A 50843-nucleotide genomic window follows, 5' to 3' on the forward strand; every position below is an offset into this window, starting at 1 on the left:
GTTTGTTATATTCAAATATATAACTATCCAAGTATCCATGTGTGTCATGGATCTCATCAATTTAAGCTTTTTAAGATAAGTAATTTTAGGATATAATCAAAACTTCTATATAATTGTCCACGTGTGTATTATAACCACGTTTCTCCTTTGACATTTTTCTTTCTTTTTTTATTATTATTATTATTAGAAGAAATTTTACTTTTTTTCCTCTGAAAAATGCTAAAATGACATTCTACTTTTCTCTATTTATAAAATGTACACTCTTCTCCCTTATGATTTTAAAAAAATCTCATCCTTAATTCAATTTAATTTTTTGTGTTAATTAACACTAACTTTATCTACTTTTAAAAAAAAATAAATTATTTTTGACAAAAATATTCTTTAGCAAAAGTTTTATTTTTTGTGATTAAATTTTGTTTACCAAAATATCTTTTAATAAATGATTTTTTACTGATTAAATTATATTTTCACCAAAATATTCTTTTAAAAATATTTTAATGATTAAATTATTTTTTTCTAAGATACCTTTTAATAATTTTTTAATTATTAAATTGTGATTTTACCAAAATTTTCTAAAACAAATATATATATATATATATATATATATATATATATATATATTAAATGAAAATAATCAATTTTCATTTTCATGACTGCATGTGTGCGTATATGCGTATATGTGTGTATTTACAGTAGTCATGGTGTTTCAAAAAATATTACTAAAATTCAAGTAACCCTTTTTAATTATTAAACAAAACTTTTTAAAAAGTGTTGAACACACTTACATAGTTACCACAACTATCGTAATATAGTTATATTGAAATCCACCTATATATATGATATGACTATTGAATTTACTCATACTAAAAAGAATAAATAAACAAAAGTATCACTAATTAATTGTAGAATAAAATATATTTTTTATTTCTAGTGTTTTTCAATTTGTTCAAAATTATTCTTAACGTTTAGTTTAATTTAATTCAATTTTATTCTTAACGTTTTAAATAAATTTCAATTTTATCTTTGCCGTCAATTTTTTTTTATTTCAATTTTACCCTTAATCAAAATCCTAATTTTTACACCAATTTTCTGAAAAATCCTAATATAACCCTTGTCCCACCCTTCATTTTCTCATCCTTCTCTTCGGTTAGTATCACCATTAGCACATTTCCTCTACCATCACCCTTTGTAACAAATTTATCTTTCAAATTAAAAATCATCATCATCAACTTCATTCAGTTTTTCAAAAAAAAAACTTCATTTAGAATTTTTTACAAAAAAAATTGAGGAAAAAAGGTGACGCAATCTTGCTTCATGAAATCCATGATTGCTTGCTCCTTCACGAGAAGGTCTTCTATGAGATTGGCAAATGCTAGCCAAATCTGGTCGTTGGTGCCACAGTAGGTTTGCAAGAGGAGCAAGTGGGAAGGATACAGTATGTAACATTGTAGCCGCAAGATAACCCTAACTCACGGTGGAGTTTTCCGATGTTGACAAGCGGAGCACGTGCTCCGATTGAGCGAAGAGGAATTGCTTGGATTTAATAGGATATTGAATGGTTATTTGGTGGCACTAATAGGGTCGCGATTTTTTGTAGTAGGAGGAGTTTAATGATTGAGATTGGGATAGATGGAGATTGAACAAAGTTAATGATTATGATTTTGTATTTGAAAGATGAGTTGGTTGTGTTGTGTAAGCAATGTCAGTGGCGATAGAATGTGTGGGTGGTAGTAGCTGTTATTAATATTATTTGTTGGGGAGGATGAATAGATGATGGTGATGATAACTCAAGAGAGGGGGATAAGATGATGGAGGATGAAATTGATGGAGTTGAGGTTAGATTAGAACTTTTGACTGAATTAGGGTTAAATTAAAATTTTTATTAAGAATAAAATTGAAAGAAAAAAATTTGACTAATTATTGACAGTCAAAAGTTGACAACATGGGTAGAATTGAAATCTATTTGAAACTTTAAAGATAAAATTGAATCAAATTAAACATTAGGGGTAATTTTAAAAAAATTCAAAAATATTAAGGACAATATACTTTACACTTAATTTTAATATGGATTCAAATTTGATGTAATGTATGTGACTGGGTGTACTGGGTGATGTACACATGCATGGTGTTAAAAGTTAATTTTCGCAGGTTGTAAAAATTAGTGATGGAGACACAACCAAGACAGTCAAAAACGCGTTTCAACTCGTAAAAACGCACGACTTCACGTGTTTGCATCATCTCTTCGTGTCGGTTTCGCTTCTCGTCCAGAACTCACCTGCGTCTTGTGGAATCGCCGCGCAAAAATGCAGAGTCGCCGGAATCGCCGATTTTGCCACGATGTTACGTTCAAGATGGAAGAAGCTCCTTTCTTGGCCCGGATTGCAGCCCAATCCAACCCAATGGCCCAATATGAAAATAAGATTATGGAAGATGGGGAGCCCTAGCAGACTAGCAGTAAATTTCCTAATCTCTTAACCTTCCTCATCACTTTACAGTTTATCTCCATGGAAAAAATTGCAAAATTTCACCTTTCTCAAGTCTCTCTCTAACTCTATCTCTATATCTTCTGATGTTTGAATTTTGCGCGACCAAAATTCCCAATTTGGAGTGTCACCGACTCGCCGTAAGGTTTGCTACCGTTGTTGTCGATTCAAACTTGTGGTGGCTAGGCTGTGTGGGAGTCACTTTGCGATTGTGATTTACGAGATTCTCTGGGTATGCCTCTTTGTCTCTGGTTCTCTAGCTCTACCTCTCTAGCTCTGGAATTTGGATTGCTGTTGCTTTTCTCCTCTCTTTCACTGGTAGTTCAGGTAAGTTAAAAGCTTTTTTTTAATTTTTATCCTCTTCAATAATCAATCTATTGTTGTGCTTGTTTATTATTGATTATGTTGCAGGTTGAATTGATATTACCTATCTTTGTTGGCTTATCAATTATATTGCAGATTGATTATATTGTTCAATTTGAAATATGGTTTTATGTGAATCATAGTAGATTTTTAAATTGAGGTTAACTTATGTGTTCATGTTTATTGCAAGCATGTATTTCATATTAATATGTTGTATGTATATTATATAGCTTTCCATTAAAGTGCAATTCCATTAAGAGAAATTCTGGCTTTCCATGAAGGTGCAATTCCACTAAGAGAAATTCTGCTGTTAGGATAGAGGTTTCTATCAAGTATAAACACATAAAAGACATGAGGTGTGAAATGTAAAAGATACTATGTGAATTAAAAAGATATAGTATAACCTGTAAACTAAAAAGAGAAGCAATTCTGCCCAAATAGAAGTTCAGAATTCAGATTGATTGTGTTTTATTGAAAGAAAAATAAGAAACAGTGAGAATAAGAACAGATAAGAAAAGTACTCCATAAAAAACTGAGTACTCAATCTGAAACCTTCCATTGCACACTTGCACCAGCAAATAAAAAGTGAGATGTGATAAGATATTGTTCTATTTTTGCTCAATTTTGTTGAATTATTTAAAATGCTTTATTGAATTTCTTTTTGTTGAATTTTTTAACTGAATGATTAAATTGTTGTTGTGGCATTGAAGACAATTCTTAAATTTTTGTTATGCTAATAGTTTTTGTTCAGATTGAATTGTTGAACTTTGTTGTTGAACTTGGATGGTTGTAATTGGAATGAAATATAATTTTATAATTTTTGTTAAATTGTTAAATTTTTTATGTGATATTGAACTAACTTGTTAAATATTTGTTGTTTAATTTTTTTTGGAATAGAAATAGAGGCAAATCAAGCTAATGCAAGTGAAAATTCAACTAACAATCTAACTTCTCAATTAGGAAGTACAACTGACATTGCTAGTAAAAGAAAAGTTTGTTAAGAATGCTCTTGGAAGTAGAACTGATGTAGGATGGGAGCATGGGATATCTGTTGGAAAAGATAGAAAAAAATACAATTTAACTTGTTATGGTATAATATAAGTTAGTCTTTTAGGTAATTTAGTTTATTTGAGATTTATTTTATTATTAGTAAAATAAAGAGTTAATATTTAAAATCGTCCCTCAAAGATACCTCGATCTCCATATGAGTCCCCGAATGATAAAGTTAATCAAAATCGTCCTCGAAAGATGACGGACATGACCACGTTAGTCCTTCCGCCATCTCATCCGTTGAGCTGGCTAACGTTGGGTGACGTGGTCCGTTAAGTGCCTGGGTGGCTAACGCCTACATGGACGCTGGGGTTGCTGACAAGGTAAGTTCGTTTAAAGAAATCAAATCAGTCCCTTGGTTGATGAACCCTAATCCTAAATGCGATGATAAATAAGTCGCGTTCTAGAATCATATGGCCACACAGTTGGGTAGATGCTGGAATTGTTAGGTCGCTGGAAGGATGGAGACGAGAAATAAAGGTCTTAGTGGTGGTGTATCTCTTCAGTCGCACGACAGTAACGGTTCCAGTGCTTCAATGTGAATGAGGAGGAAGACTCACGAGGAAGCATATTTCTACGGGTTGAAGGCTGTGATAAAAAAATCTGGGACTACAGAGAACCCAGATAGATTATTCTATGTATGTCCAAGGTACCGGGTAAGTTGTGTTGAAGAAGTTGAAGTTTTTCCATCTTGTTCTGTGTTATTGGGTGTCATTCATTGTTTTCTTCTCTGATTTATCAATTTGCAGAAAGGCAGTCACTGTAATTACTTTAAGTGGGTTGATGATGATGACGACGAAGCAGTGGTTGAAGGTGGTGCAAAGGAAGATTCTAGAACTGAATTGCAGGTTGAAAGTGAGTATGATGAATGGAGGGTGAAGGTGGCATGGATATTGGGTAGATTGGAAGCTGAAGTTAGATCTTTGAAACTGCTAATAATTTTCATGTTTGTGATAGTTGTGATTAATGTGATCCTTTGTTGTTTGATATGTACTTCCAAGTAAACATAATCCTGTTGAAATGGAATGGTGTATCGATTTGGATGGATTGAATGAGAATAGATGTTTGATTAGTGCTGTTTAAGATTAACTCCAAACTCTCAATTACTAGCATTGTGGAACATTGCAAACTAATCAATATCAGTGTTACTATAAGATTAAGCCATAAACAGGATAAGTAATCAAAGTAAGTAGTCACAGCATTGTGCTGCCATTCAAGGCTAATTGTCACATTGTCTGGAAGATTAGTACCATAACAAATTCATAAGGTATCCAATCCTAAAAATGAAGGGTACACCAAAAGAGAAGGGCAGATACAACTTTCAGATTACAATAACCACAATGTTTAATATGGTATTTCATTTGTCATATATAAAAAAACTAAATCAGCCCCAAACATTGCTTTCTAATCAATGTGGTTTATCATTCTTCCTTGGGTGCTTGAAGCCTGGAGTAGGCAAAAAAGTCATAAAGTTGGCCAGCTTCTTAGTAGTTGCAGAACTTGTCCTTTTAATGATCTCAGTCGAGATAGCCACTGGTGCAGCTGCAGTAGGTGTAGGGGAGGATCTAGCTCTTGCTTTCGCTTTAATCACCTGTAATTTAGGTGGCCTAGCTACAACTTCATCCTACATAAGCCAATACCAAAAGCACTTGTTAGTTTATAAAACAAAATCAAATATTTTTATTACACTTGAGCAGTGAGTATACAACCTGTTGTGTAGCTTGGGTTGGTGGAATGCTTTCAGATTGGCTGATGTCAATCTCTGTAGGGGGTTGGATGGATGCTGGAAGTGAAGGCAATGGCGGTATTGCTTCTGGAGCAGTATCATGTTCTACAGGGACAACATTCACTTCAGGGTCAGCACCATCTGTAGCAGGAGCAATAACTGCCAGTTGCAGCTGCATCTGCCTGGCATTTTCCTCAGCATCAAAGGCTTTCTTCTTTGCACAGCTTCTTTTGTTGTGGCCAACCTCACCACAGAACATGCATCTATAATCACAGAGACGATAATGCCATTAACAAACACAAGAAAATAAACCAAAATAAATCCTAAATCCTAAACAAACATTCAACAACCGAATAGAACCAACACTAAAATGAAACACCCCTACCTAACAAATCATCACAAAGGCAGTTACAGCAAAGCATTCCAACCCACTCATATTATACAAGAACAGTCATACAAACCGTAAGACACCCCAAACCCTACCCAGAATCAGATGAACCCATGAGTCACGCCACTACGAAGACATCACGCCATATAATAACTCAAAAAACAAGAAAAAGGATTCATCCTTACCTATAAAAGTCGCGATGGCTTCCTCTACTATCAATGTTGCTCCAGGAGACAATCACCTCTGTATTCAGTACCGACACCTCTTCTGTTTTATTGGTCTTCCAACACTGACGAAGGTTGATGGCCTAGTTTAAGTGTTGGGTCAAAGCCTTAGAGCATAGCTTGGGGGAGACGACACGTTTTGGAGTGAAACAGAGTTACATGCTTGTTAACAGAGGGGGTGATGGGTTGCAACGTTTTGAATCTCTCCTGGACACCAAATGCCATCGTATCAACACCTGGAGGCCACTGATTCAAAATGGCGTCGTTTTGTTACTGTGCCACGCTGGCACTTAACGGACCACGTCACCCAACGTTAGCCAGCTCAGCAGACAAGATGACGGAAGGACTAATGTGCTTATGTTTGTCATCTTTTGGGGACGATTTTGATTAACTTTATCATTTGGGGACTCATATGGAGATTGAGGCATCTTTTAAGGACGATTTTGACTATTAACTCATAAAATAAATTTTTGCTATCAAAATTTTCATAATTTTTATATCTTACGAGTTACGTTTACGTTCCGTCTTACAATTCAATGAATTACGATTCTAAATTAGGTTAACGAGTCAAGATAAAAATTATGAATTCACTACCTTGGACACAACTCTGAAAAATTGCTCGGTATTACAAGTGTTGCTGTAGTTATAATTTTCGCAGGTTGTGAAAATTTAATGGTCAAATATGCAGATTTCCATGCTGAAAAAGGCCAACAAAAATCACTGCAAAATTAATATTTAATTTTGGGAGTATTTTAGTGGAGGTTTCTAAAAATCTCTACAATACATTTTATTTATGACAATTCATCGATGTTTATATGATCATAAGGTATTAACTGTGGAGAGACTTGTTGTAACTGTGGAGAGAATCTTGAATTCTGCCCCATTTGCAGGAGCACAATCGATACTAGAATAAAGCTTTACTAGTTAACTTGGCTTAAACCCCTTGTTTCTATGGCACATGCATACATTGCTAGAACATGGTTAGAACATATATCATTCATAAACTTAGCTTTCTATTGATGGCATTGAATAAGTCAAAAAAAGTTAACTAACGTGATAGAGCATATGTAGAGGACCTTGATGGATATGTAGTTAGCCTTGTACACAAAACTACGTTCACGATTTTGAACTAATGTTCCAACTTAAGCATACTTGTTTATAGAGAGAGTGGTTTGCCTTCTTATATATATGAAGTTTGATTTGTGTGTTGTGAGAAAAAGACTTGGTTCATCTAGATTTATTTTGACGTATGTATAATAGTATTTGTTTTAGCTTTCTTTTCTTGTGTCTGATTTTGGTTGATGTAGCCCGTAGAGAATCAGAAACTATATCTATATTATTTGATTTAATTTTATTTGATTAGTTGCATTTCATGAATTTTTAGCATGATATATCCACCTCAGATTACATTCTCAACCTAATAAAAAAAGAGTATATATATTTGCACTTTAATAACCATGAAAGACAACGGCCACATGAATAAGTATACTCCTGTACTCGATGATTGTGAATAAAGAAGTTAATTTAAAGCATAAGCCCCTGTAGGAAACAAAATAAAAATAAAAATAATTAATTCACGATGCATCTATTCCTCCTCAAGCACACTTTTCTATTGAAAAGGTAATTTCTAGTCTTGATTATTTTTGTTGAGTCTCTCTCGTAATAACACTTTTCTGTTGAGAGTCTCTCGTAATATTTTTCATTTTTTATAAACTGTTAAAAACTAACCATGAAAAAAGTTGGTGGACTTCCTAAGTATTGTGTTATATGTTTAGAAATTATGTATAAATTAATCATGAAGGAGAGGAAGAAGGTAGCGCATTTTTAAGTAAACTAGCTATCAAAGTTGATATATGAAATAATTAATCAAAGCAAGAAGTAAGAATGTCACACTTCAAAGACCATAGAAAAATTCTCAATATTATTTGTGTGCAAGTGAAGAAGCTTTTGTATGCTTTGGGGCAATGAGTTGCTTTATCTATAATCCATGGATTTTGTAGCTTCTTTAGTTTCACTTTGGACCTTTATTTTGTTGCTTACAATTTCATGAAATACTCCTACAATAAACACTTGCTTATTTCTACTAGTTACAATCACTCTACTCCCTGGTCCGAAGTGAATTGGTTCAAGAAAATCTCGTAGAAGCTTTGGAGTATTCACATTATCTAGCACAAGGAAAACCTTCTTCTTACTTAGCCTTCACACTAAAAATGTTTACCTTCACCAGAAGTATATTTTTGATCCCTATTATATTAGATTATTAGGTCAGGTGAAATACATTTCAATTATGTCATAGTTTTTTTAGCTCATATTTTCTTGTCTTTATATGTATTGTTGCTAGGATTATCTGTGTATAGTTGTACCTCAATTATTCGTGCTTGCTGTTGTTTTATCATAGAGTCCACAATTGGTGAAGGAAAACATGCAACTTCACTCCGTGGATCAGTAGCGTATTCATTCTCTTGAAGCTCATGTTGCATCCTTTGCTCAATTTAAGGTGAGATTTGATATGATTATGCGCTCCTGCACTTATTTATTGATCATCTTAATAATTGCATACTTTGATTGCTATGTGTTGGATGAAATTTAATTTTTCTTTTGGACAGGTTCCTGAAAATGATAATCCTTCTGTTTTGATATCTTTTTCCTCAAAGACACTTAATGCTGGTCAAATTATATTGAAGCTACATGTTATTGAGCTGGATGCACAGCCAGGTCTACATATTTTTACCTCTCACACCTGTCTCCCATGTTTTTATTCTATGGAAACATAGGTGTTACACAAACGTGTCTTGTAGTACTAAGTTATTTGTCCTCTCCTGATTTTTTATGTAATTAGATGATATTGAAATATTTTTATTTTAAGACTTTTATGTAATTAGATGATATTAAAATATTGAAGTTGTTGTTTTATTTTACTTTTTAAAGAAAACAATAATAGTTATGTAGAACAATACTATATATAATTATGTTTGGAATTATTGACATTGAGAATTTTTTTATACAGAGTTATGTCTTATATTGAGGAATTGTGTTATAAAATATTTAGTTTTTAATGAGATGAGAATATGTAAATGAGATGAGATTAATGAATGATTTAAAATAAAAAATAAATAAATAATTATAAGGTTTGTGGAGGTTTGAAAATGTCATAAAATAGTTAATTTTTGTTAAATTAAAAAATTAATTTGTGGGGATTTTAAACTGCTACAAAAGTGATTTAAAACCGTCACAAAAGTCTAATATAAAACCCCTACTAAACATATACAAAACCTCCACAAAAGACCTCGTGGCACCTCAAAATTTGGGGGTTTTAGAAACCCCCACAAACTATTTAGTGGGGGTTATAAACCTGCACAAATAAAAAAAACTATCACAAATAAACAAAAATCTTGTAGTGAATACTACTTTTCGATCAAAGGTGCATAATTCTACCACCTAAAGAAGTTGAGTATCTGTTTATGTAAATTATCACAGCTTACAAAAATTATGACGTATGCACATACGTCCATCATACATAGGAGTTGATAAACTTGTGTGTAATGAGAGAGTGCATAAATATAGAAAGGAGGAGAGACTTTGAATGGAAATTATGCACGTGTGTTTGAAAAGTATTTGTGATAGAGGAAAAACTTTGACACTTTGATTAGATGTTGGAAAGAAAATGGAAGGAAAGAAAATAAGAGGAAAGAAAATGGAAGGACAAATTGGATTATTTGTGTGTTGTTTGGATAAATAGAAAATAGATGGAAAGAAAATAGAGAGAAATTTTTTTTTTTTTTGGATGGAAAGAAAAGTGAGAAGAAAGAAAATCATAATAGTATAAAATTATATTAATACCCTTATCATAAAATAAAGTATAAATATTTTTATTTATTCATGTTTTATTATATTTTATAAATATTATAATTCTTTCTTGTTTTCTTGCTTGTGTTGGAAAAAAAAATTTTAATGGGATCCACACATAATTTTTTTTTATTTTCTTTCATAACCAAATAAAAAAAAATTATTTTTTATCAATTTTCTTTCCATCCATTTTCTATCTATCCATTTTCTTTCCATTCATTTTCTATTCATTTTCTATCAAACCAAACATAATGCGAGTGTTTGAGCATTTCATCAGAGAACTCAATTTTCTTTTTGAGAGAATAATTTTTGTTTTTGCTAAAATTATAAGATGGTTCGAGATACAACATTACTACAAGATTATATTATTGAATACCTTGGTAATTTTTATTATTTAAGTGTTAATTTTTATTTTAAACATTTTATTTTTACTTTTATGTTGGTGTTAAACTGTTAATATATGTAAAGTGCATATAAATTTAAAAAACAATATGTATGTTATTAACGATATTAATGCATGAGTTTACAAATATTTTGGGGTTAATGTATGTTAGTTTTAAATGCATATTAGTTTAAATATATTATGCGGTTATTAATGTAAATGTAAATTAGTGATAATTGATATAAAGCGTGATTAGGATATATATTTTTTAGAGGATAATATTTTGCTAATAAAAAGTTATTATTAGGGTTATAAGAAATGTAATAAAAGAAAAGATTATGTTAGGCATTATATTTTGAGACATTACTAGAAAACTAGTTATTATAGACGGATATTTTCGACAAATTTTATCCTACGAAAATACAGATAGAATTTGCGAGGGATTTTTTGTCGAAAACAAAAAAAAATGAATTAGCATAAATTACAGACGGAAAAGAAAACCCGTCGATAATTCTGTCGAAAAAATTAATTTTTTTTCGTGAGAAATAGTTACCGACGGAAAATCCATCTGTAATTAAATGAATAAAAATGCTGTGTTTTATTGAATTATTACAGGCAGAAAATCTGTCTGTAATTTAAATTATTTCGTTGAAAATATTGGGTTAAACCTAACTCTACCCCTACCCTCTTGAGCTCCACACTCCAAACAAGCTTCACAGTCATCTTCCTCGTCGTCTAGCTCCATTCACACTGGAACCTTTCTCCTCAGCGTCTTCATCCACCGCATTCTTCATCCAAATCATCACTACCACAATTACCATCATCAAAACCTTTGGGACTTCCATCACTCTCGTCGTGCACAAAAGTAATTTTCTTCATCTGAATCATCCGTGTTCTACTATAATTTCTTCCAGTTTTTGATACAATAAAATTCCATTATTACAATGTAATTTTCATGTTGTGTTAGTTTAATTGTTGCTTGATTTCATTTTCGATTTAGGATTAAGCTAGCGTTTGCCTTTGTTTTGTGATTTATTTAGTTGCTGTGGTGAATTTTTCACTTAATCAATGCATTTGGAATTATGCATGTAAACTGTTTGATGAAAAGTCTCAGAAACAAGATGGGTCATTCTAAGTTCTTTTGGAGTTGCTCCCGTAAGATATAATGTTCTTTGGGGGATTATGTTTGGATATAACTAATTATTCAATAATAACATATTTGATTCACAACATTTTTCGTTGGAATCGTGTGTGTCCACTTTTGGCTACTGATGGCATCATCTGAACTTATAGCAGATACCATTAATAATGTCACGTTTTGGCAATGGTTGATTTCATTTTTTTATTTTTGTATTAATAATGGCTTCTTCTTTGATAATGCTCCTTTTCGGTAGTTTTGTATTTGGAGTATTAGCAGAATTTTCATTTTGCTTATTTGATTATTTGATTTGTGTTTGTGATTTTGTGACTGTGTGTGTCCCATGAATGGTGATCTATTTTGCCTTTTTAGATTAGATTCAAATGGCTACTCTGTGCTATTTTTTGGGTGTTAATCATCAATTCAAACTGACTTTAAAATGAACATGCTAAAACAAATTGATAAAATAAGGCAAATAATAGGTGCTTCTGCTTGGTGACTCAATTTTTTTTATTTGAACTTAAGAGCTCATGAGGAACCATGAAAAATTGAAAATGTAGTGAAAGAATGCTAATGTGTTTGTGTGATGTTGCTGCTGAAGAGATTGGGAGAATATGAGTAGGGTATATAGATATCTTATTCATCACTTTTAATTTCTTGCTACAATAATAATACATTATCATCAATCAATATTCAATTGGATACTAACTATATAGTTGTTTACTTAAGCAGTATTAGTCCACATGATCAAACCATCATTAACTAACTAATTTTTACCATTCATCATCATCATCAGCTATATATAAATCACTATTCCTTCATTCCCTTCTGGATTAATTATAATTATCCAGTGATTAATTATTATTATTATTATTATTTCTAGTTTTTTCTTCTCGCTGAACTTGGTCCCCTTTTATAATATCTGCCTGAAATGTAAAATTTAGACAACCCACCATCAGATCATTATATATATCTTCCAATTCTTAGATCAATAATAATGATAAGAATTAAGAAACCTCATTTATAGCCTGCATAGCTACGTATATAAATCTCTATACATTTTTTTTTAATTTATATAATGGGAGGTTATTTAATTAGATCAAATCTCTTATTGAAGAATGGTCATTTGGTGTGAGTAGTAACTTGAAAATAGTCCTTTAAAAAAAAGTTGTTGTTTTATTCTTTTTCAGTTTTTTCTTTCTTCTTAGACTTGGATAAAAGGAGGCAAATGGATAAGGGAGCAGAACAGAGAGAAAAATAGAGAGTAATAGTTGGTTTGTAGCTTTTTGTCTGTCGGTTTCCAAGATCTGGAGCTTATTGTAAGGTTGAATCTGGTTTGATTACGACTGGTGCGTCTATTTGGGTGCAAGGAGTTGTGGTGGAGAGCCAAGGATCCAAGTAGAAAGTGGAATTAAAAGTCAACAAAATAGTATTAGTTAGTCTTCCCTCATTCTCAATCAAATTGGTCATTAACTCATTATTTTGCTCTCATAGAATTTTAGCATCTTGCCTATATTAGTCAGCCAAACTGTTGTATAGACATCTCCCCTATTATAGATTGACATTGTAACTGCTATTTGTTATTTTCAAAATTTCAAATATTTTAATTTGGACATGTTTGTAGCAATACTAAGATGTCTCAATTGTGTATAGCAAAATGGCTTTCTCTGATTCTTTGGCTTAGCTCTTGAAAATTTTTGCTTTAAGCTCATTATTTACTCACTGAATTCGAATGTAATGTAGATCTCTAATTTCTGTGAATGATTAAAGTTGATTTTACTTTTCTCTGTTTGTATTCATGCCAATACACGACATGATTTGAACTTTAGTTTTGTAATCTTGAATCTAAGCTGGCAATTTGATGCTAATATTTGGTCTTGTATGTTCAGGTTGGCGAGAGTGATGCTTCCTTTCCCATCCAAAAGAAAAGAGCGAGTAGAGAATTTCTAAGAACAAAAGTGCATCTTCGGCCAAGAACAAATACTTTTGGTGCAATACGGTTTCCTTTATTTTAAGCATATTTATATCAAGCTTGTTAACCTTTCTGCTTCATTATTCTAAAAGAAAAAATTATTTAGTCTTTCTTCTTGTAAAAATTTTCATTTGCCTATAAATCCTTTTCATATTCTTGTTTTTCATCCATTCTATTGCAGATGGTTTATAGTTAAGGGTTTTTACATAGAAGAATGGTAGGGAATACACATCTCTTAGTTTGATTTGTTCAGTGTTATAGTGTAGTGGATGCAACTGCTATTTTTCGCATGTTTCATGCGGATATGAAATTCGTAAAATCTGAGTCAGACCTAGCTAGTTTTAGTTTTTTTTTTTAATTTACAATTTAAGTTGAATTACTATGACAGCTTTAAATATTTTAATATAGATGAATAAAAATGAGATCTTGTATTGCATATTCTAGATAAATAATCAACAAAAAAATATTGTAAACATATTTGATATTGATTTGAAATTACTCCCTGGAGGTTAGTCTTGTTTTGTTGCAAGTGTGTTGCGTTGGTATGCGCTGGTAGGTGTGTTAATTCTTGATTAATGTGTTTAAAGTTAACTATCCATAAATATTCAAATACCAATTCATAAGTTAAATCTAAGCTACTTTGTCACTTTTCCAATTTATCATTCCAGTCAAGTGGACCCTCAAATAATTAATGTCATCCTTGCAGGTTGAAGACCTAGTCCTGTTAATTTTTTATTATGCAATTTATTCTTATAGATATGTTTTGCGGGGTAAAATGTTTAGCTGTTGTTTGTTAATCTCCTTTCTCTTTTTTTCAATAGCACAACATATTTTTCTATACTTGTATTTGTTTAAAATTCTGATGGTGTATGTAAAATCCGGTCAAACTGTAATTTAAATATGATATTTGGACTCAGTAAATTTTTTTGAGTTGGAAACATAGTTTTCTGAATAAAAATGCGCACTAGAAATTTGACTTGCAGTACCGACTGCAATCTGTCCGGTACTGTAGCTGGGAAAATTAATTAGAAGTGAATAATGTTAAGAAATAAGAATTTATAATTTGGGAAGATTGAAATATTGAAAATACGATTTAAAACTCTAATCTTAACACATTGGAGAGAAGATAGGGAAGAAGAGAGAAAACTCTAACCCCTCTTGATCTTCAAACTACCATAACTTTCTCTCCGGAACTCCGATTGACGAGCCGTTTATGGCCACGCGTTGCTCTTCTCATCTTCTACAATTTTATCTAAGTTTTGTGGTGAGTATTCTACTTTCCTCTGCCCCATTTTTGTTTTTCCTCTTAAGTTTGAGTTTGGTTATAGGTGTTGAGTAATTTTATGATTTTAGTTATTTAGGAGTACTCTAGTATGAGCCATGGGTGATATTCGTCACAAACTTCAGTGAGTTAAGGTAAGAAACCCTCCAACCCTTGTGATTTATCATTTTTATGAACCATAGGTTGATTGTAAGTGTGAAATTGGTTATGTTAGAGTATTGGTTGATTTTGGTGCACAATTGGGAGGTTGGTTTTGCTTGTGGAGCTTTGGTGAGGCTTGGAGCTAAGGTTGGTGGAGACTTCCAAAGAAGTGGCTCAATTGGTTTGGCTCCAAGAGGTACGGTTTAAGTTTCATTTAAGTACCGTATGGTATGATGAGAATTCCTAGGCTAGATTCCCCTAGGATTAGGTTTGGATTGTGTAAATAGTTGGTACTAATATGTATAGTTGATATGTAATGTAAATTAATGATTAGGTTGAGAATTGTGTGAATTTATATGTTTGGTGTGTTGAGAATTTGATGAATTGGATAATGAATATTGGTTTGTGAAATATGCATTTAAATTGTGAATTTGGGCCGGAGGCCGTGAATCTTGGGCCGGAGGCCGGAAAGAGGTAAGGAAGGTAAGTGATGTGTGTATTGTGTGATGTCATATGAGATTGAATGGAATTGTGATTATTGTTATTTGGTTACAATGGATTGTATGGATTATGTGATTATTGGTTTTGAGGGAGAAATTGATGTCTTTGTTGATAATGCATGTGGGTTGTATATGATGATATGGATTTATATGTATTGGGGGTTGATGGAATTGGTATTACTGGAACTTGAGATGTGGAATGAATATATGATATGGTATTTTGTTTGAAATTGGTCAAAATGGTGGATTGGTGGATTGTAAATTTAATGAGAATATTGAAAATATGAGTTGAGGAGGCTTGAGATTGATTTTGGTAAGTTTTGGTTGGTTTTGAAAAGGTTTGAAATTGGTTTGTGTTGAAAATTTAGTTTTTGTAAGTTTTTATGAAAGTTGTGATTTTGGTCTACTTTGATGGAGCATAGCTTAGTCTCCGGATCCTCGATTTGTATCAAACTTGTTTAGAAATAAAATTGGATCCGAGATGTTTATGCCGTTCAAAAAATGGGTGGAAAATGATTTGAAACGAAAAAGTTATGCCCGTCGGAAGTTTAGGGTTTGAAAATATAATCCTGCAGCTTTTTAAACTTAGTAAAATTTTTGGTAAAATGTACTTTGACGCGCACGCATAGCTGACGTGCACGCGTCACTCAAGATTTTACTCTCTCACGCGTGCGCCTGGCCGACGCATACGCATCGCTGTATTGATGCAGGTGCGTGGTATAAATTCCAGAGAGTTGTGATGGTAGCGTGCTGGGTTTGTGCGAGGAGCACAAAATGCATCCACGCGTACGCGTGGCTGACGCGCACGCGTCACCCTACCTCTCTACCTCCCACGCGTGCAGATGGGTAATGCTTACGTGTCACCCGATTTTCTTCGCTTTCCACGCGTGCACGTGGGCGACGCGCACGCGTGATCCCGTTTTCAGCAAGAATTGATTTTTGAGTTTTTAAAGCTGAATTTCAGACTTCTAAGCCTCGATTTTCATCCTTTAAGTCCTAAATTTTATAGTATGCCTAGTAATGAGAAGAGGCTAGGAAAGTGATAACTTGTTGATGAAGAAAGGCTTAGAGTAATGAATTGTGATTGAGGAAGTGCAGAAATGATGGTTTGAAAATTAATGTGACGTGTGACTCCGGGTAGTAGGCAGTGGCATTGTCCACTTGCTCCGGGTATGAGATGGGAAAGGAGAATTATGATAAATGAGTTTAATTATGGAGTTTTGAATGTGTATTTGTAATACTTGGGTAGCAGCAAGGGTCGTGGTTTGTCCCACTTGCTCCGGGTCATTGTTTGAGAATTTGTAATAATGAAGAGTGATTATGAATGAATGTGGTAAATGAATAATGATGGAAAATGTTGAATGTGAGTACGCTTGTGTTTTCTCTCTAGTTGTAAGGGTGACAGGGCACCGATACCCTCTAATGGTGACAGGGCACAGATACCCTCTAATGGTGACAGGGCACGGATTCCCTCTAATGGTAATAAGGCGCAACAGAGAGACTATGCCCGGGTTAGCTACTGGACACGTCGGGTTGGCTTGATAACCGACAGATGATATCATCACCCATAGGGCAGACATTCATCATTTGCATATGCTTGAATTGCTTGGGTTTGCGTATTTATTTTGGATTGTTATATTATATATGCTATGTTAGCTAATTATGCGCTACTTGTTCTACTTGTACCTTATTGTATATTAGTTGCCTGCATTGCTTGTGTTTGTACAACTGAAAGGTCCCTCATGCTGGTGTCGGATGACGCTGAGGGCTGTTCTTGTTGAAATGGAATGATGATATGATTAATTTAAAATGATGATTATTGAATGAGATAATTTGAGCTCCCTGGGTAGATGCAATGAAGTGATTTCACTTGCTCCAGGTGAGGATATGAAGTATTGATATAGAATTGCTGAGACAGAATAACTGGTGATGGGTTTGGCTTATGATTCTGATTCTGATTTGTTGGAGAGTTAGAAAGTTGGGAAGTATGAGGAATATGAATAAGATTTAGCATTCTCTTATGATAGTTGCCTATTTATGGATTAGCGAGAACATAGGATGAATATTTGGTGAAAGGAAGTTTAGGATGCTTAGTGAGTTTTAATTACAATGCATTGTATTTATTTGGCACTTTTACCGTATTGGGAACCCATGGATCGGGGGTTCTCATTCTGTATATATCTCTTGTTTTTCAGATACAAGTCCAGGTGCTCAGAAGTGAGCTGTAGTCCATCTGAGAGATAGCGAAGATCTTTATACTCTCTACTTTATATTTTGCTTAGAATCTCTCCACCTTTATTTTGAAAAGCCAATATTATGTATTGAACTCTTTTGAACTTGCCTATAGAGGCCCTTATGTATCATTTGGGAGAGATTAGGAGTTATTGATGTCAACTACTTATATCCTATACCCTAGCCGGCCTAAACTTCGCGGGTCACGTCTAGTGGCTATCTACTTATATATGTCTACTTGTGCTATATATATACCTTCTGTCATTTTCTTATTCTCCTTTATGACTTTATCCTTATAATGATTTCGACTTCACGCTTTATCTTTTAGTGGTCAATACGTGAGTGCTGCGAATTCGTGATTTTATTTTTACTCCTTTTCAGGCTTCTCGATGAATACTCCTTTCAATTATAATTATAAACTATGTATTAAAAATCCACCTTGAGAGTTGTACCACCTTATTATCATTGACTTATAACTCGAGCATAAGGATTTGAATATTAGGGTGTTACAGTGTGATTGATTAAAGTAAGTTCTGTTACTATCTTACCTTTAAAATTCCAGCAAGGTCCAATGATTAAAGTCTACATGGATTATCTCAGGCTCATTAAAATTTGAGAAGATAATTGAATTTACAAATCTAGGGTTGATTAGTAGTGTTTCCATAAAGTAGTGGTTAATAAGAAAAGCTAAAAGATTACACAGCTATATACTTTAATTTATGTAATTTAGAAACCCTATGATGACATCTTTAATAATTAAGGTGGCATTGTTTACTTTCTAAAAATAGTATATCACTAGCTTGGTAAGACTAGTTTAGTGTGGTATAATTTTATTTATGGCAATTTAGTTCAATCTCTAAAAAATACATGTAATTGAATTATGGCAATTTAGTTACATATCATTTTAAATTCTTCAAAATTTTAGAATGCTCTATTGAAAACACACGCCAAGATTTTTCTCGAAAGTTAATTTCTTTTCTTTTGTAGCTATATCTCCAATACACAAAATACTAGATGTGACTCTCTTGACTCTAGTGAAGGAAGTAAGACAGTGAACCTTCATGCTTTAGGTATGACTAAGAAAACAACTTCTTGAATGTGAAACAAGTCTGTATATTTTGAATGTGAAACTAAATCATCAATCTATGAAACAGAACCCCAAAATAAGGAGGTTGAATATAAATTATCACCTTATCCCATCCCTTTGAAGCTACCTGATGAAATGCACGCCCTGGGCTCCTGTTAGAAGTTTTTTTTATAAAAATAATACTCTCTCTCTTTCTTTCTCTCTTTCTCTCTCTCTCTCTCTCTCTCTCTCTCACTCATTACACAATAGTTGATTGTTACAAGACTAATTTGTGTGTTCGCTCAGAGATTTTTGGTCCAATCCCTTCAATTTTTTGCTTGGAGTTCAGGTTAGTACAATTTTTGTGTTGTAAACTTCATTGATTTCTAGGGTATTGTATGATAAATGAAATATTGCTTGTGTTGTGTTGTTGCTTATATTGCATTGAAAACATTGATATGGTTAAATATTGATAGGGTGTTGTATAATAGATGAAATTTTGCTTATGTTGGATGATTTATAGGTACTAAAAACATTGAATTCGTAAGAAATGTCTTGGCACCATCGAGTGTGGATGTAAGGTTGAATCCAATAAGAGGGGGTATTAAACCTGAGTTTTATGACAAGGTTGAGGATTTTATAGAAACGATTAGTAAGTTAGATATTGTGAAGTGGAAAGAAAAGTGTAGATGCCCATGCGTTAATTGTAGATGCACAAACTATAAAGAGCTGAACATTATTAAGATGCATTTGTGGGAAAAGGGGTTTATGCCAAATTATTGGATTTGGACAGAACATGGAGAGATTGACGACACAGGGATTAATCAGACGGGTTTCAATAATTGTGGGAAAAGTGGTTCAGGAAGTGGTGCAAATGTGGAAGAATGTGATATATGTATGACATTAGCTGGGAAGACAACTCCAGAAGGTATCATGAAATGGTTTTCGATTCTGCTGGTCCAGAGGATCCTCATGTAGAGGCTAAAAACTTTTTTGATCTTCTTGAGGTAATTCAAAAGCCTTTATGGGAAGGTTGCGTGCACTCTCAACTATCGATAGCTGTTAGAATGCTATGCATTAAGGCCGAGGGAAACCAATCACAGGAATCATTTAAGCAGTAGGCCACCTTAATTAGGGAAATGGCTCCTGAGGGTAGTGCCATACCTAGGGATTACTAGGAGGCTAAGAAGTTAGTGCAAAAGCTTGTATTGAAGGCAATCAAAATAGAATGTTGCTCAAATAATTGCATGTTGTATCTAAAAGATGATGTTACTCTAACTAGTTGCAAGCTTTGTGAAGCACCTATATTCAAGCGTATTTTCGATGGTGGTTTTAAGTCCAAGAGAGTTCCTGTTAGACGGATGCACTACTTACCCTTAATCCCTATACTTCGAAGGCTTTATGCGTCAATAAGTTCAGCTCCGCACATGACGTGACACATCAAAAATCAACGTGATGATGGCGTGATGACCCATCCGTCACATGGGAAAGCATGGAAAAACTTTGACCATATCCACTCTGATTTTGCTTTGGAGCCTAGAAACATTAGGTTAGGTCTTTGCTCTGATAGGTTTGCCCCCAAATATCCAATTTAGCAAGCCTTATTCTTGTTGGCCCATAATTGTTATTCCATACAATCTACCTCCTGGGATGTGTATAAAAGATCCTTATTTGTTCTTGACTTGCTTAATACCTAGTACCAATAACCCTAAAGCCAACATTGACATATTCTTGGGACCCCTGATTGACGAATTAAATAATTTGTGGAATCTTGGTGTTTTGACGTATGATATTGTAGAAAAGAAGAATTTTGTCTTAAAGGCGGCATTAACGTGGACTATCAATAATTTTCTGGCTTATGGGATGTTGTCTGGGTAGATGACACAAGGAAGATTGTCATGTCCTATTTGCATGGAGGATACCAAGTCTTTTACACTCTCACATGGAGGCAAGGCATCATGGTTTGATTGTCATAAGAGGCGCAATAAGAATGATTTTAGGAAGAATAAAATAGAAAGTGAAGAGGCTCCTACCAGATTAAGTGGTTTGGAGATTTGGCAAAGGGTTAAAGGACTTGGGAAGATATCAGATAATGGAAAGTGGATCAAATCGTGAGAGTATGGTATTACTCACAATTGGACTAAGTAAAGTGTGTTTTGGGAGTTACCTTATTGGAAGGATAACCCGATTCGTCACTGTCTTGATGTAATACACATAGAGAAGAATGTTCTTGATAACATAATGAATACTATTATGGACACTGATAGAACTAAAGACAATGAAAAGGCTAGGTTAGACCTGGCTGAACTGTGCGAGCGTCCAGATTTACATTTGCAGCATGTCGGTGATAATTGTTGGTCCAAACCTAAGGCAGCTTATACTTTAACTTCTGAACAACAACAAGACGTGTATATGTGGGTGCAACAACTTAGATTTCCGGATGGTTATACATCTAACCTATGGTTAGTCTTCTCTCATTCTCAATCAAATTAGTCATTAACTCATTATTTTGCTCTCATAGAATTTCAGCATCATGCCTATATTAGTCAGCCAAACTGTTGTATAGACATCTCCCCTATTATATATTGGCATTATAACTGCTATTTGTTATTTTCAAAATTTCAAATATTTTAATGTGGACATGTTTATAGCAGTACTAAGACGTCTCAATTGTGTATAGCAAAATGGCTTGCTCTGTTTCTTTGGCTTAGCTCCCGAAAATTTTTGCTTTAAGCTCATTATTTACTCACTGAATTCGAATGTAATGTAGATCTCAATTTTCTGTGAATGATTAAAGTTGATTTTACTTATCTCTATTTGTATTCATGCCAATACACGACATGATTTGAACTTTAGTTTTGCAAATCTTGAATCCAAGATGGCAATTTGATGCTAATATTTGTTCTTGTATGTTCAGGTTGGCAGGAGTGATCCTTCCTTTCCCATCCAAAAGAAAAGAGCGAGCAGAGAATTTCTAAGAACAAAAGCGCATCTTCAGCCAAGAACAAATACTTTTGGTGCAGTATAATTTCCTTTATTTTAAGCATATTTGTATCAAGCTTGTTAACCGTCTGCTTCATTATTCTAAAAAAAAATTATTTAGTCTTCCTTCTTATAAAAACTTTTATCTGCCTATAAATCCTTTTCATATTCTTGTTTTTCGTCCATCCTATTGTAGATGGTTTATAGTTAAGGGTTTCTACATAGAAGAATGATGGGGAATACACATCTCTTAGTTTGATTTGTTTAGTGTTATAGTGTAGTGGAATGCAACTGCTATTGTTTGCATGTTTCATGCGGATATGAAATTCAAAAAATTTGAGTCAGACCTAGCTAGTTTTAGTTTTTTTATTTACAATTTAAGTTGAATTACTGAGACAGCTTTAAATCTTTTAATATAGATGAATAAAAATGAGATATTGTATTGCATATTCTAGATAAATAATCTACAAAGAAATATTGTAAACATATTTGATATTGATTTGAAATTACTCCCTGGAGGTTAGTCTTGTTTTGTTGCAAGTGTGTTGCACTGGTATGCGCTAGTAGGTGTGTTAAATCTTGATTAATATATTTAAAATTAACGATCCATAAATATTCAAATACCAGTTCATCAGTTAGATCTAAGCTACTTTGTTACTTTTCCCATTTATCGGTCCAATCAAGTGGACCCTCAAATAATTAATGTCATCCTTGTAGGTTGAAGATCTAGTCCTGTTAATTTTTTATTATGCAATTTATTCTTATAGATATGTTTTGCGGGGTAAAATGTTTAGCTGTTGTTTGTCAATCTCCTTTCTCTATTTTTCAATTGCAAAACATATTTTGCTATGCTTGTATTTGTTTAAAATTCATGGTGTGATTGATTAAAGTAAGTTCTGTTACTATCTTACCTTTAAAATTCCAGAAAGGTCCAATGATTGAGGTTTACATGGATTCTCTCAGGCTCATTAAAATTTGAGAAGATAATTGAATTTACAAATCTAGGGTTGATTAGTAGTGTTTCCATAAAGTAGTGGTTAATAAGAGAAGCTAAAAGATTACACGGCTATATACTTTAATTTATGTAATTTAGAAACCCTATGATGACATCTTATTTTTTAAACAAATAAGATTATCACCATCTCCGATTTTTATTTGTTAAGGAAAAATGTGTTGCCATGTACAAGCGTGATCTCCATGAAAATCTAGGCATTGTATGTTTTTTAAATTCTTTCTATATTTTTTTTATTAGCTTCTATGATCTTGTTCATGATCATTCTACTTTAATTTTTTTTCCATTTAAATTTTCCATCAAATTTAATTATACAAAGACTCAATTATATCGGAAGAAATTTCAAGCCCCTCGTCAGTATTACAAAATTGTAAAGCTTTTTTATATTTGAAATGCTTATAATGTAACTTAAAATAAGGAACCTAACGTCTAAGATCGAAAAAAAATACAATCTAACTTCACCTGAGCATGCAATTAATTTGGTAATTTGTAAAAAAAAGTACTTTTAACAGATCTTTTACAAATATGTTCAATGTTTTGTTTATTTATTTGAATGCATATAAAAGAAATCGTTTTCAACTAGATACTTCATAAATAAGCATAATTCAATTGAATGTGAAACTTTATTTCCCCTCCCTTCCCCCAACTTTAAGTAATCTTGGAACTTCCTACTTAATATTCAAACATTGAACATTATGAAATGGCATATAGTTTAGTTCTGTTTTAGCCCTTAAATGCTTTTATTTTCTAAAATCATCATCACATTTCAAAGTTTAAATCTTGAAATATACTTTCATACAATTACAAATCACATTATGATCTTTAATGATTATGATTCCATATACAATGCTCAATAATATGATGATGATAAAAATTCTACTCAATGAAAGCAAAGTTACACTACAAAAATAATCACTTTTAGCGGTCATTTATTTTGCTTTTAGCGGCAATAAAAATAGCCGCTAATACATTTACCGGCAATTAGACATTAGCCATCTTATGCTTCGCCGCTAAAAAGTTTTAGCGGTAATTATAACATTTGCCGGTAAAAGTATATAAGTTTTAGCGGCAATTTTTTGGCAATTTATATGGCCACTAAAAGTAATTCTAAGATTGCAATGTTATTCACTTTTAGTGGCCATTACTATTGTCGCCAAAACCCATTTTACCGGCAATTTATATGGCAACTAAAAATAATTCTAAAATTATGTTATTCACTTTTAGTTGCCATTACTATTGTCGCAAAAATCTTAAAACTTTTTTAATTATACTCACTCTTTTAGAAATAACAACCTATCCTTTTTCTAAAATTTCAAACTTTTACTAACAATTATTATTATTGTACATAATATAAATATACTAAAATTAATTACTACAAAATAAAATATTTTATTAAATTCAAAATATTTATACAAAAATTTCTCTTGAATAAAAATACTACAAGAAAAAAAAGGATTTAAGAGTAAATCTACATTATATACGCGAATTGCCAAGGCATGAAGGAATTGGAAGTCTTAGCCACAATCTCTTCAGCCTTCTGAAGGCTCCTTTCATTCCCTCTGCAGGGTCTGTCAGAACCAACTCAGCCCCGAAACAGAGTGATTCTTCTTTTGAGATTCATTGAAGCAGGCATTGTAATTTTGATCTTGTAACCCATGGCTGTGACCATGAAAGCTAATCCGATGCCAGTATTTTCACTTGTTGGTTCAATCAGAACACTCTTCAGCAAAATATGACAAGAGCCACATGTGGATAAGAAACAAATCAGATCATACATCTAAATAACCAATATTATCTTCCATCAGTCCACATCCTAGCTAGTTCTGCATCTCAGTTTTATCTAAAAGTAATAAACAGTAACACCAGTCAATCAAAGCCAAAATCACTTCCAAGCTTGAACAAATATCTTTATGTTATGAAAGCTTTTCACAGAACATGTATTTGAATTTGGGCTTACATATATAGTTTGTTCCCTCATGATAACTGTATACGTCAGAATTAAAGTGATAGCAGTGGAAAAAAGAAAGTAATAAAATAATGCTCAGGAAAACTTTAGCAATCCCTTCTCCCTGTCCGACCCTTATTCATTGCACTCCTTGTAGCCAAATAAACCTATACAAGTTAGCTATAATAACTTGCTTTTTACAACCTAAAATTGTTGAAAAATGAGTGTATATTATTATAAAAACTATGCAGATTAAAATATATGTGTAAATAAAGGACTACTTAGAGTTTGAAAACTTTAATTTATACATATAAAAAATTTAAATAATCCTGGAAAATATATAAAGCATACAACTAATAATATATGCCTTCATTACCATTATTATTGGACCAAGTGAAGCTTGAGGGACGATATTAGCTTATGAGAAAGCTAGAATTTGAAGAAAAGGATGTCACAGCCTTAACTCCTACGGCAAATGGTAAGAGATTAGACAATCTCTTCTTTGCGGAGAAAAAAAGAGGTTTTAATGACCTTGTTTCAACATGTCAATACGCATGTTTCAAAGCAGTAAAATGAAAAGCACTTGTTTTTCTTTTAATAGCAAGTGCTCAAATTCCAGAATAAATTGAATAAAAAGAGAACAAACTTACAAATACAAATTCCATCCCCAATCTTTCCCAGCCGATGATGAGTACCCTACTCTGTTCAGGAGTTAACAATTAATCAATCATGCACTTCTACTCCAATAAAAAAATGAAAGGCAAATAGGTGCTTATTATGTAAATAGTATATAGATTATTAGATCCCCCCATCTCCCCCAAAAATAACTCCTTAGTTCGTCATGATCATTTTCCTAATGATCCAAATGACATGGCAAAGTAGGCAAATATGTTGTCTCCTCTCTTTTTTCTTCACCCCTTTGTACACAGACAAGGCAGCCTATCCTTATCCAGCAAAATTAACTTCCCCCATATGGGTTTCCTTTTGAAACCAAAAACCTGATGCTTGAAATTCAAAAGATAAATACTGAGTGAAAAGGTCAACTATAATAAGAAAAGAAGGTAAGGTACCTATGGAAACAAGGGCAATGCCAATGATGAGCAAGGCAATAGTGATATAAGGGACTCTGTTACATGCTTGATAAACCACTATTTTATAGTTTATCTTGTGCTCAATTGAGTGGTTTTTATTAACTCTTTACCCACTTATTCATACTATTTGCATGGTTTTATATTTCCTTCCTAATTATGTGTTTTGATTGAAAATATGCTTCTTTGATCTTATATTTGCTTATTATTAATCCTCTCTTATTACCATTAGATGCCTTGATATGTGTGTTAAGTGTTTTCAGATATTATAAGGCAGGAATGGCTTGGAGGATGGGAAGAAAGCATGCAAAAGTGGAAGGAATGCAAGAAGTTGGAGAAATTGCTAAGCTGTCCAGCCTGACCTCTCTGCACTCAAATGGCTATAACTTTAGCTACAGAGGTCCAAACGACGCGGTTTCAGTTGCGTTGGAAAGCTAATGTTTGGGGCTTTGATTTGATATATAATATGCTATAGTTCCCTTGACGCTAGGTGACGCGACCGCGTGATCCATGCGGCCGCGTCGCAGTGACGAAAAACTAGCGTGGCAAAATCCGAAACCAGCGAATTCTGGACTGTTTCTGACCCAGTTTGCGGCCCAGAAAATACAGATTAGAGGCTATAAAGTGGGGGACTGCATCCATTCAAAAGAAGGCTTCCATAATTCATAATTTTAGGAGTAGATGTAGTTTTTAGAGAGAGAGGTTCTCTCCTCTCTCTTAGGATTAGGATTTAGGATTTCTCTTAGTTTTAGGAGTAGCTCTCAATCCCAGGTTCTTTATTTTTATTTATTTTTCTAATTTAATTTATGAACATCTATGCCAGATTTAATTTCTTTTGTTAATGCAATTCGAGGTATTTCAGATTTAAGATTGCTTTGCTTTATTTATATTGATGCTCTGTTTAAGATTGCTTTTAATTTAAATTAGATATTTTCTCCCTTTTGGCTTTGGTTAGGTAATTGGTAACACTTGAGTTGTCAAACTCAGGAGTGGTTGAAATTGGCTGATTTTGCTTTAGTTAGGATTGCTCTAACACTAGTCTCTCCATAGGAGTTGACTCGGACTTGAGGATCAAGCTAATTAGTCCACTTGACTTAACTAAGTGGGATTAAAATCCAATTCTCATCACATCTGATAAGGATAACAAGGACAGAATTTCCGGTTCTCATACCTTGCCAAGAGTTTATTTTACAGTTATTTATTTATTTTTATTGCTAAAAAATATACCTGTGCGCATTGCCCAAACTTCCAAAACCCCCAATTTACAATCTTCATAACTAATAATAAGAACATACCTCCCTGCAATTCCTTGAGAAGACGACCCGATGTTTGAATACTCGGTTATCAATTTCAAAGGGGTTTGTTACTTGTGACAACCAAAACATTTGTACGAAGGGATTTTTGTCGGTTTAGAGACTATATCTACAACGCGACTGTTTTTATGACATTCTTTACTGGCAAAAATCCTAACGTCAAAATGGCGCCGTTGCCGGGGAATTGCAAACGTGTGCCTTATTATTGGTTATTGTAAATATTTTTCTTTTCCTTGTTTATTTGTTTTTATTTTTGTTTTTATTTTTGCTTTTTTCGTAAATTAAGAGGTTATTGGTTTTTATTTAGTTATTAAAAAAAAATTTCAAAAAAAAAAAAATTCAGATTTTGATTTTAAAATTTTTATCTTATCTTATCTTATTTCAAAAATCAATTTTCAAAAATTCAAATTTCAAAAAAATTTAAAATTCAAATTCAAAATTTAATTTTCAAATTCAAATTTTAAATAACCTTTTAATTTCATTTTGTTTTTATTTTTGTTTTTAAATTTTTATTAGTTACTATGAATTCTCACCCCTCTCGCTTCAAGTTTGATTCCAATGTTGTTGTTAGGAATGGAAACTATAATTAAAATATGCATCAAAGTTGGAAGAATCAAAGATGGGAGGAGCCACAAGGATTTAATCAACCCTCATGGCAACAACCACCTCCATATGCCTATGAACCCTTTCCTCAACATAACTTTGGACCACCAAACTCACAAGCCCCTTTCTGCCATTCACCTCCATATGACCCTAACCCTCAACCACCATACCAACCACCTTATGAGCCATATGAACCATATATAGAACCACCCCAATTCCAACCCAATTACTCCCAAGAACCACCACTTCAATATTCATCATCTCCATATCCATCAATCCAAGAGCACTATGATCCTACTTATGAAAGCCGAGTGCATCAAGAGACAAAGGATCGTTTCAAGGAAACAGTGGATCGATTTCAGGCAACCGTTCAACAACTGGGGCAAGTATTAATTCAATGGACTTCTAGACGCTTAAATACATAAGGATCAGCCACAGCCCCATGTGGACAGTCTAGTGAAGAGCGTAGCATGAAGGAGATACTGGAGGCTCTAGTGGACAAGACAGAGCATGAATTCATACTAGAACAAGCAGAAGAAGCTGTCATCGTTCAAGAAGAAGAGTTGGTTGAAGACTTAGGAGATGCAGAACCTCCATGGGAAAGTCCAGTCATAGAACCTCCTTCCAAGACGGTTGAAATTGATACTGAGGAGGGTGTACAACCTCCAAAGCATATCATAGTTGAAGACTTGGAAGAGGTTGATCAAGAGATGGAGATTCAAGAAGAAGAAGCACAACCTCCCATGCCCCTGGAAAGCAATGAAGAGGAGATTAAATTGGAAGAGAGCTACCAAGAGGAAGAGGTTGAAATTGAAGAAGCTTGCAAAGAGGTGGTAATTATCAGAGAAGAGCACAAGGGAGTGGAACTTGCAATTTCATTAAAAATACCTCCCCCTAAGTTGCCATCATCCTTCACAACATTCAAGTGGGTAAAATTCATATCCCATAGCTTTCTAATCCCACTTGAATATGGGCTACTGGAGACGGATGGTCAACTTAGAGCTCTTTGTGGTATTAAGAGTAAGAGGAAGATGGCCAGTGGTAAGAATTGTCCTACAAGGTTCATCATGGTTGGAAGCTTTAAGTTCAAACGCAAGGGTTGGTATAAAGCTCAACTGAATGGGTCTAGGAAGCTGTTTGGTCGCTGCAGTGAGAATTCAGATCACCTTTCACCCGACTGGAAAAATGCAGATCGAGACAAGAACGGGTGTAAAAGTAAAGTTTGGGATCCTGGAATCTGTTCTGGCATTTGTCACCCCGGGAGCCTAAGAATCTGTTTGAAGCTTCTTAAGGGCTTTACATGCTTAGTTTGGGACCCCGGAGGACACTGGAATCACAAACATTGGTGGAGATTCCTGGATGAGTTCAAGCACAAGCCACCATAACAGGAAGCTCGCCAAATGTCCAACTTAAGGACTTTAACTAAAAGTGCTAGGTGGGAGACAACCCACCATGGTATGATCGTCCTTTTTCATGTTTTATTTAGTTTTATTTGTTTTTGAATTTTATTTTATTTTGTTATATTGAACCTGGAGTTTTGCATCACATTCATATTAACACTGCATTCTGCATTTTTCAGATTAAAAAAAAAAAAAGCGAGCACGCGACGCGATTGCATCAGCGACGCGTCCGCGTCGCAAGGAGATGGGAGACAATATTAATATGAACAGAGAGTTTCGCAGGATCAGTGCTGGAGGCGTGCCAATGGCACAAACCACCCCACGCGACCGCGTCGCTGACGCGACCGCGTCACCCACGCGGCCGCATGACCTGAAAATCGACGTCAAAAGGGTGCATGGCCGAAAGTTTAGCTGTAGTTGGGCTGGAATCGTTCTGGAAGTCCAAGCCTCACCACGCGAACGCGTCCCCCATGCGTCCGCATCATATCCCCATGATGGCCACTCACGCGATCGCGTCCCTCACGCGATCGCGTCACCCAGGATTTTGGCAATACTAAGTTTTGAACAGAGAGTTGTGCGACCGCGAGGCTGCACTCGCGCCACCAGCACAAATCAAGTCACGCGATCGCGTGCCCCACGCGTCTGCGTCGCCTAACCTTATTGCGCACCACGCGACCGCGTCACCCACGCGACCGCGTCGCCAGCGTCGCACAAACTATCCAGATTAGTGCCAATTTTCTTATCTTTTCTTCTCCGAATCCTTATTCTCTTATCTTTTCTTATCTCTTTCTTCTTTCTCTCTTATTTTCTCTCACTCCCATTCTATTTTATTTATTTGCATACTTTCATTCATTGCATATTTTTATTTTTTTTAAATTTATTAATTTTGGTGTTCAAAAGTTCTTATTCAACTGTTACATCTTTTATTGAATTACTTCGGTGCTTAATAACTTGTTTTACACTGTGGGATGATATTAATTATCTGCCAATGCCAATCTTTTATAATACTTGCACTTCATTTACGTTGCCACGAACTTACATTGTCTTTCATTACCCACTCTCTCCTCCCATTGTTGCAAATTTTTGCACTCTTGATCTGCCATGTACTTCTATTGTTTTCTCACTTGCATGTTGTAGCTACCATGTAATTGAGATCCTTATTATCTGGCATTAACACCTACATTTTATTTATTTATTTTCTATATTTTTTTGGGTTACTTTTTCTTTTCCCTCTTCTTTCAGGATGGCCACCACAAAGGGAGAGGAAAAGCTTCTTAATGGGAGAGACAAACAAGTTCCTACGCACATTCCTTGATGAGAAGAGCATCAGTTGAAGCAATCCGTCCACTTGCACATCTCAGCATGCACCGAGGACGGTGCAATCTTTAAGTGTGGGGAGGTCGATACCGATCTCCGTGGTTTAGTACTTTCTTTTCAACACCAATAATCTTATTTTCTTGTTCATTGTTGCATCTGCATATTTGATTGCATATTTATTTGATTTTGTGCATTTAGTTACTACTTGGTTAAAATAATAAATCTCTTTTTAAGATCCTATTTTTGAAAAAAAAAATTTTCACTAATTTAAATAAAAATTTTTAAAAATTTTTATGTGTTAAATTTGTTTGAAGTTGTATTTGGAACATGGTTTTTGAGTCAAAGAACACACAACCTGTGAGACTTTGAGCTTATTTACATGGTTACATTATTTAACCATAAATATTTTATTCCTGTGTGTTCCCTTCTCTATGATTGTAATCTATATTTTGTTCCAACCTATATGTCCATTATTTAGTATATTTACATGTTTGCATATGATTGAGGCCATTATTTGATTTTAGCTCACTTATCCCAAATAAGCCTACCCTTTAAATCACCCTTGTCAGCCACTTTGAGCCTTTTAACCCCCTCTTGTTCTGTATTTTACCACATCACTAGCCTTAAAGCAGAAAAAATAATTAAATATCCCAATTGAATCTTTGGTTAGCTTAAGATAGTGTGTTAATTAAGTATGGGGAAACTGTGGGAACATGGGTTAATAAAGGAAAAGTATAATGTTTCTAATTTATTTGAATATCAGGAATTTGGGAACCTACTCATGAAAAACCAAAATAGAAAAATAATAGAAAATCCATGTGCATTGATAAGTTATGTTTGTTTCTCTAAATAAAAAAAAGAGAAGAAAAAAAAGAGAAAAAAGAAAAAAAATCCAAAAATACTCAATAAATAAGTAAATAAGGGGACAAAATTACCCCAATATTAAGTTTAATAAAAGATCAATGCACATGTGATAAAAATTAAAGAAAAATTTGGTACATGAGTATGGAAATTATACAAAAGTGAGAATTATGGGTAGCTAGGCACGAATTTAAAAGTATATAGAGTATATGTATATTAGGTGAGAGCTTAGGTTAATTGAAGATTCATATTATAGCTCACTTGGCCATACATATATCCTTACCTTTACCTCAGCCCCATTACAACCTTGAAAAGACCTCATGATGTTTGCATTAGTACATTAAATATTTGTTGATTGGTTAGATGAAGAACAAGATTTAGAAAGCATGACTAGAGAAGAGTAGAGTGAATAACTCTATACACTTGAGAGAATAGAGTGATATACACTTCCAGTGAGGGTTTAACGCTTAATTCTATGTTCCCTGCTTTCATGAGCTGTCTTCTTACAAGTTCACTTGATTTTTATTGTTTGATTTGAATTAGTGGAGATTGGTTTATATTTGTCTTGGAGAACTTATTTACTCTTAACCAAGTAAGTAAAAGCATTTAGCATGTAGTTGCATTCATAGGTTGCATTTCATACCATTCCTCTTCATCCTTATAGCTTCTCTTGAGCTTAGCATGAGGACATGCTAGTGTTTAAGTGTGGGGAGGTTGATAAACTACTATTTTATGGTTTATCTTGTGCTCAATTGAGTGGTTTTTATTAATTCTTTACCCACTTATTCATACTATTTGCATGGTTTTATATTTCCTTCCTAATTATGTGTTTTGATTGAAAACATGCTTCTTTGATATTATATTTGCTTATTATTAATCCTCTCTTATTACCATTAGATGCCTTGATATGTGTGTTAAGTGTTTTCAGATATTATAAGGGAGGAATGGCTTGGAGGATGGAAAGAAAGCATGCAAAAGTGGAAGGAATGCAAGAAGTTGGAGAAATTGCTAAACTGTCCAGCCTGACCTCTCTGCACTCAAACGGCTATAACTTTAGCTGCAGAAGTCCAAACGATGCGGTTCCAGTTGCGTTGGAAAGCTAACGTCCGGGGCTTCGATTTGATATATAATATGCTATAGTTCCCCTGACTCTAGGCGACGCGACGGCGTGATCCATGCGGCCGCGTCGCAGTGACGAAAAACCAGCGTGGCAAAATCCGAAACCAGCGAATTCTGGACTGTTTCTGACCCAGTTTGCGGCCCAGAAAATACAGATTAGAGGCTATAAAGTGGGGGACTGTATCCATTCAAAAGAAGGCTTCCATAATTCATAATTTTAGGAGTAGATGTAGTTTTTAGAGAGAGAGGTTCTCTCCTCTCTCATTGCTCGAAAATATACCTGTGCGCATTGCCCAAACTTCCAAAACCCCCAATTTACAATCTTCATAACTAATAATAAGAACATACCTCCCTGCAATTCCTTGAGAAGATGACCCGAGGTTTGAATACTCGGTTATCAATTTCAAAGGGGTTTGTTGCTTGTGACAACCAAAACGTTTGTACGAAGGGATTTTTGTCGGTTTAGAGACTACATCTACAACGCGACTGTTTTTATGACATTCTTTACTGGCGAAAATTCTAACGCCAATGCTATAATAAAATAACTCATCTGTGGGGAACTCAACAAAAATCTTAAAAAACAAAAGACTTCACAAGTAATTTAACACTAAACTAGAATAATAACTACTACTTTTCAAACTAAGGAACCTAGGAAGTTAACAGCCAAACTGGAGGAGCACTAGGTGAATTTGAGCTAGGGAAAAGCTGATAGAAGGCAGAATTAAAGCAAATTCAAAATACAATATATGAATAAAAGAAACAAAAAATAAAAACAAAAGCACATAAACTACTACTCATGTGTTTTTATGCCCGAAATAACAGCATTTTACTTTGATGATTCCTATAGTCCAAACCATGAAACCTATTTACATTAGTGTTCATACCCTGGGTCGAGCTATGCAATCCAGGTTGGACGAAGACCTGAACGACCGACCTCTTTCTAAAGAGCTCGGCCAAATCACCATATTGTCCCAAAGTAGGCCCAAAGCAGAGGATTATAGCCCACCTGAAGGCGGCTGAAAGATGAGTGACCTCACCCACAAAAAGATAAGATAAGATAACAAACTTATCTCAAGGAAGGTCACTCCCCACTGCTATAAATACGCTGGAGCACCCAGGTATAATACACACTTTGATTCTACACAAAAAACCTGCCTAAAGCCCGTGCTAACTTAAGCATCAGAGTCTCTTGCAGGTACCACCCCCCTCCGGTGATCAAGGATCAGCAGCATCTCAAGATTCAATAAGTCGGACCCAGCAGCTTCGATCACACCGAAGATCGACCTTCAATTTCAGGTAACCCTCGGAACAATTAGCTTTCACAGAAAATAGAAATCTACAACTTCACACTTATGTGACTGTTATCAAATAAAGTAATGAACACCCATATACCTCTCTATGAACACCCCTATACCTCCCAATGGAATAATGCCATTCTCTATTGAAAAGTGAATTACAGCTGTAGGGTGACAGAACAGACCTTCAGAGCTTCACCATGGAGAACTGGACTTTCATTTTCTCGCAAAGCTCGATTCAGCAACTTAGGAAAGTCAAAGTTCCAAATCCAAATAAAAATAAAACAAAAATTAAATATAGTCAAAGCTCCAAATCAAATGAAGCAAAGCAAATGTGTTTGAAGTCTGCATTACTATTTTATTTCAAGTTTTGTTCATTTTAACTTCGATTACATAATAAACTAGTTAGCTATAGTAATAATAAACTTTCTTATTCAATTCAATCCTATATTCTACCTTTATATCTCTTACCTATTATTAGGATAAGAAACAATGATTTACTTTTAAGAATTAAATTAAAAGTATAAGAGAATTATTACACACAGCAGCAGAGGATTAATTGAACATATAAATTAGGAATATATGTAACACCTTATTCTTTCTCGTAATAAGCTTTTACATTTTCATGACTCAAACTATATTGCAAGCCAAATATTAAGTTTAAAAACAAATGAATAAGAATTTCATGATTACACAAACCCTAAAATTAAAACGTAACATACACTAAGATAGAGACTCAAAGGAATAAGCATAAAGGTTTACCTTGATTTCCTTAGATGGATGAAGCATTTCGTCGAACAGGTCGGATGCATAAAGACACAAATACAAAAGTTCAAACAAAATTGTTTCACTTAGCAGCTCTGTTCGTGATGGAGAAATAGAGGAGCATAGGAGCAACGATCAACGAGAAACAGGCAACGAGCAACAAGTTTGGCCACCAGAGAGAAATAGAGGAACAACAACAACCATCGAATTAATTGAGCGAAAAAAATTATACAACTGAAAACGATGTCGAGAAGGAGAGGTTGCGATTGTTACCAGAGAGAAATAGAGGAGCAGAGGAGCAACGAGCAACAAGTTTGGCTACCAGAGAGAAACAAAGGAGCAGTAACAACCGTCGGCTACAGCGACAACAACAACAAAATCCTACTGAATTTTAGAATTAGCAAAAATATAAAATAAAAAAAATCGAAAACATAAAAGGAGAAGAACTAATGACGGCAGTGTGGTGTTACAGCAACAACGTCGTTCGCAAAGAGGCGGTTTCTCTCGATCTCAGAGGTTTGGGCGTCGCTACCAGATCTAGACATCAGCTATGTCTTCTCTTCTGAACCTTTGTTTCTGAAAATTCAAAACTAGGTAAACACTAATTTTTGAACTTGCAGTTATAAAATTACAAAAAAATTAAGTTAGGTTGGAAGAGAAAAAGATTCAGATTTCAATCGAAATCAGCACAAGCTTGTTTGAGAAAAGGATTCAGATCACGATTCAGACTGAGATGAAAAGTGGGAAGAAATTCGAGTGATAAAGATGGAATGATCAGTACGTGGTTCTCAGAGTCTAGAGAAAATGAGGCACTAAGAGAGTAGTTTGAGTGAGGGAAAACAGTGAGGTGCTGAGAGCGGGGAGATGTTTCAGAGTTTCAGGTTCAGTTGTTTTTGTTATTTTAAAATTTTAGTATTTTTTTAGTGGCAATAGTTTAAATACCATTATAAGTTATAGTATTATTGGTAAATATATAATTGCCGGTAAAAAATTGTTTTAAAAAGAGAAATTGTGGTAATACTACTATTGCTACTAAAAGTTTGTCCCTAAAAATCATTTTTCTTGTAGTGTTAGCCTTTCTATATGTAAGTGCGCAAATCTTTTATTAAACAGTTAATTACACTTGTTCTACTAACGAATCCCATACTAATCAACTCTAGTCCTACTTTCATCAAGGTTTTGGAAAGAAACTTGTCCTGGAGAAAGCGATGACCGATTTCCTCCTTGGTTTGCATCATATGTAAGTGCATAGATTCGTATCATTTGTTGTAAAGGATGCATTACCTAGTAATAACATATCACTTCTATTAAATAATTTGTTGCATGTTTCTAACTAGGTTCAAAATCAATGCAATGAAATTATTGATCCTGGTTTGCAATCACTTTCTTGGGGTCCTTCAAACAAAGCATCAAATTGTCCAATTTATAAAGTAAATTGATATACATTTCATACTCTTGCAAGGGAAAAAGGAAAAAAAATCGATAACATCGGTGTGTTTGTTAAAGGTGATGAAGGCAACGGGAAAAGTGATTGGTTTGGAGTATTAGAAGATATACTCGAGCTTGAATATACTGGTGGTGACTCTAATCGAGTTGTTTTGTTCAAATGTCAATGGTATGATCCAAGTCGTCCAAATGGAACACGTATTCATAATGACTACAAAATAACTGAAGTCAACCATAGTAAAAGATATCGCCACTATGATCCTTTCATTGTCACCCAAAAAGCTAAACAAGTTTACTTCTTACCTTATCCTGGAAATTGCAAGTCTATGTGGCGTGTTGTTGTAAACACTAAACCAAGAGGTAGAATTGAAACCAATTATGTACATATAGAGGAGGATAAGGAAGAGAATGATGTAGCTTATCAAGTGGATGAGAGCAATCCTTCTAGAATTTCTGACACTGAGTCTCCTATTTGTCTTAAGTCTCCATTTGGAGAGGACCGCATCATCGAATTGTCCATCGGCTCTAGTTCTGGGGCTAAAAATGAATATGATGATGTTGCAGACTTTGACGATCATATCGATTTTTAATAGGGTAATCATTTTTAATATTTGACTTGTCTTTAATATTATTTTAGCTTGTATTGTTTTAATATTGTCTTTAATATATATATGTAGGTCATGGCTCTTTGGGTCAAGGGTAAAGGTGTCAAGGGTCATAGAGGTTCTCGCACCACCACCGTAGTCGCTATTTCAACCACCTCCACCTCTTCTGGGACTTCAATTGTGCCAGATTTTTAGTCAGGACCACTTAGCCAGCTACCGTATTTGATGGTTTCTAATCTAGGCTACACGGGTATTCATCCACCAAGTTGGCCTACTCCAGGATGTATGGGTCCCCCTCCTCCACCCCCTCCTCCAATTTTGATTCCTCCTCTGCCTCGCAATTCCAGTCTATTAGTTGATTCAGAGACACTTGGAAGCTCTAGTATATCTCCTCCATTAGAGACTGCATCGGTTCCTAATAGTGTTACAAAAGAAAGATTGGTTCCAGATGAAAAAACCAGGTAAAATTTGGATCTCTCCATAACTAAATACAAGTTGAAAAAAGTTCTAAAATAACCATATATATATATATTAATTTTGATTATTAATTTTATTAATTTTGTTTGTATATGTTTTCACTAGTTATATGCTTCTAGATTATGATTAAAGTGCCAATAGACTAAAGATATGTGTTTACTACTATATTTAGTACATAGATTGTTACTCAAAAAATTAAATAAGGTGGAATGTCGCTGCTTTTATTTGTTGATCGATTTCATCTATAAATAGGAGAATAGTAAAAGGTTGAAAATTTTACTCAAAAATACACTTATACACATAGACTTCATCACTTCATCCTAAGTTAGTTTTCTATAGATTTATTTCCACTCTTTTTTATTCACAAAATAACAATTTTGATGCATAAAAATTATGATTTTGCTCCTAGATACTAGATTTTGAAACATGGTTTTACGTTGATTCTATCAACTTGTAGCCTTTGATCTCGAAAACATAAAACCGAACCTGCATAACATAAGTAATCTTTTAATAAAATTGTCTGCCTTAATAATTATGGAGAAAGTTAGATCCTGGCCGGCTACGAGGAACAATTCCAAATGTGAAAGGAATCATGCAAATTATAACACATTGAATGAATCCAAATTCCAAACCCATTGAGTGGCATTATCCATATATAAAAACATTCTGTTTAAAACTATTTTTTTTAGTTTCCTAACTTGTCAATTCTTTATGAAATTATCAATTGGTTACCTTTCCCTCCTGGTTCTCATAAGATTACAGAGATTATCAAGAAACGATATGATAAACCATACAAAAAGTTTGGAGATGTCCCTCTTCCGACAAAGAAGCTTTGGTTTAAGGAGTGGAAGGTAAAAGTAACATATATATCATGCAAATCATATAAATTATTCTAAGAACAAGATTATTTTCTTATGAATATTGTTATGTGGCAACTTAATTATAATTATGTTCATGTTGATCTTTGCGTGACACTAGACATGAATGAGAATTTTGTTGGATTGATATTAAAATGTGATTGATTGATTGCGTGATGATTCGCAAAAATTTACCTCTCAACAAATTTCCTAACGGCAAGTGCACCGGTTTGTCATCAAGTAAAAACTCACTGTAGAGTGAGGTCGAATCCCACAGGGATTGGTAGATTGATCAATGTTAATTGGAGAATTATACTAGTTGAGCGAAATCAGATTTGGTTGATAATTGCAGAAAGTAAAATTTGGCGGGAAACTTAAATTGCAAGAAAGTAGATGAACAGAAATTAAATTGCTAGAAATTAAATAACAGAAGCTTAAATTGCAAGAAATTAAATGGGAATGGGAATTAGTGTGAAATTAAAGAGTAAAAAGTAAATAGAATGGGTAGATCAGAGATGGGGGTTCATTGGGTTTCAAGATATTGAATTCTCCGGATCAAATCATTTTCACCTCTTCCTCAATCAATGCATTCATTGATATTGCTTGGCAATCTTAGATGATTGGATCCCAATGTCTTGGCTCACCAATCTTTCTAAGCATGAACAATTGTCCAATGTCTTTATTTAATTGCTCATGGAAAGAGTTGAGGTTCGGTCACTGACTATACCACACAAATTCATAGATCAAAGTATTGGTAGGATTACATGTCACTATATTCATCCAACCCCTAATCTAATCCAATGTGAGAAAGAAATTCTAGCATGAATTCTTCATCCCTCTCTCAAGGATCTGAAGAATTCCAATTATGGATAGCCTCTCTCTCAGGACAACTACCCAATTGAATTAAGACCGAAAGCTTTCTAACAAAAATCAAGAGAAAAGAAAGAATAAGAAGATGAAAACTACTATTGATCCATTGAAATACAATAGGGATCCCTAACCCAATGAAAGGGGTTTAGTTGTTCATAGCTCCCAAAATGAAAATTGGAATTGAAAGATACATTGCAAAGGAAAAATGAACAAAAAGTCCAATGTGCAGTACAGTAAAAGGAATAATAAAAGGGAAAAAGTCCACTGTAACTCAAATTCTAAGCTATTTATACACTCTCTTCCATTGATCTTTAATCTATGAATTGGGCTTTTGGCCTTGATGGAATTGGGTTGAATTGGCTCCAATTAGTTTCCCTTGCTGTTGAGAAGAGACCTGTTCGAATTGCAAATTATGATGCTTCACGTTGGAGTCAACGTTTGATGGCCAACGTTGACTCAAACGCTCTTCAAAAAAACCAGATAACTTTGTTGTCATTGGCGTTTGACTCAATGTTTGAGGGCCAACATTCTGCTATCCACGCGTACGCGTGCCTTGCGCATTTGCGCACAAAGGGCAAAAATAATCATCCACGCGTGCGCGTGCTTCACGCGTGCGCGTGGATGCAAAGATCTCATTTTCCAGCTATAAAACCATGCAGGGGATGTTGGCCTCAGCGTTGGACCTCCAACGCTCCTTCCAACGTTGGCATATTCACGCGTGCACGTACTCCACGCTTACGCATGATTCACCCTTTTCCCCATCCACGCGTACGCGTCACTGACGCGTACGCATCGATTCAAGTTTTTCAAATCCAAATTTTGGGCTCTTTATCGCGGACATTGGAGGCTAGCGTTTGAGGCAACATTGGACTCCAATGTTCTTGTAATGACGCGTATGTGTGACCCACGCGTACGCGTGGATGGTCAATTTTTCCATTCCACTCGTGCGCGTGATTCACGCTTGCGCGTGGATATGAAAATTTTGCTTTTTCACGCCTACGCGTCATAGACGCGTACGTGTCACTCAAAAATTCTTCAGCTCCAGAATTGATCATTTTCTCACAACGTTGGGGGTAACGTCGGATGTCCGACGCTCCCTCAAACGTGAGCATCAGCAAAATATGCAGAGACTTGTTCTGCTTCTCTTCCAACGTTGGAGGCAACGTTGGTGGTCCAACTTGGCCACCAACGTTGCTTCCTCTTCATCTTTTCCAGACTCCTTCTTCATCCTTCTTCCATGCTTTCTTTCACCTATCATCAACAAATACATGCATCAAAGCCTTGATAAAGTCATGAGAATTCTCATCATTCTTAGCATACAAGCAATTATGGCATAATTCTCATGAAATTGCATCAAATTAATCATGGTTGAATGATTCTAGGCATATATAAATTTCCTACCCAATTGCTTAGTTATAGCTCAAGAAAGTGCATAAAACCCATTAAAAACAAAGAAAAAGGCTAGTGAAAACTAGCCTAAGATGCCCTGGCATCACAACACCAAACTTAAATCTTGCTTGTCCCTAAGCAAGTAATGAATTATTTGAGAAGAAAGAATGAAACAGAAAGTGATGTTCATATCAGCAAGACATTATTAGTAGCTCATGGGGTTTAATGCAGAGAATGCAGCAGCTCATTTTTTATTGAGCTTTAGGTATAGGCTGTTTCCTTTAAGCATCAATTAACACACTGCTATGACCTCTTATTATTCACTCATCCTTGGTAATTGCTTTTCTTTATTTTCTTTTTCTGTAAACTTGTTTCTTACTTGTAGCTTAGTGTCATGTGTAGTAGTAGCTTCTTTAGCTCATTTGTACTCAACACATATTCACTACAGACACTTGGCTCACAATTCTTCTTAAGACATTGATGTCCAGCACCTCTTTGGGTCACTAAATGCCTTGTAACTAGGTTGTTCTTGATAATGGACTTTCGGTTGATAATCCCGGGTTAGTAAACCCAAGTTACCAAGTGTTAAAGCACTCCATAAAACCTAATCATCCAAGCAGATCCTAGTACAAAGACACCACAGGCATATGTCCTAAGGTCCAAGCTATTGGTGTCTAGCCTTATTCTTTTGCTTTCTTCTATTTTTGTTGCCACTTTTGGCCTTTCTTTTCTTTCTTTTTACTTGTTTTTCTTTCCTCCAAGGACTTTTATTTGCTAAGATTCATAGACAGCAAGCTAATTTACACTAAAATGAAAACAATCTATCCTTTTATTTATTATAAGTGAGATACTACACAATCAAACATATATACCACCACTTATTGTTATTTCACTTCTTGCTAAAAAGGAACTATTCCACTTCTTTGTTCAAACATTTCTTTTATTTAATTGAAAAGACTCAGGGGACAAGACAAGCATTTAACAAGTGAAAGTGGAAGCACACACACTTAGGCTAGTATACTTATTGCAACATTAAACATGACAGAATGCAAAACAACTTAAACTAACAATTACTATCAACTAAAATAGACATGTTCTTTCTTTATTGAATAGAATAGCCAAGGAGCAAGTCCACCTTTCATTTTTTATCCTGTTTGTCTTTCTTCTTCTTCTCGCTTGCTTTCTTACTAGTTTTTCCCTTGCCTTTGCCCTTTAGCTTTTGCCAGAATCCAGCTTTCTTCATTGTCTCTTCCACTCTGTTTTCAAGGCGTATTGCTTTGTCTATTTCTATGTCACTCCTTTCCTTGAAGTATTGATCGTAAATTAGAAATGCTGGGTCCATGCTATGTAGATATTTCGCAATGTAGTTGAGCTTGAGTTGGCCATTTATGTTATAATCAGCTTGAACTCCATATCTTGCATCCTGAAGGGTCGTGAACTCCTTGAAAGCTCTCATGTTATCAACTTGAAGTTGGGCCAGCTGGTTGAAAGATTCTTGAAATTGTGAAGCTTGTTCCCTTTGCATAACTAAGGATCTTGACTCATAATCTCTCTGTTGACTCATCATTCTCAACTGAAGCTCCTCTTGTCTTTGTTGAGCTCTCATGTACTGTGAATGGAATTCTTCTTGCTTCTCTTAAACTCTTATGTACTGTTCTGATAACCTTTCAATTGCTTCTTGCATCAGCCCCATGTCCATGTTGTTTTGTGGTTGGAATTGTTGCTCCTCTTCTTGTTCTTCTTGTTGTTCTTCTTCCTCCCGTGGTTCTTCTCTCCTTCTCCTCCTTTATGGTCTTCGACTATGTTGTGCCTCTGTGACATTCATCATCCTTTCGAGGGTCAAAGGCATGCCCGGATGCAGCCATGTTGGGTTTGCATCCTCCAGTGGCACTCTGGCCTTCATGCATAACCGTATTATAGTGCTGGGGTAGTTTAGCCAGGATTTAGCAGAATTTTTCTCTGAGATCTTCTGAATGTCATTTGCAATGATCTCATGAACCTTTACCTCTCCTCCTACTATTATACAGTGTAGCATGACAGCCTTTTGCCTGTTAACTTCAAAGGTGTTCACTGTGCCCAGAATTGATCTCTTTATAAGTTCATACCAACATTTTGCCTCAGGAGTGAGATCTCCTCTTCTCAGGTACTTGTGCCCTCCTTCATTGTCTCTCTCCTAGTTAGTATTTATCACACAGATATCACTGCAAATTTCATCATAATCAGGGTTCCAGTTCACTCTTTGTAGGTACCCTGGCTCATCAAAATGTGCTTGCCTTAGTCCTAAGACCTTCATAATGGCCTTCAGGCTAAAGTCTACCTCTACACCCCGTACAAAACTCTTGTATGTTGGTGCTTCAGTCATATCCAGCCTTGTAGCATTAGCATAGAACTCCCTTATGATGTTTGCATTAATCCTGGTGATTGGTGAGGTAAGCTCTTCCCACTTCCTCTTTCTGATCTTGGCTTTTATTTCTGGGCATCCCTCCTCAGGCAACAGGAAAGGAATTTCTGGATATATCTTTTTGTCATTCATCCACCCAAGTTGCAATTGGTGGAACCATGATATGAACTTTCATCGATCATAGTCATTTTCAGCTTCCTTAGTGACAGGTTCCTTTCCTCTCTTTATTTTTGAACTTGAAGAAGATTCCATGCTTTCCTTGATAGTTAGCCGAGTGGGGGTTAAAGGTTTGTCAAGAGCGACGGTTGGTGTGATGCACTCTCGGGGGAAAAGTGTTTGAAGTTAAGGTAGTGTTATGGAAGCAAGTGAACAAGGGTGCTTTGTTGCACAAATAACACGGCTATTAGGTTTTAGTTTTAGAGAACACAAGAGTTTAATATTTGGAGTACAAGAAGTGTGAAACTATAGTTTACATGCATGGTTCAAGGGAGGCCATTTATAGTAAGCTTTAATGAAGAACGGATGGCTAGGATTCTCTGGGACAAGTCATGAATTAATGGTTTGCATGTAAAGATGAATGAGGACAAAAGTTGCCTCTTCATTAAGCATGTGGGGTCGGTCTTCTAAGGGTTTCTCCCAAGGATATGCAGATCTTGATCCTTACAAAGCAACCTTCCAAGCCATGTGATCTACTTTTGTCTTCATGCTAGCTTTACTCTTCCTTGTCTTGTCCCTTTCATCAAACATTTCTTCTGCATACCTATCCATCATGTCACAACAAAGAAAAGAATTAAAATAGGTGGTGGTGAATACATGGCAAGCAATGCTTAAATTTTAAACTAAAAATTTGACTAGTGTTCTTCATAATTGCTCATCCATCTGTGACTCCTTTTGTACTTTATATATTCTTGGAGGACACCAAACTCAGTGTTTGGCTATATGGTTCAAAGTGTTACTTCCTCCAAATATTATCATTGAGATCTCACAGGATTATTGTCACTTTTGGTTGGACCATTATGAGAACACTTTATTTTTTCTATTTCTAAACATGAACTAAAAATTATAAACATGGTTGCACTTTCATGACTTTCAAAACTCAAAAGAACTTTGACTCTCATGACTTGTTCTTGCAATATATAGAACACCAAACTTAATGTTTGGCTATATATTCCAGGAAACATATGTCACCATGGCAATATGATCATTATTTTTGAAAGGTATCTTAGTATGCTTGTAGGCACACCAAACTTAGAATTGGATCATATGCTTCACCATATCATGGATAGTTGTCAAAATTGTCTATGAGAGCTTGAATTCATGTTAGAGCAACAATTATTATTCATACTGAATTATTAAAAACAACGAAACTAAACCATGGGCTGCCTCCCATGGAGCGCTTCTTTAGCGTCACTAGCTTGACGGTTGGTCTTTGTCATGGTGGATTGTAGTGCCTTAGGTCTTCTCCCCTTACAGTGAAGCGGTCTCCACTTGATTCCTTAATGATTTCTTCATGCTCTAGGGAGAGGACATTTCTAATGGTGAACACTTGAGGTAATTGAGATGGAATGGTTGGAAGATAGGGTGGGGTTGGTGGATGGTGGGCTGATATCACCTTGTCTCCAGTGGAAAAACCCTCTGTAGGAATCTTTTTATTTCTCCATCCCCTTGGCAATTTCTTCACAATTCTTTCCTCTTCTTCCAGTGGTGCTCCAATGAGTATTGTGTCAGGAAGTTTCTTGTTAGATGCTCCTCTCAACTCTTGTGGCTTCAGTTCTTTCTTGAGTTCTCCTGGTTGCTGTATCTCTTAAATTTCTTGCTTGTTCACCAAAGAAGGTTTCAGTGGTTCAGCTGCTGATTTACTGTTGCTTTCCTTTGTGCACATGTTGCTGTGATCATTCTTTGACTCTTTAGGTTCTGGCTCAGACTCAGATGTAGGTTTGAACACATGGAAGGTGAGGTGTTCATCATGTATTCTCAGGATTAACTCTCCTTGTTCCACATCTATCAGGGCTCTAGCAGTGGCTAGAAATGGTCTCCCTGGAATAATGGGATGAAGGTAACTTTCCTCCATGTCCATAACAACAAAGTCAGTGGGGAGGAAGTAGTTTCCTACTTTCACCAATACATTTTCAACTACTCCTTCGGCCTGCTTATGAGTTTTATCTACCAATTGGATGATTACATCCGTGGATCTCAGCTCATTGATTTGCAACTTCTTCATAAGAGATAGAGGCATCACATTTATGCTAGCTCCTAAGTCACAGAATCCTCTGTCAATTTTTGTCTCTCCTATGGCACATGGAATATGAAAGCTCCCTGGATCTTTTTTCTTCATGAGTATGTCTTTCTTGATGAGGGCACTACATTCCTTGTTCATTGTCACTGTTTGTCCCCCTTTTAAGGTTCCTTTCTTGGTCAACAGTTCTTTCATGCACTTGATGTATGTTGGCATCTGTTGGAGAATTTTGATGAAGGGGATGTTGACACTGAGGGATGCAAACATGTCTAGGAATCTTGAATATGACCTGTCTTTCTCACTTCCCTTGAGTCTCTGTGGAAATGGTGCTTGTGGCATAAAAGGCTTGAGGGATTCTTTCTCTTTTTGTTCCTTCCTCTGTTCAGGGCTAGCCATTTCTTCTATCTCCCTTACATTCTTTTTTGACTCTCCTTCATCATGCTCTGAGTGTCTGGAGCATTCTTTCTTCAGACCTTTTTCACTGATTAGATTGATTGACTAGCATTCTTTCCACCGTACCTTCTTCATTCCCCCTCTGGATTTTTCTCTGTATCACTTGGAAAACTATCAGTGGACTTTGGAGTCTATTGTGAAAGATGTCCTACATGAGATTCGAGATTTTTAAGAACCTCCCCTCGGCTTTTTATATTACCTCTCTCTTCTTCCCTGAATTTTTTCATGTCTTCACACTCTTTGCTAAGGTTTGCAAGCATAGCTTCCATCTTGGCCATTCTGTCATCATCATGTGGTGATGGTTGGTTGGAATTGGGGTGTTGAGAGTGGTTGTTGTGGTTTTCATATGGTGGCTGTGAATAAGTGTTTTGTGTGGTCTGGTATGGTTTTTGGTTGGAGTTTTGGTGAGTAGAGTTGTTATACTGGTTGGGTTATGGGGTCTGTGATCTTGGCCTTGATTTTGTTGGTTTCCCCACCCAAAATTTGGGTGGTTCCTCCAACTAGAGTTATAGGTTTTAGAATAAGGATCATTAGCTGGCCTAGATGAGTTTCCAAGGTAATTAGCTTTCTCCCAGTTAACTCCTTCTTCTGTATCCAACTCTTCTTGGGTTGATGGTTGAGTGTGGATAGCTGCAGCCTGATTCTTCTCTATTTGTTTGGTCAATTCAGCTAGTTGCTTGGTGATCATCTTATTCTAGGCCAGGATTGCATCCATATGGTTTAATTCCAAGACTCCCCTGTTGTTGCTCCTATCTGAGGCATAAAAGTACTCATTGTCAGCCACTGTCTCTATAATATCAATGGCTTCTTCAATGGTCTTCTTCTTGTTGAGGGAACCTCCAGATGAGTGGTCTATAGCCTTCTTTGATTCATGACTCAGCCTTTCATAGAAGATATGGATTTGCACCCACTCATTAAACATGTTAGGGGGGTATTTCCTTATCAAATCCTTGAATCTCTCCCAGGCTTCATATAGAGTCTCACAATCCTGTTGTTTGAAAGTTTGTACCTCAGTTCTCAGCCTGTTTACTTTTTGTGGAGGGTAGAACCTTGTTAAGAATCTGTTCATTACATCTTCTCAGGTGGTCAAGCTTTCCTTGGGAAATGACTCTAGCCATTTTGATGCTTTGTCCCTCAAAGAAAATGGAAACAGTAGCAATCTATAGGTATCAGGATGAACACCATTAGATTTAACTGTGTCACATATCCTTTGGAATTTAGTGAGATGCTCATTAGGATTCTCTTGGGCACTTCCTCCAAAAGAACAGTTGTTTTGGACAAGCGTTATGAGCTGAGGCTTCAATTCAAAATTATTAGCATGAATTGTTAGCTTTTGAATGCTGCTGCCACAATTTCCTGGATTTGGATTGATGTATGATCCCAAAACTCTCCTTTCTTGTCCAGCAGGGTTAGCTCCACCTCTTCTAGCATGATTGTTTACCTTTCCTTCATGATGGTTTTCCATATCATCGTCATGGTTATATCAAAGTATTCCTCCTCTTCTTCTGCACCAACAACTCTTTTTCCTCTTGCTTCCCTCCTTAGTCTCAGGAAGGTTCTTTCCGGTTCACTATCAAATAAGGTTGAGGTTTCCTTTCTCATACCTGTCATACAAGTAGCACAACAAGCAGCAACCAGCAAGAATTCACAATTAATGAAAAAGGTGGTTAGAGCAATGATGCCAGGGCATTTTGGCTAGTTTCATTGACCTTTTCTTTACTGTTTTTAGGGTAGTTTCATGCATTTTCTTAGAAAATAAGCTAGTCTGGGTAGATATTCACTTACATCTTGATTCAAGCATACATTGTGCACTTTACATTATTTCATGAGGATTTTGCATGAATTTAATGACAAATTGGATGTTGCATTTCCCATGACTTGGATTAGAACTTTGATGCACATTATTGCTTAATTTTAGGACAAAAGAGGCAAGGAAGAACCACGTTAGCAGCCACGTTAATCTAACTAACGTGACCTCTAACATGGAATGGGAGCTAACTTGCAAAGTTAATGAGAAAAGTAATCGCCAATAACGCCCTCGAAGCCATCATAGCCCACGTTAAGAGTCACGTTAACTAAGTTAACGTGAACTCTAACGTGGAAGAAAAAAAATGGAGCCAACATTAGTGACACTTACCTTTGTCACTAATGTTGGACCAAGCTCATAAGTGGCCACGTTAAGAGCCACGTTAACTTAGTTAACGTGGACTCTAACGTGGGAAATAGGGGCATATTGGAACGTTAGTGACAAAGGTAAGTGTCACTAACGTTCTCGAAGGATTGGCAAGCCTACGTTGAGAGCCACGTTAACTAAGTTAACATGGACTCTAACATAGGGAAGGGGGAGGCTTATCAACGTTATTGGGAAAGGTAAGTCCTAATAACGTGTGCGAAGGACCAAGAGGCAACGTTAGTGGCACGTTTGTGCCACTAACGTTGAGGTTAACGTGGCTCATACTTGGGTGAGCAATGTTAGTGAAAAAGGTGATTGTCACTAACGTTCTCGAACCCACACCTCCACTTAACGTTAATACCACTAACGTCCTAAGCTAAAAGTCCCTGCCTACTTCACACTTTCTCTCTGCAAGCAAAGCTAAGCCCAATGAAGAAGATAACTGCTTCAAACTCCGGATCCAAAGGCCCATACCCAAGACTTGAAGAGCCAACTAGAAGATCAGAAGAGTAGTATATATAGGAGTAGCTTTGAATTAGTTAAGAGAGATGGAAACTTTAGAGAGCCTTTGGCTTAGAATTACTCTCTGTATTTTACTTTCTCTGCACTTCTAGTTTACTTTCAGCATGTATTCTCCATCTTTGTTTTCATTTTCCAGAGCTATGAACAACTAAACCCCTTTCATTGGGTTAGGGAGCTCTGTTGTAATTTGATGGATCAATTTTAGTTTTCATTCTCCTTCTTCTATTTTTTCTTTTGATTTTACTAGAAAGCTTTCGATCTTCATCCAATTGGGTAGTTATCTTGGAAAATAAGCTATTCATACTTGGATCTCTTCTGAACCTTGAAAGAGGAATGAAGGGATCATGCTAGAAATGCTTTCTCATGCTGGACCAAATTGAGTTTGGATGGATATGTGACTATAATCCTTCCAACACTTGATTTGGGAAATGCATGTGGTATAATCAGTGACCATACTTCATCTCTTTTCATGAGCAATTGACCAAGGAATTGGCTATTGATCAAGATTTGAGAGATTGAATTACAAGGAATTGTAATTCGATCACTTAAGATTGCCAAGGAAATCAATGAATGCATTGATTGAGGAAGAGATGAAAATGAACTTGATCCGGAGAATGCAACATCTCCTGAGCCCAATGAACTCCCCATTTCTGATCTTACCCATTCTCTTTAATTTCTGCCATTTACTTTTATGAGCAATTACCCCATTCCCATTTAAGATTCTGCAATTTACTTTCTGCCATCTACATTCAGCTCTTTATTTCCAGCATTTACTGTTTCTGCCTTTTACTACCCACTATTTAATTTTTTACAATTCTCAACTCAAATTTTGGTTCGCTCAACTAGAACATTCCTTTAATTAAAGTTGCTTGATCAATCAATCTCTGTGGGATTCGACCTCACTCTATTGTGAGTTTTTACTTGACGACGAATTCGGTACACTTGCCGAAGGAAATTTGTTGCGAGACAAGTTTTCCGCGTATCAAGTTTATGGCGCCGTTGCCGGGGATTGATTTTGAATCAACAATGATTAAATTGGAGGATAACTAGATTGAGCATTTTTAGTTTGTTTGATTTAATTTTTCTGTTTGAGTAATTTACTTTAAGTTTTAGTTAATTTCTTCCCCTCCCCCTACTTTTTCGTTTTTTTCTTAGTTATTTACAATTCAGTTCACTGACCCACTAACTGTTTGATATATTGCATCACTCACACTAACAGTAATTCTAACAGAAATATTTCCTGCGTCTATTTTCTTTGCTTGTGCTTTGTTGGTTGTATGACAGGGAGAAGAAGTGGGGCTTCAACTTTCTTTGATTCAGAACCTGAGAGGACCTTCCTTAGATTAAGGAGGGAAGCAAGAGAAAAACGAGTAGTGGGTGCCGAGGAAGAGGAGGAATACTTTGAACCAAACATGGAAGAAAACATGGAAAACCATCATGAAGAAGAGGCTCTCAACCATGGCATAGAAGGTCGAGCAAATCATGCTGGGGAAGAGAGAAGAGTTTTAGGCTCTCACATCAATCCAAACCCAGGAAACTGTGGAAGTAGCATTCAAAAGCCGACCATCCATGCCAATAATTTTGAACTAAAACCACAGCTCATCACCCTTGTTCAAAACAACTGTTCGTTCGGAGGAGGAGTCCAAGAAGACCCCAATCAACATCTAACCACCTTCCTGAGGATATGTAACACGGTGAAGTCTAATGGTGTTCATCCTGACGCCTATAGACTGCTCTTATTTCCATTCTCACTCAAGGATAAGGCAGCCAAGTGGCTGGAGTCTTTTCCGAAGGAGAGTTTGACAACTTGGGAAGATGTGGTGAACAAATTTTTAGCCAAATTCTATCCTCCCCAAAGAATCAACAGGCTGAGAGCTGAGGTCTAAACCTTCAAGCAACAAGATGGTGAGACTCTATATGAAGCATGGGAGAGGTTTAAGGACCTGACAAGGAGGTGTCCACCAGATGTGTTCAATGAATGGGTGCAGCTACACATTTTCTATGAAGGCTTTTCTTATGAATCAAAGAAGGCAGTAGACCATTCATCTAGAGGATCTCTGAGCAAGAAGAAGACCATTGAGGAGGCCATAGATGTCATTAAAACTGTAGCAGAAAATGACTATTTCTATGCTTCTGAAAGAGGCAACACTAGAGGAGCAATGGAGCTAAACACTGTGGATGCACTGCTTGCTCAAAACAAGCTCATTACCAAGCAGCTGGCTGACCTCACCAAGAAGATGGAGAGGAACCAAGTAGCAGCAATCACCACTTTATCAGCAACCCAAGAAGGAGTGAATAAAGAAGCAGAGGGTAGTCAGGAGCAAGCCAACTACATTGGGTATTCACCTAGGCAAAACCATGATCCGTACTCCAAGACCTACAACCCTGGTTGGAAGAATCACCCAAAATTTGGGTGGGGGAATCAACAAGATCAAGGGCAAGATCGGAGACATCACAACCCCAACAACAATGCAGCTCACCAATAATTCACATAGAGAACATATCAACACCACCATGACAACACCTCTCCACATGCATATCAAAACCAAAATAACACTCCTCATCCTTCCACCTCTAATCTCAATCCACCATCATTTGATGACAGACTCTCAAGGATTGAGAATCTACTTGAAGGCATAGGCAAAGAGATTCAAGACAACAAGGCGTTCAAGGAGGAAGTGCGAGCAAATTTTAAGAACCAAGGAGACACCATCAAGAGGTTGGAATCTCATGTAGGGTATCTCTCTGAGCAGATTCCCAAACCTACAGATGGATTCCCAAGTGACACAGAGAAAAATCTGAGAGGAGAAACAAAGAAAGTAAGATGGGAAGATTACAAGATGGTCACTATAAGTGATAAGGAGACTGAGGACAAGCCAAACAAGCCGTCAGAACAACCTAGAGATACCTCAGCAGAGGAG

General features: G+C 35.4%; 2 long non-coding RNA genes across 4 annotated transcripts; both read left to right on the plus strand.

Annotated features, from left to right (window-relative positions):
- On the plus strand, positions 7082-9087 carry LOC107608093. Of its 3 annotated transcripts, none has more exons than XR_002351490.1 (3): positions 7082-7214; positions 8322-8731; positions 8841-9087. It is a non-coding gene; the product is annotated as an uncharacterized LOC107608093 (long non-coding RNA). The 3 variants fall into 3 exon arrangements; XR_002351491.1 differs by lacking the exon at positions 7082-7214 and having other exon boundaries at positions 7911-8498; positions 8633-8731; XR_002351489.1 differs by lacking the exon at positions 7082-7214 and having other exon boundaries at positions 7911-8731.
- On the plus strand, positions 19080-37006 carry LOC107610022. Its single transcript, XR_001613372.2, has 3 exons — positions 19080-19184; positions 22543-22546; positions 36967-37006. It is a non-coding gene; the product is annotated as an uncharacterized LOC107610022 (long non-coding RNA).

The sequence above is a fragment of the Arachis ipaensis genome, chromosome B07 (genome assembly GCF_000816755.2).
Source record: "Arachis ipaensis cultivar K30076 chromosome B07, Araip1.1, whole genome shotgun sequence".
In the NCBI taxonomy this organism is placed as follows: Eukaryota; Viridiplantae; Streptophyta; class Magnoliopsida; order Fabales; family Fabaceae; genus Arachis; species Arachis ipaensis.